Here is a 72089-nt window from a genome sequence, read left to right on the forward strand (position 1 = left end):
GCATGACACGACAAGTATCGGTGCTAGGGGTGCCCTAACGCGGTACGAGGCGGTACCGGTGAAGGGGGAAAACATCCGGGAAAGTATCCCCGGTGTTTCGTGTTTTCGGGCAGAGGAGCCGTAGGGGGAAAGTTGCGTGTTCGCTATGTTAGGGATGCGCGGCGGACGAACGGGCTGCGTATCCGGATTCGTCTCGTCGTTCTGAGTAACTTTCATGTTGAAAATAATTTAATCCGAGTTACGGATTAAAAGATATGATTTTCTAAAGATTTTATTATTATTCTGAAATTATTTTTAATTCGAAAATAAATGTTAAATTGCTAGGCGGACCCAGCACAGTGTACACAAAAGTGTACCCAGTGGCTGACAGGTGGGCCAGAGGGACCCAGTTGACCAGTCAATGTTTAACTGGTCAACAGGGGTGGGACCCCCCTGTCATTGACTGTTTTAGTTAATTAGGGTTTAGGTTAATTAGATAGGCTTAATTAGTTGTTTTAGTTTAAATAATCAAATTAATTAAGTTAATTAATTAATTAATTAATTAATTAATTAATTAATTAATTAATTAATTAATTAATTAATTAATTAATTTTATTTTTATTTTTATATTTATTTTTGTTTATTTTTTAAAATGCGTTCTGGGGTCGGGCCCCACATGTTTGTGGCCCAAGGGGCCTATCGGACGCCGCTAGTGGGCGGGGGCGTCAGACGCGCCTGAGTGGGCGCACGCCCAGTGCGGGTGGACCCAGTAGGGCACCGGCGCAGGGGAGGTCAGTGGCCATGGCGAGGCCATTGCCGGAGCAGGGTCCGGTCGACGGGCGGCGACGGGATTACAGAGGCGGGGCGGAGTGCAGTGGCCGGACGCGGCCACGGTGGGCGCGCGCGGGCAGGCGAGTAGGGCCGTGTGGAGCGGCGGTGCTCGGCGGGAGTAGCGGTGGTGAGCACGAGCGACTGCGGGGAGGAGCAGCGGCGCCAGGGGAAGCGGGGTTATGCGGGCGGCGCGGTGCAGGGCTAGACCGGGGCCCTGACAGGCGCGACGTGCAGCTGGGGAGGCAGGGGAGGGCGCGGGCAGCGTGCGCTGAGCGCGCGCATCATTGCGGGCAGGCGCGTCCAGGAGCAAGGGACGGCCACGACGAGGGGAGCGGGAGCGGGCGGTGCACGTGCGGGTGCGGTCCAGGGACGGCCGGCGCGCGGTGAGGCGCAAGAAGGGCGCGGCAAGTGGCGGGTAGGGAGTGGCGGCAGCAGGCGATGCAGCGGGCGTGCACGTGCAGGGGCGCGGCTCGGCGCACGTATGGGGCGATGTGCGCGTGCGAGATGTGGACGGCGCCGGCGACAGAGGGGGGAGGAGGAGCGGGAGGTGCTCACGGCGGCCGTAGGGGATGGGCAGTGGGGCTCGGGGTGGTCGACGGGGACGAAGGCGACACACGGGAGGAGAAGCAGGCCGGCGGGGTGGCGCGGGCTTCGGGCAGCGGCGTCCTGGGGCGGGAGTGAGAGGTCGTCGCGGCGACGGGCGATGGGATTAGGGGTTTGCCCCGATCCAGATCCAGTCGAGGGGAGTGGGGTGTGGGTTAGGCCGGCTGGGCCTGTGGCCGAATGGGCCGGCCTGGTGGGCTGAGGCCCGGGGGCAGGGGGGTTTCTCTTTTTTTTCTTTTGTTGTTTTGTCTTTTCCCTTTTTCTTTTATTTATTTCTCTTTTCTGTTTTATTTAGTTTAAAGCACTTAGGCACTTTATAAAAATATGTTTATTACACCATAATTAAATATGCAAATTATGGCACTGCCCGAATATTTTTGTTTTAACTTTTAAAAAACTTTTTGTGGGTGTACAAAAAGAGGGGTACGCTTTTTGTACCCCTATAACTGTGCACGGGCAGTCTGAGCCACGGGCACCACCACACTGAGCAAGGCAAGGGAGGTGAGCCAAGGTAAGGCCGAAGCTCAGGAGAAGCAGAACGACGCCAAGACCAAGACCACAAAGAGCAAAGGGGACGAAGCGGACTCCCCCCGGCAAGATCCTTGTGGGAGGCGGTTTTAGCAAACCCGGTAAGACCCTTGCCATGGCAGCTAGCCCCACACCTACGGAGTGAATCATCCTTGAGTCCACTGCCCCCATGGGGCAAGGATTCAGGAGACATCCCCGTGGTGGCATGCAGATCTTTGTGAAGACATTCAAGATCAGATACACCCTTTAGAAGATGATGATCCTTGGCGGGATCCCTGCCAAGGAGGACCACAAGGCCCCCGGCAAGAGCCTTGCCGGGGATGACAGCAGGCGCCACGGCAAGACCCTTGCCGGGGCCCTGGCAAGGCCCTTGCCAAGAACACCCGTAGGGCCACCATCTGGCCCACGCCAGTCAAACCTCCACCGCCGTTCGCATGCAGCTGCCGACCCAACCAGCTGGGCAGGCACCTGCGTGGCGGCATGTGGATCTTCGTGGAGACCCACCACTGCGCCACCTCAGCTGCCTGCCTGCCTACATGGCACCGCGGGCGCCGCTGGCTAGGGCGCGTGTCGACACGAGAGGGAGCGGCGACGGACGAGACAGGGCTCTCCCCCGTCCCCGATAAAGCAAGGACACCTGGGCAAGACGCATTAAATGCTCCTTGTCATGTACTACGAGGGATAACCTCACATCATTGTACCCTTTCCACCTCCTGTGTGCCACTGTGGCAACCCCCTTTCCTATAAAAGGAGGCCCGAGGCGACCAGGAGGAGGATCCGGCTTTTTGGAGCTCCTCACGCCCCATAGCTAGCTCAAGAACACAGATATACAATCCACCAAAGCAGGAGTAGGGTTTTACGCATCCTCGCGGCCCGAACCTGGATAAACGAACCGTGTGCTGTCTGTTTGATTCGCTCTTCTCACGACCCCGCGCCCCGGAACCGTAGTAGGGATTCTTGTGATCCCATAGGTGTCGTTCCCACCGACATCTTTGGCGCGCCAGGTAGGGGGTGCAGTTGTGAGAATCGGCTTTAGCAGTTAGTTTGACGCTTCTTCATCGTCATGGCGCCCAAGAAGAAGACGACGGTGGCGGTTGGCCCGTCGGAAGCCGGACATCCCGTCCCGACGCGGGCGAGCAGCGGACCGGTCGCAGAAAGGACCCGGGGCGCCGTTCGCGAACACCAACACCGTCCCAGCAGCCGGAGTTTAGGATGCGGTGATGTTCGTGCGCCTGGTAACGGGCCGCACGCCGCCAAATCCAAAGACGGAGCCAGGCCCTCCGCGGGTGGCGCGGGGCCTTCCGAGATCGCTACCGCCCCGCCCGAAGGCGATGCGAGGGCCTCCAAGACTCCCATGCCGGCGCCGACGGCGCGCTCCTCTCAAGCGGCGCGCGACGAACGGCGCAATCACGCCGAAGACCCCGGGCGTCGCCGTGGGAAGAGCCCCGAGCGCCACTCCCGGGAGGTAGAAGACCTGCCCGCTCGCCGAGGCGCTGGTGAAGATGGCATGCGACCGCTGGGTCGTGATAGAGCTCCTTCTGACATGGTCAGAAGTCGAAGCGCGTCGCGATCCGTGCAGGTTTCGCTGCCACCAACGCCAACAGAAGCCCTGGCGTGCGCGCAGTTGCTCCTCGATTTTCCTCCCACTATGGGGAAACTCGACGAATGGAGAGCCACTATTCGAAGCCTTGTTGCGGTGGCCAACAAAGACGAACCGAGTCCGGTGGAGCCCCCGGGTCGACGCTCCGACGGAGTCCCACTCAGCAGTGGCAGGAAAGCCGGCGGCGCCGCGACCACGGTGCACTCGCCTCCTCCTCGCCCGGTACCGCGAATGCCAGCCCGTCGCAACGTTGCGGGCGACGAAATCTCCATTGCGTCGTCCGACCCGCGGACCCACTGTGACCAGCGCCAAGTCCTTTGGGAACGAGAACATGAAGACGCTCGAACCACTATCAAGCGCAGGCGCGAAGCGCGCCACCAGTCAGACAGGCAAGCAGGGCCTGCTGCAAACCACCCGGCATCGGAGAGCCCCGGAGGCCTACCTTACGAGGTAGGCTATCCGGCTTTTACCCGTGAGCTGCGGCAGTTCCAGTGGCCCACTCACTGCACCTTCAAACCTGACGTGGGCGAAAAGTACAGCGGCAAGACCCACCCGTCCGAGTTCCTCAGCATCTACACCATTGCGATGCAAGCTGCCGGAGCCCGCGACGATAAGGTGCTTGCGAATTACTTTCCATTGGCTCTTAAACCCAACGCCATGTCATGGTTGATGCACTTGCTGGTAGACTCTATTTCCTCCTGGTCGAATTTGTGCCATGAGTTTGTGGGCGCCTTTACTGGAGGCCACCAAGCCCATGGCCGAGCGAGCGACCTGCACGTCATTCCCCAGAAGGGAGGCGAGAGTCTCCGCAAGTATATACAGAGGTTCAGCCGGATACAGTACAATATCCCTGATGTTCACCCTACCGCCAACATCAGCGCGTTCCATCAAAACGTGCGTAACCACAAGATGCGCGAAGAGCTGGCAATGAACAAGGTGAAAGATGTAGCAGAACTCTATGTTCTTGCTGACAGATGTGCCCGGGCTGAAGAGGGAAGGAAGTACCCCGGCGAAGACACCGGCGTGGAAACCGACTCCTCAAATGAAGATACTGCCGCCCCGGGAAGAAGGGTCGGCGCCGCAACAAGAAGCGCAAAGGTAAAGCCGTGCTTGCCGTCGAGGGATCTGATGACACCGGCTCCACCAAGAAAACCAAGGCAGATGACCCCGGCAAGGAAATTGCCGGATGTGTCGCCTGCCAGGCCTTGGTGGTTGCCGAGAAGCCAGGAAACTCCGACAAGCGATACTGCAAGATCCATCTCACCAAAGGCCATGCTCTCCAAGATTGCCGACAGGTTGAGCTCCTCGCTGAGAAGCAGAGGGATGAATATGAGAGGCGGGACAAGGAGAAGGGCCAAGACGGTGCTAAGGGGTCCGGCAATAAGCGTGACGGCTAGGCGGGCCATCACGGCAAGGATAAACAACAGGAGAGGCCCGCCCGGGGCCGTGACAAAAAGCCAGAAGACGACGATCACGAAGAGGACGACGAATCCGGCGACCAAGAGTTTTAGAAAGCTACAGAGGCCATGTGCGTCGACAGCGGCGCCTCACTACATACTTCTCACCGCCAGCTTAAACAGTGGGCGCGAGAGATTACAGCGGCAGAGCCGTCGTTTGATGCCCAAAGGCCGCTGAAGTGGTCCAGCACACCTATCATTTTTGACACTGAGGATCACCCTGATCGCACTACTGCGGTCGGGTGCTTTCCATTGTTGGTTTCACCAACAATATGCAACCTCAAGGTGACAAAGATGCTAGTCGATGGCGGGGCCGGTCTGAACTTGATCTCGCCTGCCGTGATCGAGAAACTGCAAATTCCTGATGGAGACCTCAAAGAGACGGGCACGTTTCATGGGGTCAACCCAGGAAGAAGACAACCTAAGGGAAAGGTCACGCTGCCCGTGACTTTTGGAAGCGATCTGAACTATAGGACGGAGAGGATCGTGTTTGATGTTGCCAAGATCCCCTTACCCTACAACGGGATCCTTGGCCGCCTAGCGCTGGCCAAGTTCATGGCGGCGTCACACTATGCCTACAACACCCTGAAGATGCCAGGACCTGTGACGATCATCACCATCCCCTCCGATAAGAAAGATGCGCTGATTTGCGCTGACCAACTATACCAGCAAGCAGTTGCAGCAGCTGCTGCCACTAGGGCACTTGCTCCTGCCGCTGGGACCCCGGGAGGGAAGAAGAAGAAGAAGACCGGTGAGACCTCGGACACCCACTCCGGCAAGCGCACCTCTTCGGAGTGTAGCGCTCCCGTCAGGACGTGCCAGAGAGCTCCACCAGCGGAAACAAGAAGCCCAGGGCCATACCGCCGGGAACCAAGAAGGTTTCTATCAATAAGGACGGCACGGGAGGGGCTTTCACCATAAGCTCCACCCTTGACGACAAATAGGAAGACGCGCTCGTCACCTTCCTGCGGGCGAATGTCGATGTGTTTGCATGGCAAGCTTCTGACATCCCCGGCGTTCCCAGGGAGGTGATTGAGCACCACCTTGTTGTCTGTCCTCATGCGCGGCCCGTCAAGCAGAAGGTCAGAAAGCAAGCTTTGGAACGACAAGAGTTCATCATAGAGGAGATCCAGAAATTGGAAGCAACGGGTTTGGTAAGAGGAGTGCTCCATCCAACGTGGTTGGCCAATCCGGTCGTAGTGCGCAAGGCTAATGGGAAGTGGAGGCTATGTATTGATTACACAGATATCAATAAGGCTTGTCCTAAGGACCCCTTCCCATTGCCGCGCATCGACCAGATTGTTGACTCCACAGTTGGGTGTGATTTGTTGTCATTCCTTGATGTCTACTCCGGCTACCACCAGATCTTCATGACAAGAGAAGACGAAGAGAAAACAGCATTCATCACCCCATGTGGTACGTATTGTTTCATGCGGATGCCTTTCAGGTTGAAGAGTGCTGGTTCGACGTTTGCAAGGGCGGTCCAGATTGGTTTTGAACCCCAACTCCATAGGAATATGGAAGCTTATATGGATGACATAGTGGTCAAAACCAAGGACAGGGCAACCCTCATACCGGATTTGCATGAAACATTTGCAAACCTGCGCAAGATCAATCTCAAGCTGAACCCTGAGAAGTGCGTCTTTGGCGTCCCGTCCGGCAAGCTTCTTGGGTTCTTTGTGTCACAGCATGGGATAGAGGCCAATCCGGACAAGATCAAAGCTATAGAGCAGATTGAAGCACCCAAGCGAATCAAGGATGTGTGTCGGCTTGATGGTTGCGTCGCCGCCATGGGCAGATTCATTTCCAAGTCTGCCGAGCGCACCCTTCCCTTTTTCAAGATCCTGAAAAAGGCGGGCCCGATGGAGTGGACGCCAGAAGCCGAAGCAGCATTGCAAGATTTGAAGAAGTACCTCTCCTCTGCGCCAATACTAGTTGCGCCTAGGCCACAGGAGCCGTTGCTGCTATACCTGGCGGCAACGAACCAGGTGGTCAACGCCACCCTAGTAGCGCAGAGAGAGGTTGACGACGAGGTAATGGCAACGACAGAGCCCGACACCACCAATGCAGAGACGATGAAGGAAATATGCCCTAGAGGCAATAATAAAGTTATTATTTATTTCCTTATAATCATGATAAATGTTTATTATTCATGCTAGAATTGTATTAACCGGAAACATAATACATGTGTGAATACATAGACAAACAAAGTGTCACTAGTATGCCTCTACTTGACTAGCTCCTTAATCAAAGATGGTTATGTTTCCTAACCATGAACAATGAGTTGTTATTTGATTAACGGGATCACATCATTAAGAGAATGATCTGATTGACATGACCCATTCCATTAGCTTAGCACCCGATCGTTTAGTATGTTGCTATTGCTTTCTTCATAACTTATACATGTTCCTATAACTATGAGATTATGCAACTCCCGTTTGCCGGAGGAACACTTTGGGTGCTACCAAACGTCACAACGTAACTGGGTGACTATAAAGGAGCATTACAGGTGTCTCCAAAGGTACATGTTGGGTTGGCGTATTTCGAGATTAGGATTTGTCACTTCGATTGTCGGAGAGGTATCTCTGGGCCCTCTCGGTAATGCACATCACATAAGCCTTGCAAGCATTACAACTAATATGTTAGTTGTGAGATGATGTATTACGGAATGAGTAAAGAGACTTGCCGGTAACGAGATTGAACTAGGTATTGTATACCGACGATCGAATCTCGGGCAAGTAACATACCGATGACAAAAGGAACAATGTATGTTGTTATGCGGTCTGACCGATAAAGATCTTCGTAGAATATGTAGGAGCCAATATGGGCATCCAGGTCCCGCTATTGGTTATTGACCGGAGACGTGTCTCGGTCATGTCTACATTGTTCTTGAACCCGTAGGGTCCGCACGCTTAAGGTTACGATGACAGTTATATTATGAGTTTATGCATTTTGATGTACCGAAGGTTGTTCGGAGTCCCGGATGTGATCACGGACATGACGAGGAGTCTCGAAATGGTCGAGACGTAAAGATTGATATATTGGAAGCCTATGTTTGGATATCGGAAGTGTTCCGGGTGAAATCGGGATTTTACCGGAGTACCGGGAAGGTTACCGGAACCCCCCGGGAGCTAAATGGGCCATGATGGGCCTTAGTGGAAAAGAGAAGAGGCAGCCCTACATGGGCTGCGCGCCTCCCCCTTCCCCTAGTCCTATTAGGACTAGGAGAGGTGGCCGGCCCCCTCTCTCTCTTTTCCCCCTCCGCGAATCCTATTCCAACTAGGATTGGGGGGGAATCCTACTCCCAAAGGGAGTAGGACTCTCCTGGCGCGCCAAGCTTGGCCGGCCAGCCTCCCCCCTCTAGTCCTTTATATACTGAGGCAGAGGCACCTCAGAAACACACAAGTTGATTCACGTGATCTATTCCTTAGCCGTGTGCGGTGCCCCCAGCCACCATATTCCTCGATAATACTGTAGCGGAGTTTAGGCGAAGCTCTGCTATTGTAGTGCATCAAGATCATCACCACGCCGTCGTGCTGACGGAACTCTTCCCCGACACTTTGCTGGATCGGAGTCCGGGGATTGTCATCGAGCTGAACGTGTGCTCGAACTCGGAGGTGCCGTAGTTTCGGTGCTTGATCGGTTGGATCGTGAAGACGTACGACTACTTCCTCTACGTCGTGTCATCGCTTCCGCAGTCGGTCTGCGTGGGTACGTAGACAGCACTCTCCCCTCTCGTTGCTATGCATCACATGATCTTGCGTGTGCGTAGGAATTTTTTTGAAATTACTATGAAACCCAACAGTGGCATCCGAGCCTAGGTTATTTATGTTGATGTTATATGCACGAGTAGAACACAAGTGAGTTGTGGGCGATATAAGTCATACTGCCTGCCAGCATGTCATACTTTGGTTCGGCGGCATTGTTGGACGAGACGACCCGGACCAACATTACGCGTACGCTTACGCGAGACCGGTTCCCCCGACGTGCTTTGCACATAGGTGGCTTGCGGGCGACTGTCTCTCCAACTTTAGTTGAACCAAGTGTGGCTACGCCCGGTCCTTGCGAAGGTTAAAGCAGAGTCTATTTGACAAACTATCGTTGTGGTTTTGATGCGTAGGTGAGATTGGTTCTTGCTTAAGCCCGTAGCAGCCACGTAAAACTTGCAACAACAAAGTAGAGGACGTCTAACTTGTTTTTGCAGGGCATGTTGTGATGTGATATGGTCAAGGCATGATGCTGAATTTTATTGTATGAGATGATCATGTTTTGTAACCGAGTTATCGGCAACTGGCAGGAGCCATATGGTTGTCGCTTTATTGTATGCAATGCAATCGCGATGTAATGCTTTACTTTATTACTAAACGGTAGTGATAGTCATGGAAGCATAAGATTGGCGAGACGACAACGATGCTACGATGGAGATCAAGGTGTCGCGCAGGTGACGATGGTGATCATGACGTTGCTTCGGAGATGGAGATCACAAGCACAAGATGATGATGGCCATATCATATCACTTATATTGATTGCATGTGATGTTTATCTTTTTATGCATCTTATCTTGCTTTGTTTGACGGTAGCATTATAAGATGATCTCTCACTAAATTATCAAGAAGTGTTCTCCCTGAGTATGCACCGTTGCCAAAGTTCGCCGTGCCCAGACACCATGTGATGATCGGGTGTGATAAGCTCTACGTCCATCTACAATGGGTGCAAGCCAGTTTTTGCACACGCAGAATACCCAGGTTAAACTTGACGGGCCTAGCATATGCAGATATGGCCTCGGAACACGGAGACCGAAAGGTCGAGCATGAATCATATAGTAGATATGATCAACATAACGATGTTCACCATTGAAAACTACTCCATCTCACGTGATGATCGGTTATGGTTTAGTTGATTTGGATCACGTAATCACTTAGAAGATTAGAGGGATGTCTATCTAAGTGGGAGTTCTTAAATAATTTGATTAATTGAACTTAAACTTATCATGAACTTAGTACCTGATAGTATCTTGCTTGTTTATGTTGATTGTAGATAGATGGCTCGTGCTGTTGTTCCGTTGAATTTTAATGCGTTCCTTGAGAAAGCAAAGTTGAAAGATGATGGTAGCAATTATACGGACTGGGTCCGTAACTTGAGGATTATCCTCATTGCTGCTCAGAAGAATTACGTCTTGGAAGCACCGCTGGGTGCCAGGCCTGCTGCTGGAGCAACACCAGATGTTATGAACGTCTGGCAGAGCAAAGCTGATGACTACTCGATAGTTCAGTGTGCCATGCTTTACGGCTTAGAATCGGGACTTTAACGATGTTTTGAACGTCATGGAGCATATGAGATGTTCCAGGAGTTGAAGTTAATATTTCAAGCAAATGCCTGGATTGAGAGATATGAAGTCTCCAATAAGTTCTATAGCTGCAAGATGGAGGAGAACAGTTCTGTCAGTGAGCATATACTCAAAATGTCTGGGTATAATAATCACTTGATTCAATTGGGAGTTAATCTTCCGGATGATTGCATCATTGACAGAATTCTCCAATCACTGCCACCAAGCTACAAAAGCTTCGTGATGAACTATAATATGCAAGGGATGAACAAGACTATTCCCGAGCTCTTCGCAATGCTGAAAGCTGCGGAGGTAGAAATCAAGAAGGAGCATCAAGTGTTGATGGTTAACAAGACCACTAGTTTCAAGAAAAAGGGCAAAGGGAAGAAGAAGGGGAACTTCAAGAAGAACGGCAAGCAAGTTGCTGCTCAAGAGAAGAAACCCAAGTCTGGACCTAAGCCTGAAACTGAGTGCTTCTACTGCAAGCAGACTGGTCACTGGAAGCGGAACTGCCCCAAGTATTTGGCGGATAATAAGGATGGCAAGGTGAACAAAGGTATATGTGATATACATGTTATTGATGTGTACCTTACTAGAGCTCACAGTAGCACCTGGGTATTTGATACTGGTTCTGTTGCTAATATTTGCAACTCGAAACAGGGACTACGGAATAAGCGGGCACTGGCAAAGGACGAGGTGACGATGCGCGTGGGAAACGGTTCCAAAGTCGATGTGATCGCGGTCGGCACGCTACCTCTACATCTACCTTCGGGATTAATATTAGACCTAAATAATTGTTATTTGGTGCCAGCGTTGAGCATGAACATTATATCTGGATCTTGTTTAATGCGATACAGTTACTCATTTAAATCAGAGAATAATGGTTGTTCTATTTATATGAGTAATATCTTTTATGGTCATGCACCCTTGAAGAATGGTCTATTCTTATTGAATCTCGATAGTAGTAATACACATATTCATAATGTTGAAGCCAAAAGATGCAGAGTTGATAATGAAAGTGCAACTTATTTGTGGCACTGTCGTTTAGGTCATATCGGTGTAAAGCGCATGAAGAAATTCCATACTGATGGACTTTTGGAACCACTTGATGATGAATCACTTGGTACTTGCGAACCGTGCCTCATGGGCAAGATGACTAAAACACCGTTCTCCGGTACTATGGAGAGAGCAACAGATTTGTTGGAAATCATACATACCGATGTATGTGGTCCGATGAATATTGAGGCTCATTATTTTCTCACCTTCACAGATGATTTAAGCAGATATGGGTATATCTACTTAATGAAACATAAGTCTGAAACATTTGAAAAGTTCAAAGAATTTCAGAGTGAAGTTGAAAATCATCGTAACAAGAAAATAAAGTTTCTACGATTTGATCTTGGAGGAGAATATTTGAGTTACGAGTTTGGTGTACATTTGAAAAACTGTGGAATAGTTTCGCAACTCACGCCACCCAGAACACCACAGCGTAATGGTGTGTCCGAACGTCGTAATCGTACTTTACTAGATATGGTGCGATCTATGATGTCTCTTACTGATTTACCGCTATCGTTTTGGGGATACGCTCTAGAGATGGCCGCATTCATGTTAAATAGGGCACCATCAAAATCCGTTCAGACGACACCTTATGAACTATGGTTTGGCAAGAAACCAAAGTTGTCGTTTCTTAAAGTTTGGGGCTGCGATGCTTATGTGAAAAAGCTTCAACCTGATAAGCTCGAACCCAAATCGGAAAAATGTGTCTTCATACGATACCCAAAGGAGACTGTTGGGTACACCTTCTATCACAGATCCGAAGGCAATACATTCGTTGCTAAGAATGGATCCTTTCTAGAGAAGGAGTTTCTCTCGAAAGAAGTGAGTGGGAGGAAAGTAGAACTTGACGAGGTAACTGTACCTGCTCCCTTACTGGAAAGTAGTACATCACAGAAAACTGTTTCAGTGACACCTACACCAGTTAGTGAGGAAGCTAATGATAATGATCATGAAACTTCAGATCAAGATACTACTGAACCTCGTAGATCAACCAGAGTAAGATCCGCGCCAGAGTGGTACGGTAATCCTGTCTGGAAGTCATGCTACTAGATCATGATGAACCTACGAACTATGAAGAAGCGATGGTGAGCCCAGATTCCGCAAAGTGGCTTGAAGCCATGAAATCTGAGATGGGATCCATGTATGAGAACAAAGTATGGACTTTGGTTGACTTGCCCGATGATCGGCAAGCAATTGAGAATAAATGGATCTTTAAGAAGAAGACTGACGCTGATGGTAATGTTACTGTCTACAAAGCTCGACTTGTCGCGAAAGGTTTTCGGCAAGTTCAAGGGATTGACTATGATGAGACCTTCTCACCCGTAGTGATGCTTAAGTCTGTCCGAATCATGTTAGCGATTGCCGCATTTTATGATTATGAAATTTGGCAGATGGATGCCAAAACTGCATTCCTGAATGGATTTCTGGAAGAAGAGTTGTATATGATGCAACCGGAAGGTTTTGTCGATCCAAAGGGAGCTAACAAAGTGTGCAAGCTCCAGCGATCCATTTATGGACTGGTGCAAGCCTCTCGGAGTTGGAATAAATGCTTTGATAGTGTGATCAAAGCATTTGGTTTTATACAAACTTTCGGAGAAGCCTGTATTTACAAGAAAGTGAGTGGGAGCTCTGTAGCATTTCTAATATTATATGTGGATGACATATTACTAATCGGAAATGATATAGAATTTCTGGATAGCATAAAGGGATACTTGAATAAGAGTTTTTCAATGAAAGACCTTGGTGAAGCTGCTTACATATTAGTCATAAAGATCTATAGAGATAGATCAAAACGCTTAATTGGACTTTCACAAACAACATACCTTGACAAAATTTTGAAGAAGTTCAAAATGGATCAAGCAAAGAAAGGATTCTTGCCAGTGTTACAAGGTGTGAAATTGAGTAAGACTCAATGCCCGACCACTGCAGAAGATAGAGAGAATATGAAAGATGTTCCCTATGCATCAGCCATAGGATCTATCATGTATGCAATGCTGTGTACCAGACACGATGTTGGCCTTGCTATAAGTCTAGCAGGGAGGTACCAAAGTAATCCAGGAGTGGATCACTGGACAGTGGTCAAGAACATCCTGAAATACCTGAAAAGGACTAAGGATATGTTTCTCGTATATGGAGGTGACAAAGAGCTCATCGTAAAAAGTTACGTTGATGCAAGCCTTGACACTGATCCAGACGGTTCTAAATCGCAAACCGGAAACGTGTTTACATTGAACGGTGGAGCTGTCAGTTGGTGCAGTTCTAAACAAAGCGTCGTAGCGGGATCTACATGTGAAGCGGAGTACATAGCTGCTTCGGAAGCAGCGAACGAAGGAGTCTGGATGAAGGAGTTCATATCCGATCTAGGTGTCATACCTAGTGCATTGGGTCCAATGAAAATCTTTTGTGACAACACTGATGCAATTGCCTTGGCAAAGGAATCCAGATTTCACAAGAGAACCAAGCACATCAAGAGACGCTTCAATTCCATTCGGGATCTAGTCCAGGTGGGAGACATAGAGATTTGCAATATACATACGGATCTGAATGTTGCAGACCCGTTGACTAAGCCTCTCCCACGAGCAAAACATGATCAGCACCAAGGCTCCATGGGTGTTAGAATCATTACGGTGTAATCTAGATTATTGACTCTAGTGCAAGTGGGAGACTGAAGGAAATATGCCCTAGAGGCAATAATAAAGTTATTATTTATTTCCTTATAATCATGATAAATGTTTATTATTCATGCTAGAATTGTATTAACCGGAAACATAATACATGTGTGAATACATAGACAAACAAAGTGTCACTAGTATGCCTCTACTTGACTAGCTCATTAATCAAAGATGGTTATGTTTCCTAACCATAGACATGAGTTGTCATTTGATTAACGGGATCACATCATTAGGAGAATGATGTGATTGACATGACCCATTCCATTAGCTTAGCACCCGATCATTTAGTATGTTGCTATTGCTTTCTTCATGACTTATACATGTTCCTATGACTATGAGATTATGCAACTCCCGTTTGCCGGAGGAACACTTTGGGTGCTACCAAACATCACAACGTAACTGGGTGATTATAAAGGAGCATTACAGGTGTCTCCAAAGGTACATGTTGGGTTGGCGTATTTCGAGATTAGGATTTGTCACTTCGATTGTCGGAGAGGTATCTCTGGGCCCTCTCGGTAATGCACATCACATAAGCCTTGCAAGCATTACAACTAATATGTTAGTTGTGAGATGATGTATTACGGAACGAGTAAAGAGACTTGCCGGTAACGAGATTGAACTAGGTATTGGATACCGATGATCGAATCTCGGGCAAGTAACATACCGATGACAAAAGGAACAACGTATTTTGTTATGCGGTCTGACCGATAAAGATCTTCGTAGAATATGTAGGAGCCAATATGGGCATCCAGGTCCCGCTATTGGTTATTGACCGGAGACGTGTCTCGGTCATGTCTACATTGTTCTCGAACCCGTAGGGTCCGCACGCTTAAGGTTACGATGACAGTTATATTATGAGTTTATGCATTTTGATGTACCGAAGGTTGTTCAGAGTCCCGGATGTGATCACAGACATGACGAGGAGTCTCGAAATGGTTGAGACGTAAAGATTGATATATTGGAAGCCTATGTTTGGATATCGGAAGTGTTCCGGGTGAAATCGGGATTTTACCGGAGTACCGGGAAGGTTACCGGAACCCCCCGGGAGCTAAATGGGCCATGATGGGCCTTAGTGGAAAAGAGAAGAGGCAGCCCTACATGGGCTGCGCGCCTCCCCCTTCCCCTAGTCCTATTAGGACTAGGAGAGGTGGCCGGACCCCTCTCTCTCTTTTCCCCCTCCGCGAATCCTATTCCAACTAGGATTGGGGGGGGGGGATCCTACTCCCAGAGGGAGTAGGACTCTCCTGGCGCGCCAAGCTTGGCCGGCCAGCCTCCCCCCCTCTAGTCCTTTATATACTGAGGCAGAGGCACCCCAGAAACACACAAGTTGATCCACGTGATCTATTCCTTAGCCGTGTGCGGTGCGCCTAGCCACCATATTCCTCGATAATACTGTAGCGGAGTTTAGGCGAAGCCCTGCTGCTGTAGTGCATCAAGATCGTCACCACGCCATCGTGCTGACGGAACTCTTCCCCGACACTTTGCTGGATCGGAGTCCGGGGATTGTCATCGAGCTGAACGTGTGCTCGAACTCGGAGGTGCCATAGTTTCGGTGCTTGATCGGTTGGATCGTGAAGACGTACGACTACTTCCTCTACATCGTGTCATCGCTTCCGCAGTCGGTCTGCGTGGGTACGTAGACAGCACTCTCCCCTCTCGTTGCTATGCATCACATGATCTTGCGTGTGCGTAGGAATTTTTTTGAAATTACTACGAAACCCAACAGACGACACAGCCAGTTGAAGTGCCACCGAAGAAGAAAATGATGCAGCACCCGGTCTACTTTGTTAGTTCCCTCCTGCAGGGAGCTAGATCAAGGTACTCCGGCGTGCAGAAACTGCTCTTCGGCCTTCTTATGGCCTCGAGGAAGCTGCGTCACTACTTCCAGGCACACGAGATCACTGTCGTCACTCGCCTCCCTCTGCAACGGATATTGCACAATCCAGATGCAACAGGAAGAATTGTGGAATGGGCACTGGAGCTGTCCAGCTTTGGCCTCAAGCTTGAAAGTACTTCGACGATTCAGAGCCGAGTCCTGGCGGAGTTCATTGCAGAATGGACCGCAACGCCTGACGAAGAAGCCCAAGAGACTGCTCTCCCCGGCAAGGAGGCAAGTTGTAGTTGGATCATGTACTTTGATGGGGCTTTCTCCTTACACGGCGCCGGGGCTGGCGTACTGCTTGTCGCGCCCACCGGAGAGCACCTCAAGTATGTGATCCAGATGCACTTCCCCAGGGAGGTGTCAACAAACAATACGGTAGAGTACGAAGGGCTGCTCGCCGGTCTTAGGATCGCGGAGGACCTTGGAATCAAGAAGCTCATCATCAGGGGCGACTCGCAGCTCGTCGTCAAGCAAGTCAACAAGGACTACCAGAGCCCGTTGATGAAGGCCTACATCGATGAAGTGAGAAAGCTGGAAGAGCATTTCGACGGTATACAGGCTGAATACGTTCCCCGAGCGGAGAACGATATCACCGATTACCTGTCAAAACGCGCTGCCCTCAAGCTACCTATGAAACCAGGTACCTTTGTGCTCTAGCTAACTCAGCCATCCGTTGATCCATCAACAGAGCTGAACAAGAGAAGGAAATCAGGACCCGGCAAGTACTTTCCCGCCGAGCTCCCCGGAGCCGCCGGCTAGGATGTTGCCGGGGACACTGAGCCCGCCACGGGACGACTAGCTCTGGCGAAGCATCAAGCTCTTGCCATCGAGATAGCCGCTCCTATAGCGGAGGAAATGCCTTTAGTCCTCGCCGTCGAGCCCCAGGCTCCAGCGTGGGCACAGCATATCGTCCGATTCCTCCAAACAGGGGAACTTCCTGAAGAGCAGGAAGAAGCGGAAAAACTAGCCCGTCGCTCTACCATGTACCAGTTCGTCGATGACGTCCTGTATAGAAAGAGGCCGAACGGCGTGAAATTGAAGTGTATCCCTCGGGAGGAAGGACTGGAGCTGTTGGCGGAGATACACGGAGGCATATGTGGATCCCACATCGGGTCAAGGGCCCTTGCCGGCAAGGCATTTCGGCAAGGTTTCTTCTGGCCCACCGCCCTCCAGGATGCGACGACACTAGTCACCAGGTGTGAAGCGTGTCAGTTCCATTCAAAGAAGCTTCATTAGCCAGCTCAATCCCTTCAAACCATTCCTCTCTCCTGGCCCTTCTCGGTCTAGGGGCTCGACATACTGGGCCCTTTCCCCCGCGCTGTAGGGGGCTTTGAGTACTTGTACGTTGCAATCGACAAGTTCACAATGTGGCCGGAAGTGGAGGCAGTGAGGAAGGTCACAGCTCAGTCAGTCGTCAAGTTCTTCAAAGGACTAGTGTGCCGTTTTGGTGTACCCAACAGGGTCATCACCGACAACGGCACACAGTTCACAAGCCGCACCTTCATGCAATATATCCAAGACCTCGGCAGCAAAGTCTGTTTCGCTTCCGTTGCTCACCCACGAAGCAATGGTCAAGCTGAGAGGGCAAACGCTGAAGTACTGCGAGGCTTAAGGGCCAAGACCTTTGACAGGCTGCACAAGAGTGGAAGGCACTGGATTGATGAGTTGCCGACGGTTCTTTGGTCGATCAGGATGACGCCAAATCAAGCCACCGGCCAGACACCCTTTGCCCTGGTATACGGGGTAGAAGCAGTTCTCCCCACTGAACTCATATACGGGCCACCTCGAGTGCTCGCTTATGATGAGCTTGAGCAAGAGCAACTGCGGCAAGATGACGCAATGCTCCTTGAGGAAGATCGTCTCCGGGCGGCTGTGAGAGCAGCACGCTACCAGCAAGCCTTGCGCCGCTACCATAGTCGCAAGGTTCATGCCCGAAGCCTTGAGGAAGGCGACCTTGTCCTTCGGCGCGTTCAATCGGCCAAGAATTCCAACAAGTTGACGCCAAAGTGGGAAGGCCCTTATCAGGTAATACGAGTCACCAGGCATGGCGCAGTCCGCCTGGAGACCGAAGATGCCGTTCCAGTGAGTAAATCATGGAACATTGAGCATCTTCGCAAGTTTTACCCGTGAGGCGCGGCTTGCCGGGCCCCCCGGCAAGCCACCTTTTGTACAAGCATTGCCGATGATGCATGTAACCCTTTGTACAAAGCCAGGCGCAGACCCTGAGCACAAGTAAATGAAGCGCTGGCGCCCTAAGTTATAGCATGCATGCTAGGTCGAGTCTCGTCCTTGGTTAGGGTTGATAGCGCTTAGCGGCGACTAACCCCTAGCTTAGAGGTCGAGTGTGCGTCACTTTGTCTTTCTTTTGTCTTCTTTGGTTCACAGGACACACGGATTTCCGTGCCGAACCACTTGGGGAGGAAAAGAAGATGAACAGACCAACATCTAGCCCCCGGCAAGCCAGCATTGCCGGGGGCTGCAAGAGCAAAGATTCACCCATGGTGAACTAGAGTTGCCGGGGGCTGCATCTTCAGATAAGTTCTTCATCCCTTATCATGCATTCCATTATGGACCGAGGTATGTGAAACCTCGTTTTCCCCTCAGCTACCGTGCTCCCATAACTCTAGGCCCTAGGGCTCGTTCCTGGGGCCAAGTTTGGTCGTAGTAGCGGTAGCGAAAGGATGAAACAAGGAGCCAGAACCCGCCTCATCCCTGCCTCCGCCAAAGGCGTGAGGAAGGTCGAGCGAAGTGGGAAGACGGCAAGGCCTGTTGCCGGGCAAGGAAATGTTTATCTTGAAGATATCAAGGATTTACTCCTTGTCGTGGGTTCTATCCACAAACAAATGACCCGGCAAGCATCCCTTTTTCATTAAAAACATTCCACTTAGGTATAGTCCATAGGGAATGAAAAACATGAATGATGGGATTACAAGTTTTAAATTCAGCTAAGGCCCGAAGGCTTACAAACTAAAAAGAGATAAGGTTCCCGTAATCCCTTTCTTGCCCCTCTCCTCAGGAGGCAGGTCAAGGAGGCGAAAAGGGCAAAAGGGGCGCCTAGGCGAGCTACGGGTGGCAGAAGACACCAAGAGAACATCTCGGTGGTCGTCCGAAGGCTGGATGGTGATGGCGGCGCCGGAAGCAGAGCTCGAAGACGAGGCGGCAGGACGTCAGCACGCGTCGAAGGCGTCGGTGCCCGCGTACTCCGACTTGACAGCCTTGCCGCCCGCCCTCTTCCTCTTCCGCAGCCTCCCAACGCCAGCCGCCCAAGGAGACGACCTCGGGAAGTTCAGGGAGCCGGTGACGCGGATGATGGGGTCGCTGGTGCCGCACGGAGCGGCACCTGACACCTAATCGGACCCGTCATCCTGCCGCCTACTACCCTCGTCGTCGCTGCCACTGTCCTCCTCGTCACTCCCGCCCGAGGAGTCTTCACTATCAGAAGACCTCTCCACGCAGCACCTTGCACGGGTCCCAAAGCACCCGAAGACCTTGACGGAGAGAAGGCCACCCTCCATCAGCTTAAAATGGAGAGTGAGCCCCTCCGTCAAGTGGTGGATATGGGCAAACGTCTTCCATCCCCGACGAAGATACATCACGTGAGGGGCGGGGAAATCGACGCGGGCCCCCGTGCCACTGATCGCGCAGCCCCTCATGTGCAACCACAATGACTTTGGTGGATCCAGCTCCATCTCCCGTGCGAATGGAATCGGGAGACGAAGGCGACGGCGAGGCGGCCGGCGTAGCCTAACGAAGAACTCGCAAGGGTCATCCCCAACGTGGCCCTCCACGGGGGGAAGAACTGCTAGCGGAGGCGAGGCCGGCGCGCCGCCCCGTCCTCCTCTTCCCCGAGCGCCTCGGCCTCGCCCACGGCCTCGCCCCCTTCCCCTTCCCCTCGCGGCTGGCTCTGCCACCGCGGGTGCAGGAGAAGGAGGGACGCGTTGTCGAGCGGCGACCCTCGCCGCCACCGTTGAAGGACCGGGATTTCCTCTCTCCATGACGGATGGAAGGGGGGAGCAGAAGCTGAAGGAAGGAGGGATGAAGGAATGCGGGACGCCATCCCCCCTCCCGCTCTTTATAAAGGAACGGGGTGGGGGCTCGGCCGCCCCGCTCAGCCAATCAAGATGCGGAAGGCGCAGGGAACTGAGACCAACCCGCCGCCCCAGCCCGCGGTGGCCCGGTTTCCCGCCTCCACCGTTTACCACCCCAAGCGCATGAGAGCCATGTGGCAGGCATGCAGGACCGAGGCGACGGGTGAGGCGACCTCTCCCCACCCCGTGATCGTGGGGAGTGGACGCCTTGAAGACCACGCCTCGGCCCCGTTCAGTAAATGGGTCGCGCCTCCACGCTTCCCTCCGTTTATGGGGAAGGCGCAAACCGCCCCCTTTATTACGACATGACGCATGCATGCAGAGCTCAGCCCCACGCATGCCGCCCCACGTCACACACGCCTCCCCACGCTGCGCCACGCGCGGGAAGCATGGGAAGCGCAGCGCGCAAAGAGACTTACCGCGGTAAAAACCGCCCCGCCTGCCCGCGCACCGTTTTTGGGCCTAGCCCAACGACGCGATTGCGCTTACGTGTGGCCCAGGCCCGGGGGCTCCTGTCGGTGTACAAAAAGAGGGGTATGCTTTTTGTACCCCTATAACTGTGCACGGGCAGTCTGAGCCACGAGCACCACCACACTGAGCAAGGCAAGGGAGGTGAGCCAAGGTAAGGCCGAAGCTCAGGAGAAGCAGAACGACGCCAAGACCAAGACCACAAAGAGCAAAGGGGACGAAGCGGACTCCCTCCCGGCAAGATCCTTGCCAGGAGGCGGTTTTAGCAAACCCGGCAAGACCCTTGCCATGGCAGATCGCCCCACACCTACGGAGTGAGTCATCCTTGAGTCCACTGCCCCCATGGGGCAAGGATTCGGGAGACATCCCCGTGGTGGCATGCAGATCTTTGTGAAGACATTCAAGATCAGATACACCCTTTAGAAGATGATGATCCTTGGCGGGATCCCAGCCAAGGAGGACCACAAGGCCCCCGGCAAGAGCCTTGCCGGGGATGACAGCAGGCGCCACGGCAAGACCCTTGCCGGGGCCCTGGCAAGGCCCTTGCCAAGAACACCCGTAGGGCCACCATCAGGCCCACGCCAGTCAAACCTCCACCGCCGTTCGCATGCAGCTGCCGACCCAACCAGCTGGGCAGGCACCTGCGTGGCGGTGTGCGGATCTTTGTGGAGACCCACCACTGCGCCACCTCAGCTGCCTGCTTGCCTGCATGGCACCGCGGGCGCCGCTGGCCAGGACGCGTGTCGACACGAGAGGGAGCGGCGATGGACGAGACAGGGCTCTCCCCCGTCCCCGATAAAGCAAGGACACCTGGGCAAGACACATTAAATGCGCCTTGTCATGTACTGCGAGGGATAACCTCACATCATTGTACCCTTTCCACCTCCTGTGTGCCACCGTGACAACCCCCTTTTCTATAAAAGGAGGCCCGAGGCGACCAGGAGGAGGATTCGGCTTTTTGGAACTCCTCACGCCCTATAGCTAGCTCAAGAACACAAATATATAATCCACCAAAGCAGGAGTAGGGTTTTACGCATCCTCGCGGCCCGAACCTGGATAAACGAACCGTGTGCTATCTGTTTGATCCGCTCTTCTCACGACCCCGCGCCCCGCAACCATAGTAGGGATTCTTGTGATCCCATAGGTGTCGTTCCCACCGACACTTTTATTGTTGACATTAATTTAAACTTGAATTTTGAAGCGGTTTCGAATTAACCCAAGATTAACTACAGTGACAGAGGTGACGTGGCACCATTAACGTGAGATTACTGTAGCATGATTATCCGGGCATTACAAGAGGCTTACTAGGGACACAGTGTTTTGTCTATATATCCACACATGTATCAAGTTTTCGGTTAACACAATTCTAGCATGGATAATAAACATTTATCATGATATAAGGAAATATAAAATAACAATTTTATTATTGCTTCTAGGGCATATTTCTTTTAAAAGAAGCAAAGAAGAAATATAAAACACAAATTATACTGGACTAGTTGAAAAAAAATAGAAAGAAAGAAGAACCAAAAGGGGAGGATTACTTGGAAGAAAGTAGCAAATCACCCATTGTACTGACTTCGGACCGCAGTACCGCTGATTGTTGTTGCTAGAGCAGATCTAGAAGAGAAGGAGAGACATATGCAAAGGGATCTCTACTATTAATCGTTCACTACCGCCTCCCACCGATTGTCGAGACACATTGTAGATTAGAAGTGGTACGCACTGCGAAACAACTGGCAAGGAAGGAGAAGCAAAGAGGCCCACATTAATGAATGTGTTTGGGGTACTTGGTGACTGTATGTTGTTTTGTACTAACCGGCAACACCAATGTTGTGTCACACACCACCAAGTTCACCGTGCTTGGGGTTATTCATAGGCTGGGGGGCGGTGTTCCCCCACATTGGAATTACGCGTAGCTTAGCCGTGGAGCTCCCTCCGGCAGCTAGATGTCCCCCGTGGGCATTGATCATGACTGAGACAGACCGTGCGCCATGGTAGGGTTATTAACATCGGGATAAATGAACATGTCAGAATGTTGGGCTCTGTATGATGAAATCTGGTTTGTGTGAGAAAAATTTGAAGACTCGGTACTACGGAAGATTCCAAGAGATGGACATGACTGGATGGCATGCGAGCGCCCTTCCAATCTTCCGGTGCACACGCTTAAAAGGTAAAGGATCCATGCAAGCCAAAACCACGCCAAAAATGGAAAGCTAGCTGCAAACCGCCGGGGTGCATGTGCATGTCCTTGCCTCGCCGCGTCCCTCGTCTGACACCCAACGCGAAAATGAACCCCCCCCCCCCCCCTTCGTGTAGCTAGGGTTTTAGCACAAGCAGAAAGAAAAAAAATAAAAAGAATTAGGGGGAGCGGCATCCATGGTGTTCTGAAGCATAAAAGAGAAAAAAGCCATAGGAAAAAATCGTTCGGCAGAAAATACATAAGTACGCAGAAAAGCAAGATATCTCTCTATGTGATACTACCTCCCTTTCGTTTATAGGGCTTATCTAAAAAAATATTTTTTTTCTATTTAATAAGTCGCAATTTTATTGTTTCCCATCACATGTTTAAATTTGATGAGCTGCATTAAATGGATTAACAGAAAACTCATCAATACATGTAAAAGTTCTTCATCATTTATTGGTCACGGATGCATGCATTGCAATTAATGCATTGGTAAACACAATTTTTTTAGAAAACAAGTGCATTAATTGAATACATTTGCAAACTAATCCCCATGTTCCTAAATATAAGTTCTTTTAGAGATTCCACTACAAACTGCATACAGATGTATATAGACATATTTTAGAGTATAGATTTACTCATTTTGCTCCGTATGTAGTTTATAGTGGAATATCTAAAAATACTTATATTTAAGAACGGAGGAAGTATAAAAATTATCACTCATCGTTTACCCTGGTAGGTGAGATTTATCAGTGGTGCCCTATAAACCGAAAGGAAGGGAGTAGCATCTGTAGGCAAACCTAGTTGTGTGGTGTTTCTATTTGGTAGCAACCCCTGATCTGTAGCAAAGAAAAACTCGCAAAAAGAATCCCTTTGATCTCTCAGCAGAACACACATGAGGGGAATCCTGCAACAAAAAAGAACCTCCTGCCACTCCTTTTGATCTGATTCTTCCAAGATATCTTGGCACAAGAATGTCTTGGGAAACTCCGAAGGCAAATATTTTGATTCCTTTTTGTTTATGCATGATCCTTGTGCTGACCTGCATGAATACATAGGAGAATTTTTAGTTTTGAACTTTTGATTAATTGAATTGTAGTGATTTACTTTACAGAAAGTTGGTTTGGACGCAAAAATTTGTGTTAATGCTTGCCTTTTGAGGAGGAACTTTGTATCCCCCTGATAATGCTATCCCATATTGTTTCTGTGAGAAGCTTCTACAAATGCACAAAATCTCGGAGGAGCAACTTTCACTACAGGATCAGGTGTTTGTTGGATGGACATCTTTGCATGGAGCACAAAAACTTAACATACTTGTCACTAACCATTTTTTTTAAACCCTACTAACTAGCCGATTTTTTTATTAGATTCTACAGTACAAGATATACTCTCTTGTGTTAATTTGGAAAAAAATGAAAACAAATGGCGGGGTTTGCACGGTTCCCTCCCCTGTGGATGAGTAAAAAATAGAAACGAACATTAGATTATTTGCCGATAAAACATGCGTAAAAAACGCATTTCTGATACTCACTCTGTTCTAAAATAGATGACTCAACTTTATACTATATATTTGACAAGAGAAGACAAAAACTAGCCTGTGGGCACATAATTTATGTCTGTTGCAGCGTGATGGTCAGGCTGATCCTCACCGCCACCTTGTTGATGGGCGTTGCTTTGTCGCCACTGTGTCGTGCGTCCGTATTAAATACGTATCGGATTCTACTTGGCCCTTCTTCCCATCGAAAAAATAAACTCATGTATTGTACTTGTACTAGAGTTGTGTCAATTAATTTAGATCGGAGGGAGATAAAAAAGGCAACCCAGTGCAGTCCATTCCCCCTCTTTTGAGAAAAAAAATGCAAAAATAAACCCAAAAACAGATGCAGCGAGTATGCATTTCAGTCTCTCAAAAAAAAGAATAGCAATTAAACCAAAGCGTTGAATATGCAGTTCTCTGAGAATCTTTCAGAACCTCTACCGTGTTGTTTGCTAGTCTCTCTCTGACAACTCATATAGAAGCGCTCTCTGAAAACACATTTTTAGCAACCCTGAACATATAAGCAAACGGTGTCTTATTTTGAACAACAGACCTGTATATATATATATATATATATATATATATATATATATATATATATATATATATATATATATATATATATATATATATATATATATATATATAAAAGCAACCCAATACACATACAAAAGCACTCTCTGAAAACACATTTTTAGCTAGGTCTGTCTATATCTATGAGCATACAAGCACTCTACAGTTTTAGTACCCTAGAACATGTAAGCAACGGTGTCTTATTTCAAATACAGTCCTGTAAAAAGAGCATGACACATAAACACAACGGTGTATTCGCGTTGTAATTCATTCATTGTTGATTGTTTCAGTTGCCTTTTGGTACAGTATCCACTGGACTGTATTCGCGTTGTAGTTCATTCATTGTTGATTGTTTCAGTTGCCTTTTGGTACAGTATCCACATGACTTTCAAATACAGTCCTGTAAAAAAACGCTGAAGAAAAATAGCACTTCCATCATGAACGATGTGACTCATTAGGACAGCTAAAAATCCAAGTTGGCAGCTGTACTTCCACCCTTTCATGTCTCGCAATGCTTACTTTTTATTTAGAGCCTGAGCACTTTCTACAAGAGTATTTCTAGCAGAATATGAATCAAGATGCAAGAAGCTTCAGACCGATAGCAGCCAATGCAGTCCTGCAGGATCATCAGGTAAGCGTTCTATTTCTCAAACTCTGATCCATGTGCATGTAAGTAGAACTTAACAAGTTGCCCAAGGTTTGGGCGCCTTCTATGTAGACGGTTCTTCTTCCTTGTGACATGTTGATATGCAGTTCCTTGTGAGATGCAATTGTATTTTGATCCAGAATATCAACACTGCAACCACAAATAAAAATAATTTAGGGAAACATGCCTCCTCTACATATCCTTTTCATGCACATCATGATGCGGTTCATGTGTCAGAATAATCATATAAAGAATAATACTCCTACATAACAACAAATACTTGTTTACTCTTCAGTTATACAATACTCCTACATAACAACAAATGCTTGTTTACTCTTCAGTTATACACATATAACACTAGAAAAGTAATAATTGGTATCCTATAAATACATTAATTTCCACCCACCCATTAATGATTGCAATCATTTAACATGGATGCTCAAATATCAGGTCATGGCGCGGTAAACAACTTGTATATGAACAAATGAACAACTAGTCAGCTCATGCCTTTGCAGCTAATTACTACCATGACAAATAAAGGTGAGCTGTGCTACCCAAGTAAAGGTCCCAAAACTGGATGATGTGGAACTCAACGACAGCAAAGAGCAAGGATCAATGATCTAACCATACTAGTTGTGGAGAGAGCTGTGTGTCATGGATGTAAGTGATGGATGGATCCTAGCCGTTTTCAGTGATCGTGAAACACTTCTTCCTTCTGAATGTTCCTCACCAAGTGGCCATCTTGGACGCAAGTCATACTGCAGCAGACAACTGATCAGGGAGGATACTAGCAGAACAACCAGAACAAAACCTGTAAGTTCTGCATCAGATCTTAAATACTCAGTGCGAGACACTTATCAGTACAAGACAAGGGCCTGATTCAGAAGTGCCTACGATTCCAATGAAGGAAACAAGAAAGCCGGGTGCTCATACCCTATATTAAATGACCAAGCTTCAACAATCATGCCAAATTCTTATCTGTTTTTCTAAGAGCTAGTTTGTCAACGCTATTCAAAGTTCCAAACCAAGTATAAGAATTTGACATATTTAACTCTTCAACCTTTGATGATGATGGAATCACCATTGATTTTATATTTACATTCTTCATTGACATACCAAATCTTTTTTATCCAAGTAACTATTTAGCTTTAAAAAGGAGCTGATCATACATCTGAATTAACAAAACAACCAAATAATAATATTTAAAAACTCAGAGCTTACAATGAAAAACAAAATAATGCAACTATAAATAAATACATAATGGAGCTCCCTATAGTGGAATTTAATCAGTTACTTTGTGCATTTATTTTTTAAGTTACCTTAACTCATCCATTATGCAGTTGATTTTATCAACTGTGATTACTGCTTGGTTAGGTTACCTGCATATCATCAGGCTCATCAGCGGGAGGTGGATCTTCAAATCTACCGGCAACAAAGTGCTCGATTCCAGTCCAAGCAATCATGACACCTATGCATATAAAGGAACATAGCATATTTTACTAGTTAAAAAAAGATATCTGATAGTTTATCACAGTTATGGGAATAACTGCAAAGTTGGCAGAAATGGTCAGGATAAGTCATTCACATGCTTCAAAATAAAAAGGGAATACAGCCTAGGGTATAGACTGAGAAACAAAGAACTGTGCTGAGTTTCATCAAAGTTGATTTTGAATATTATATGCTTTTACTGACAGTGTGATTGAATATTAATATTTACAGCTCATAACAATAAACTCATTACCATTGTCAGTACAAAGACTTGGGGGAGGGGATACGAGCTGTAGGCCATTCTTCTCAGCAATATGATTCAAGCGGGTCCTAACATACTGGTTAGAAGCAACACCACCTGAAACAACCTTTAATAATTGAATCGATTAACCACTGGATGAATTAAGAAAAGTGACTGAATTTAACAGCAACAAGATATCTGCATTACAAAGTTTTTAATTGAAGGTTTCATCTTCAATGCCCATTCAACTGCTCGCTGGCATCTATCCTCCAAATGTAGAACAGCAATCCGCTGCACAAGTTAAAATTATCAGAAACTTATCAGAGTCCTCCTGGACAACGAGTACAATATCCATGATACTAAACCTGAAAAGAGGCAGCAATGTTCGCCCTTAGTTGTCTGTCTTCTTCTGTTGCAGAAGAAATGGGGATATCATCTGTGCACCTACAATGGTGTAAAAATGGCAACACAGTTAATTAATAATCACAGCATAGCGACTCACCGACCCTGATTGCAAATTTTTCCTTCACCGATAATTAGTTAAATACAGTAAGGCATCTTGTACCCTCACTCATTTCAAACAAACTGATATATTTGGTTACTTAGCCTACTTCGTCTGTAGTCCCGTTGGAAATGTTCAGTTTATCAGGGCATAATTTATTCAACAAATTAAGGTGTCAAATTGTCACTGCTTGAAAGATGTAAGATGATTCCCATGAAAAAAACATTCTATGATGTTTTAAGCATCAGTTGCATCACTCTTCCCACCAGTACCGTTCTTGTGATTTGGTTCACAAGAATGCTACCACATCTGTATGGCATTATTCATACGAAAGGATTTCCAAATTCCAATAATATGTAAACCTTGCTTAGCAAACATTTCCACCGCAGATCATTGTACATTGTGTACTTTGTATGAATGTTCTCTAAAAAATGAACTTTGTGTGTTTGACATTGGGTTACTAAATGGGTAGGCTCTCCAGTACAAGTTTCAAGTTACAACCCCAACTACATTAAACAAACAAAAAATGGGAGTAAATAAGAATACATGTATACTATTTTTTTGCAGGGGAATACATGTATACTATTGAGAGTTCCAAATGAAGTTGCGTTTGAAAATCTGAGGTGTAGCATAAAAAATAATAAATTTCAAGGATAAATAAATAAGGAACAAACAGCATGCCAAATGGCAAAATGCAAGGTTGTATGGAAGACAGCCACAGGTGTGTTCATCTTATCTGTTATGACCGGCCAGGTCTATGGCCGCAGGAGGCCCAACAGGCAGGCTTAGGCCCGCAAGTTATCTTAGTTTTATTTTCAGATTATGGTTATATATACGAGCTGTAAGACTATTTTGAGAATTAAGCAATAAGACTATTTCTATTGCCAGGCTCCCAGAGGAGCCGGAACCCTAACCCTAGCCGCCTCCTTCCTGCGCCGCCGCCGCCCCAACCGCAAGGACGGCGCCTCGCCGCCGGCCGCCGCACTCCAGCCCTCGCCCAACTCCCTCCTTCCCCTACACCCTACGCCCTAGGCAGGGCAGAACCCTAACTCCTAACACCTTGGTATCAGGTACCCCGGTTTCGACCATGTCTTCCCCGCCAATCCCACCACCGCCGCCGCCGATCCCCCACGCCTCCCCCACCGCCGCCGCCGATCCCCCACGCCTCCCCCACCGCCGCTGCCGCCGATTCCTCCACCACCGCCGCCACGTCGCCGGGTACTACGGCCTCCCTATCAGCGCCGCTCTCCTCCGCCCCCGACACCACGCCGGGCCAGGCCAGCCGCACCTTCCCATCCAGCAACCATCGCCGCCGCCTTCCCCAGCACTGTCGCAATTCACACCGGAGGCTATGGCCGGCGTGCTCAATGACCTCGTCGTGGCGGTCCAGGGCATCCGCCTCTACTTGGCCAGCCCGTATGGACCGCCTCCACCGCTGCATCAGGCCGCGGCCGCGGGACAGCAGGCGCTGCCGTGGTACTCAGTACCGGCGGCCCTCACCGGCGGCTTCCCGCCCCGGCGGCTTCGACGCTGCCTTGGCCGCAGTGGCTGACGCCGTTCTCGGCGCCAACCGCGCCCCCCGCCACCGTCCAAGGACCACAGTAGCCGACCTGGACCCCGCCGTCCGCGCCACCCTCCACCGCGCCGTTCCTTCCGGCGGCCACGGTGCCAGTTCCACCACCGCCACCGCCCAACCCTGGCTCGGGCGGGTCCTCGCCGAGCGGCCTTCCGATCCAGGAGGTCCGCTTCCCTTCGTCACCATCGCCGCTTCCCGACTGGCTCCACGGGCCGCCGTCAGGGGTCCAGGGGCAGCCCGAGGCGTCGGGCGTCACAGGGCACTATGACGGGCCTTCCACCCTGGACCAGGCGCCGTCATCCGCCCTCCGTACCGCCGAGGCAGTGGGCCCGGGCGCGCCACACCAGCAACCGCCCCGGTTCGCAAAAATCGACTTCGCCACGTACGACGGTTCGGACGACCCGCTTAACTGGCTCAACCAATGTGACCAGTTCTTCCGTGGACAGCGCACGCCCGCGTCCGAGCGCACATGGCTGGCTTCCTACCATCTCCGCGGGGCCGCCCAGACATGGTACTACGCCCTCGAGCAGGACGAGGGCGGCATGCCACCGTGGGATCGCTTCCGCGAGCTATGTCTTCTTCGATTCGGACCACCGGTACGCGGGAGCCGCTTGGCCGAGTTGGGCCGCCTACCGTTCACCTCCACGGTGCAGGATTTCGCCGACCGCTTCCAGGATCTAGCGTGCCACGCGCCGGGTGTGACAGCCTTACAGCGGGCGGAGCTCTTCGTCGGCGGCCTTCCCGACCACATCCGCGTGGACGTCGAGATGAAGGGACCACAAGACCTTCAGACAGCCATGTACTATGCGCGGGCGTTCGAGCAGCGTGCCCAGGCCTTGACGTCGACGCGGCCATCCGCGCCACGTGGGGGCCGTCCGCCTCCGGCAGCGCCGGCGTCCTCTACCACCGCCCCGGCCGCTACCCCGGCCCCGACGCGGCCGTTCCGGCGCCTCACTCAGGCGGAGCAGCTAGAACGCAGGCGCTTGGGCCTGTGCTTCAACTACGATGCGCCCTATGCGTCGGGCCATGTTTGCCCGCGCCTCTTCTACCTGGAGACGACGGACAAGACCGAGGATGACACCCCGGAGGCTGACCTCGGCGCCCCGACTCTTGCGGAGCCTGCAGCGGCACCCGCACCGGCCCCGGCTACCGCCCTCGTGGTGTCCCTTCACGCGCTGGCCGGCATCCGTGATGAACGGACGATGCTTTTACCGGTCATGATCCATGGCGAGCGCCTGGTGGCCCTCCTGGACACAGGTTCCACGCATAATTTCCTGCCGGAGGCCACCATGCGGCGTCTTGCGCTCCAGCCGACCGGAGGGGAGCAGTTGCGGGTCACTGTCGCTAATGGCGACCGTCTATGCTGCCACGGGCTCGCCCGCGACGTGCCCATCACTATCGGTGACGAGCACTTCACCATCACCTGCGCCGGCATCGATTTGGGCTGCTTCGACTTCATCCTCGGCGTCGACTTCTTGCGCACGTTGGGTCCTATTCTTTGGGACTTCGACGCGCTGACGATGACCTTCTGGCGTTTGGGTCGTCGCATTCGGTGGGAGGGCATTAGGGGGGCCGCACCCGCACCCCCTCTTCAGCTGGCCGCGACAACCACGGAGGCCGAGCATCCGCTCTTGGACGGACTCCTGCAGCAGCACCGGGATCTCTTTGAGGAGCCACAGGGTCTGCCACCGGCCCGGATCTACGACCACCGTATTCACCTCCTTCCGGGATCGGCCCCTGTGGCCGTACGGCCTTACCGGTATCCACAGCTGCAGAAGGACGAGTTGGAGCGGCAGTGTGCACTCATGCTTGCCGCCGGCATCATCCGCATCTCCACGTCCCCGTTTACAGCACCGGTCCTCCTCGTTCGTAAGTCGGATGGCACGTGGCGTTTCTGCATCGACTACCGCGCCCTTAATGCTCTCACATTGAAGGACAAGTTACCTATTCCGGTTGTCGATGAGCTTCTCGACGAGCTACACGGGGCGCGCTTCTTCACCAAGCTGGACCTCCGGTCGGGGTATCATCAGGTGCGCATGCATCCAGACGACATCGCCAAGACGGCGTTTCGGACTCATCACGGCCACTTCGAGTTCTTGGTGATGCCCTTTGGCCTCTCCAACGCCCCGGCGACATTTCAGGCCTTGATGAACGATGTCCTCCGGCCCTACTTACGTCGGTTTGTGCTCGTTTTCTTTGATGACATTCTTATCTACAGCGCCTCTTGGGCAGAGCACCTCCAGCATGTGGCCATCGTCTTCAACGAGCTTCGGGCGCATCATCTTCATCTTAAGCGCTCGAAGTGCTCGTTCGGGACACCTTCGGTCGCTTACCTCGGCCATGTCATCTCGGCCGAGGGAGTGGCCATGGACGCCGACAAGGTGGCGGCCGTCGCCGCCTGGCCGATCCCGCAGTCTCCGCGGGCTCTTCACGGGTTCCTTGGCCTCGCGGGGTACTACCGGAAGTTCATCCAGGAATTTGGCCTCATCGCGGCCCCGCTCACGCGTCTCCTCCGTCGCGACGCCTTCTCTTGGGATGCGGAGGCCACTTCAGCATTCGAGGCCCTCAAGGGGGCCCTCACGACGGGACCCGTACTGCAGATGCCGGATTTTGGCCTCCCCTTCACCGTCGACTGCGACGCTTCCGGTGCGGGGTTCGGTGCGGTCCTCCACCAGGGCGAGGGACCCCTCGCTTTCTTCAGCCGCCCCTTTGCCGCACGCCATCTCAAGTTGGCGGCATATGAGCGTGAGCTCATTGGGTTGGTGCAGGCAGTACGCCATTGGCGGCCCTATCTTTGGGGTCGCTCTTTCCAGATCCGCACGGACCATTACAGCCTCAAGTTCATGTTGGATCAGAGGCTCTCGACGGTGCCCCAGCACCAATGGATCAGTAAACTCTTTGGCTTTGACTTCACCGTCGAGTACCGGCCGGGTCGCCTTAACACCGTCGCCGACGCCCTGTCTCGGCGTGACGCCGATGTGGACGACGGTGCGGCGGAGGGGGCGGCCTTCTGCATCATCACCGGGCCCTCCTTCGCCCTCTACGCCGACATCCGCCGGGCGACCGCGGCCGCGGCCGACTCCCTCCTCCTGCAGCAGCAGCTGGCGGCGGGAGAGCTGGAGGAGCCGTGGCGCCTCGCCGATGGCCTGCTTCTCCATGGGCGCCGGGTCTTCATTCCGGTGCACGACGATCTTCGCCAGCAGGTGCTGCGCCTCGCTCACTCGGCAGGCCATGAGGGAGTGCAGAAGGCGCTCCATCGTCTCCGCGCCGACTTCTACATTCCCGGTGATCGTGCCCTGGTCCGTGACTGGGTACGGTCGTGTGTGACGTGCCAGCGCAACAAGTCGGAGACTCTACGGCCGGCTGGCATGCTTCAGCCCTTGGAGGTCCCATCTCAGGTTTGGGCGGACATCTCCATGGACTTCATCGAGGGCCTCCCCAAGGTGGGCGGCAAGTCCGTCATTCTCACGGTGGTCGACCGCTTCTCCAAGTATGCTCATTTCATCGCGCTTGGCCATCCATATTCAGCGGCATCTGTCGCACGGGCCTTCTTCGATGGCATTGTCCGCCTCCACGGGTTCCCTTCTTCGATCGTCAGTGATCGGGACCCCGTGTTCACGGGATACGTGTGGCGTGACCTTTTCCGGCTGGCGGGCGTGAAGCTACGCCTGAGCACCACCTTCCACCCTCAGACGGACGGCCAGTCTGAGATCGTTAACAAGGTGATTGCCATGTATTTGCGTTGTGTTACAGGTGATCGCCCGCGCGCATGGGTGGACTGGCTGTCGTGGGCGGAGTACTGCTACAAAACCTCTTATCACTCCGCCCTCCGTGCTACGCCCTTTGAGGTGGTGTATGGCCGGCCGCCCCCGCCGATCCTTCCGGTTGATCCGGCCTCGGCACGGACCGAGGTAGCCGGGGCTCTTCTGAGGAGCCGTGATGAGATGCTCGCGGAGGTCCAGCAACGACTCCTGCAGGCCCAGCAGTTGGCCAAACGTTACTATGATGGCCACCATCGCGAGGCGGAGTACGCGGTGGGTGATTGGGTCTGGCTGCGTCTACTTCACCGCTCTACGCAGTCCTTGGACCCATGCGCGAGGAAGAAGCTCGGTCCTCGCTATGCCGGTCCCTTTGCGATCCTGGAACGCATTGGGAAAGTGGCTTACCGTCTGCAGCTTCCGACAGGCGCGCGGATCCATGATGTCTTCCATGTCAGGCTGCTCAAGCCATTCCGCGGCGAGCCACCCGCGGCACCGCCGGCGCTCCCACCGATCACGGACGGGCGTCTCCTTCCTGAGCCAGAGAAGGCGTTGAAGGCTCAGCTGCGCCGAGCCTCCTGGTATGTGTTGATCCGGTGGACTGGACTACCAAAGGAGGACGCTACTTGGGAGCAGCGCGAGGAGTTCCGCCAGCACTACCCCGACTTTCAGCTCGAGGACGAGCTGTTTGCGCAGGCCGGGAGAGATGTTATGACCGGCTAGGTCTATGGCCGCAGGAGGCCCAACAGGCAGGCTTAGGCCCGCAAGTTATCTTAGTTTTATTTTCAGATTATGGTTATATATACGAGCTGTAAGACTATTTTGAGAATTAAGCAATAAGACTATTCTATTGCCAGGCTCCCAGAGGAGCCGGAACCCTAACCCTAGCCGCCTCCTTCCTGCGCCGCCGCCGCCCCAACCGCAAGGACGGCGCCTCGCCGCCGGCCGCCGCGCTCCAGCCCTCGCCCAACTCCCTCCTTCCCCTACACCCTACGCCCTAGGCAGGGCAGAACCCTAGCTCCTAACATTATCATGAAGATGATGAAACAAATGGTGCAACTAAAGGGAATGACAAAGTCATACAGATTTCTGGATTCAATAGCCAATCGAACTTGAGTCTTCAGACCAGCATAAGAGAAATTGCAATCTTTCTGTTGTCGCATCGGAACCTAGAGGTGTGCAAAAAAGGGCAAGTAACATGTCAAATTGAACTAAGATTAAGGGCAAGCAAACACAATTACTGTGAAATTACACCTGCAAACTTACTGTGAATTTAATAGAATTTGGATCACCTTCTAGGGCAAGCTCCTCAAGAGCAGGACCACCACCTTTCCGTATATCAAGACCCAGCCATCTTGCTGACTTGTCATATGCCTCACCAATTGCATCATCTATTGTAGTTCCCAGTTGAACATACTCACCAAGGTTCTGAGCGAGAACAAGAAGATTGTGTCCTCCTGTACATACTAACTACTTAGCGCAACGTCATAAAAAAAAAGCAAACACAATTATTCCAGTGTCAGTATCAAAACTAGCATGTCTGCTAGATTAAGACATCTCTTCATGAACTTAGGCTGATGCGGTTTTGCATTAAATTATTTTGAATAAAAAATATAAAAATTTAGTGGATCGAAACTTCAATTTGTATGAGTGAAAATATTAGTCACAGTTCAATCATTGCAATAAGGCATAACATAATGGCTGGCTTTGGACTCCGACAGGCAGGAAAAGAATGACTGCGTATCTTCTACGGCATTATTGCTATCGTAATTTACAACTGCAAGCTTCTCTGGAATAAGAAAATTAAGCTAGATCATGGTATAGAATACTGAGACATGGTACTAATTAGCATATACCTGAAATTAGAAGAGCTAAAAAAGGGTAATCAAGGTCCTTGTTCACTAGCCTGACAAGGATCAAACCACATTAATCTATAATTCAGTAATGCAATATCATTAGAAGTATGGCAGACACGTGTGCTGCTTTTTTTATATGTTTACAGAGATAGGCCTTTGTCACAAATATGAAACATGTTTACCATATTTGAAGTAATTAAACTACGAATTTTCACATCATAAGTTCACAACAAGGCATGCTGGAAACAGATATGATACTGAGAAATAGCTTGTAGACAGTAGACGTAAATACTTTCCTACTCAAAGTCAAAGTGTAGCTATAGAGTAGAATTTAGTTCAATCTTTGGAGGTTGTATCATTATAAAATAGTTCAATTTTCAGTTGTCGCAGCTTGTGCTAGACTTAGTTCAATGTCTCGATAAGTTCGCAGCTATTTTAAGGGGAAAACATAATGTAGGACCTACAAGGAGTTTGTAAGCATAGCTCAGATGACTAGGTTCCTTGTGGTGGAACCTGCCCACCCAGGTTCAAGTCCTAGACTTGACACGGGTGGTTGCATTTTCCTGGATTTATTCCAGGCTTTCCGGCAACAGTGTCTGTGGCGATTTCGTCAATCTCAAGATTTGCCTGCTTGGTTTCTCGGAGGTGCTCATAGGGGTAGGTCGGTAGGGTGTCCGTGCGTGCGTTCATAGGGGTGACTGCATGCATGTATGTGAGCGTCTGCATCTGTACTGTGCTTCTAAAAAAAGTAGCTGTAAAAGAAAATCCACACAAATAAACACTTTTGGAATCTGGTTTTTCAAGTTACATGAAAACACATTGTGTCCTCGAACCAAAAAAAAATTCCTATATAGCTTATTCTATGTGATGTTGAACTCATCAAACAAATTGTGCGTCACTTAAAAATATGTCAGAAGTTAAATGTTTACCTGGAAACTAAAGCATGTGCCTCCATATGGTGAACTCCAACAATAGGCAAGCCAAATACTTTTGCTATTTTCCGAGCTTTGTGAACACCAACTGCAATTTAGAGAGGTAATTACACTCCCATACAAAAAAACAGAAAAAAGATTAACATACTTGCAAGCTTTAACCGAAGTCTTGCAGTCACATAAACAATAGAACAAATAGAAAATGGTTTCTCTCCAGCTTCAAGAGTGTCCCAAATAAATCAAAAGATACAGTGATCTACTTGGCATGGTTCTATAAAAATAAAAAATAAAAACATGACCAATTCTTATTGAGTGGGTAAGTAGACTGCATATGTTATAATGAAGAAGTCAATTTTTCATCCGTCAACTCTATATAGGGTAAGTTTGGTCCCTCGAGTATTCAAAATCGTCCCGAATCCGCCCCGCTTGCCCCACTGAATGCTGTTTTGATCATGATTTGGCGCTGTTTCACAGAAGTGGGTACCACAAAAGATCGTGTGTGAGTGGGGGGGGGGGGGGGATTATGACGGGAGGGGGGAAATCAAATATTGAAGTTCTTTTCGAAAGGTCAGCCAACAAAAATAAAAAACAGGAAAAATAGATTACCTATTTTAATATTATTTCAGAAGTCAGGAAAACAGACTATTCAGTTACCAAAAAATCTGAGAATTTTAAGGATGGCAAAAAATATAGAAAAAGAAATGCTTTTAAAAAAACCAAACCTAGGGGCTTTCCAGTATCTATGGACGTTACACATTTTTTCAATTTCTAAAATATTTAATTTAATTAACTTTTAGGAACATTTCCCTTTCTATTTTATTTTTTTGCTAGCTGCGCTGTCACGTGTGTGAAACCACAGCCAAGTCACTGTCAAAACCACTTTCAGTGTCGCAAGGGATCGAATCTAGACGGTTTTGACATATTTGAGGGACAAACTTATCAAGTACAGACTACAGAGTTGACGGACCAAATTTAGAATTTACAAAGTTGACAGACTAAAAATGTATACCTTCTTCCTATCTAATATGCCAGTTCAATAAACAACAACAAAACAACAACAACAAAGCCTTTAGTCCCAAACAAGTTGGGCTAGGCTAGTGGTGAAACCCATAAGATCTCGCAACCAACTCATGGCTCTGGCACATGGATAGCAAAACAGTTCTAATATGACTGTGTCTGCATGTAAGAAGGAATTACTAAAAAAGCTAAAGGGCCGACAGGCTAGTGATAAAAATGCACTACACCTAAAACAGTTTTGCTTAAGTACCACAAAGAAAGAAAATGAAGATCACATGTGACAGATTAAACTTAAGTCAGCCCTTGAACTGATAGTGTGATACATATAAAACATGGAAGCAGCAAAAATTGGCTTTCGAGTTGTGATACTCGCACACACACCACCATCATCCATCCTAGAAATCTGGCACATCCCAGGTCATATGACAACATTTGACACAAAATGGTCACTTCAAGAAAGTCAACACTAAATTATCCAAAACAGTTCTTTAAGTGAATGGCAAGATTCTTTGATTAACTTTAACTCACTCGGACCACTGTCACCATGCCTAAAACCTAACTGATAAAAGTATCCGATGTGCAAACTTACAAGTTAAGTTTCTTTTTTTGCGAGGATAAAAGTTGAATTTGGTAACTGACGAACAGACATTTCCTTATTTTAGTAGCATGCGATGGAAAACATCAGTAATTCATATTTATTTTAAGCAAGTCAGAATAGCAAAAACAGGAACCTCTAAGGCATAGACTAAGCCCTGGTCCAATGGTCACGGCCACAGCAGAAAGATCAGTCTCTGACACATTTGCGTCATCGAGTGCTTTCTGAACAACCTGCAAGACAAGGACATATAAGACAGTTAACACAAACATCTTAGACTTAAGGTCATCCATCTTCTTAAAGGAAGACAAAACCTGATCAATAGCAAGCGCATGAGCTTCTTCGGCCATCTTAGGAGCGACACCGCCCCATTTCACAAGCAAATCTGACTTCCAAACACACAACAGTACGATCAGCAACATGTAAAGGATACAAATGTTTGCCAAAAGTTCTTGATCTCAATAGAATTAGACATGGAACATCTGGAGAGAATGTGAACTGAAAAGCAAATCCTTACTTGGGAAGCAATCGCTTGGCTAAGGATCTCCCCATCGCCTCTAACCTGCAACCAACCAAGCATCATAGAGACATGCCGTAAGCATAAAACCTGGAAGGTTCGACCACAAATAGAAGTGACTGGACAGAAATGGGACAGCAAATGAGCAATGCATACCACGGCAGCAGCAGTGTCATCACAGCTGGTCTCAATGCCAAGCATGAGGAGGTCCCGGCGCGCAGGGATACCCGCGGAGGCCATGGTGACGAGGGAGTGGTAAGTAGGAGGGGTTGATGGGGAAGAAGCTGAGGCGGGGAGGCTGCGGAAAAGCGGATGGTGAGAGCGGAAGGGTTTTGGTGGGGTTCGGAGGAGGAAGGCGACGGCACGTGAAACTGGCGGCAATAAGGTCGGGAGAAGGGTGGACGCCATTTTTCCAGGCGCCGTTCCAGCAGATGACCAAGCAGCCTCAGCTGGGAACACAATCAAATGGATGAACCATGCTCACTGTCCATGCACATAGCAAATATTCCTCACAATCCATACACATACAGAATAGAAGAATATATCATGCTCACTGTCAAACGATCAAAGAATAGAACCAAACAACAGCAATGGAGTTCCTGTGTGCTTGTTATACCTCTGCTTTTTGAGGGAGAGAAACGGGGCTGCTGTGCTTGTTATCTTGGCCGGCTAGGTGCTCCCAGGAGAATCGCTCGGTGCTAGCTGAAGAGAGAAAGAGAGGGTGGGGGTCAGAGCCGGCGCAGAGAAGTACAGAGGAGAGCCCCACTCCACGCCCAGTGTCGAGAACTGAAATTCCGATCCAATGGCAACCCCCGGCCATAGCATAAGCCACCTCACCCCCGCGCCGGAGTTCGCCGCCGTCTGCCTCATTCACGGGCTGCCCGTCGCCGTCCCGGACCCAACCCTCGCCGCACCGGCCTTCCGCCTCGCCATCTGCCAGTTCGCCTCCCGGCTCCCGCGCACCACCCATCCCTCACCGTCCACTGACTGTCTCACTCCCCTCCCGCCCACGACCATCCCCTCGACGCGCGCCACCGTCGCTCACCTATCGCGACCCGCCGGCCGGCCGCCGTACCATAGAGATAGAGAAGGGATTACAGAGGGGGAGAGAGAGAGGGGAGAGTGGCTGCACCTCGACGCGCGCCGCCGCTGCCTTCTCTGCCGCGGGTGAGGATTGGGTAGCTCTCTGTTCCTGTGGGGACGGTGAGAAAAGAAAAGAAAAACGTTTCGCACCTCGGGAGGTGACTGGCCCGGGCGAGCTCGGCCGTGGGCGGCCCAACAGCCGGCCGCTCGCTGCCACCATCCTCCAGGCCGGCGTGTTCGCGTGCGCCGTCGGCGCCGCGCTCGCAGGCCAGGCCGAACAGCACGGCGTCGGGTCTGGAACATGAGCGGCGCGCGGGTGTACGCGCGAATGATGACCGGCGTGACTGTTCCCCTCCTCCGTCGCCCACCACCTGTTCGAGCAAGTTCCATGCTATGCTATGGATGCTTCTTGGCACATGTTCATGCGCTCCATGGCTGCGAACAACCTCTGTCGAAGACCGTCAGAGAGCCACGTCGACGCCACGGTTCTTGCTCTCAGGGTTTGCCTGGTAATTTGATCAAGAAGCATTTATCTCTAATACAATTAATCCTTACCGAATGATCTTTTCTCTAGGTCTGTCAAACTAATCTTCACCAGTACTGTACTGACATTGACAGCCCTCGCAAAGAAAAAAGGAAATGCTGACACTGACAGAGTCAGTCAACTATTATGGTCTTTCTTGACGCCATTTTTCAATCTCAGTTTGTCTTCTTGGGAGCAACGGATGGTATCCTATGCCTACACGCCTACCTCAATCATTGGCTGTATATTTGTGCATTCTTCCTCGGTTCCTCCAATCCTGCACACTCGGTCACTCAACTAAGTTGCACTACCCACGCATATGCTCGTATCATAATAAAGCTGCTGTCTCTTGTTGGTATACTTTCTCCTTCTCCTTCTCCTGGCGATCGCCAGAAATGGTTCGAAATTACAGGTAGGTGTTGCAGTCTATATGCTTGCTCTTTTCTTCTTCTTGTTCTTCTTCGATTGTTGTCTTAGTTGGGAGTGTTCAGGCTTCTCGACGAAATGAGGCTGTGGGTGGTCGTCATATGGCTGTTTGTTTGTGCCGCGGCTCTTCCGGGCGGCGAGCAGCCGCTGTCGAGGATCGCAGTTGAGAGAACAACCCTCGCCATCGATGACTCGGTGCATGTAAAGGCGTCCCCGTTGGTTCTTGGGCTCAAGGTTAGCATGCCCCACTTCTCACCACTCTTGTTCAACAGTTTCACAGTGATGTGATGCCATCCTGCAGGGCGAGAGCAGCGAATGGGTAGAGGTAGAGTTCTTCCATCCAAATCCCTCTGATGACGACTGGATTGGTGTGTTTTCTCCTGCCAATTTCAGGTAATAATATTGGTATATCTGCGCGGAGGCAAATCTGTTGTAACATGATCTCAATCCACCTAGGCATTCAGAGATGCACCTAAGATCTTACGTATTATTTGATTTGTTGTTTCTTTTTTGAAAAAAAATTAGTGATGCGATCTGCGAGCCTGAAAATGAGAGACAACAACCTCCAGTGCTATGCACAGCACCTATCAAGGTTGGCATTATTTTTTCCTGTTCGATTTGGCTAATTGAGCTTCAGATATAGTTCTATGCCAGGATTCAGACTCTGGGATACTTCCGTTTCGAACATTAACCTTTTCCTTTCCTATCTTCATTGCAGTACCAATTTGCAAAGTTCAAGAATGATGGCTATAACAGGTCTGGGAAGGGAAACTTGAAGCTTCAGTTGATCAACCAGAGGGAAGACTTCTCTTTTGCACTCTTTTCTGGTGGTCTGATGAAGGCAAGGCTATACTGTGTTACCTCAACTTCTCTACATAATAACAACTCTGATCTAACCAAAAATATACTCGTCATATTCCTGAGACTGAAAAATGTCCAATCCTGTCCTCACCTGTAACAGCCCAAGCTGATTGCTGTCTCAAATATGGTCACCTTTGCGAACCCAAAGGCACCTGTCTACCCACGTTTGGCACAAGGGAAGTCTTGGGATGAAGTAAGCTTGCCTATAAATTCACCATCGAAATGACCGTTTTGAATTGTGTGGCTGTTTTTCATGAGAATATGCATCGTATTATTATTCTCAATTCAGCATTGAAGCTAGCTATACAAGATAACTGTCTTCAGTTATCTAAGGTAACTGTACTAGTACTATTGTAGATGACAATCACCTGGACAAGTGGATACGATATAAAAGAAGCAGTTCCTTTTGTTGAATGGGGTGCTAAAGGCGGGCCTCAGTTTCTTTCCCCAGCCGGAACATTAACATTCAACAGAAATAGCATGTGCGGTATGTCACTATTTCCCTATTCTTCTTAAGAGATGAGATGATCGTAGTTCAGAATTTACACCGTCAACATAACTGAGAATCTGCTCAAAGGTTTTCTGAGGTCATTTGTTTTTGTTTTGAATCAAACACCTTACTTCTAATCTGCACATGTAGGAGCACCTGCTCGAACTGTTGGTTGGCGCCATCCGGGTTACATTCATACTAGTTTCTTGAAGGATCTGTGGCCAGACTCCAAGTGTGTTGTCTATCTTTTCACTTTAACCTGTTTTGAAATTGTGATGCATCCAGCTACTAAGAAATGGTTACTTAAAAATTTTCAGGTATACCTACAGGCTTGGCCATAGGTTACCAAATGGTACCCACATCTGGAGCAAGTTATATAGCTTTAAAGCATCACCTTATCCTGGGCAAGATTCCTTGCAACAAATTGTCATATTTGGAGATATGGGAAAGGTATATTATATTTCCTGCCCATCTTGGTTTTATTTCATATTTTTCTTGTAACAATTAGACATTTTCCAGTTACGGTGATTCTCTTTCTGCATCAGAATTACAGTGATTTTTTGTGCTCGCATTTTTTCCTTCAGGCAGAGGCAGATGGTTCCAATGAGTTCAATGACTTCCAACCTGGCTCACTGAACACTACTAACCAGATCATTAGAGACCTAAAAAACATTGACATGGTGCTTCACATTGGGGACATTTGCTACGCCAATGGCTACTTGTCTCAGTGGGATCAGTTCACCTCACAGATTGAACCAATTGCATCGACTGTACCATACATGATTGGCAGGTTAGTCTAGTATATCATTTCAGAACTTCCTCTGTTATCAAAATGTATTACTGTTTCATAAATACAAGAATGGGCATTTCTTCAGTGGTAACCATGAAAGAGACTGGCCCGGGACTGGATCTTTCTATGGAAATCTTGACTCAGGTGGAGAATGTGGTGTTCCTGCGCAAACTGTATTCTATACTCCTGCTGAGAACCGTGCAAAATTCTGGTAAATGCTGTGACTCGGTGAGGCCATAAGTCTTCCTTTTAAGATATACAGTACAATCCTTGAAATTTACTGACAGACAGCTATCCTTCTTCAGGTATGCGACAGATTATGGCATGTTCAGGTTCTGCATTGCTAACACAGAAGAAGATTGGAGGCCAGGGACCGAGCAGTACAAGTTCATTGAGCAATGCCTGTCGTCGGTCGACAGGCAGAAGCAGCCCTGGCTCATCTTTCTGGCACACCGTGTTCTTGGGTACTCATCCTGCACTTACTATGAGACAGAGGGCACATTCGAGGAACCAATGGGACGAGAAGCTCTGCAGGAGCTCTGGCAGAAGTACAAGGTCGATCTCGCCTTCTACAGTCATGTCCATAACTATGAAAGGACATGTCCAGTCTATCAGGTATGTCCCTAGTTTTCATTTGCACCAGACTGAAGTTTTCTGTAGAATATTGCATTTGCACTTGGTTCAAATGACAAGGTCCAGTAAGTACTATTGCTGGTAATGCTGCTGTAAATATTATAGTTTACAGGCATAAAGCTTACATATCCTGTACAGTATATTTTTAAGAGTTAGTCTGTTACAATCTTATATGTCCTGTTACAATCTTTAATTGGTTGCAGAGCCAATGCACCGTTGATGCATCGGATCATTACAGTGGCCCGTTCAAGGCAACAACACATGTGGTTGTTGGTGGTGCTGGCGCTAGCATTTCAGATTCAGCATTCACCACATCAAATATCCAGTGGAGTCACTTCAGGGATTTCGACTTAGGGTTCGCCAAGCTCACGGCCTTCAACCAGTCATCCTTGCTGTTTGAGTACAAGAAAAGCCGTGATGGCAATGTGTATGATCATTTCACAATTTCGCGGGATTACCGAGATGTCCTGGCTTGCTCCATCGACAACTGCCCAAGGACTACGCTGGCTTCCTGAAGCCCCAACACTTTCAAACAGGGAATCAGTTTGATCTGCTAATGGTTGCTGGTTTGTGTGTGGCTCAATACTAGTGTCTAAGATATTTACATAGCTTTGAAACTTGTATTGGCTACCTGAAGCCCCAGTACATTCAGATGGGGGAATCAGTCGATGTGCTACTGGTAACTGGTGTGTATGTGGCCCAATACAAGTCTGTAAGATATTTAAATATTCCAATTCTGTATACGAAATAAAATAAAATAAACGGTTCTTAAGTTTCAGTTCTGGACTTACAACATTCAAAATTTGAATTTGATATTTTGTGTTTTTAAGTTTCAAACCACGGATGCTGAATTCAAAATTTTAAATCTATAGAACTTACATTTTTCAAGTTTACATAATATAATACCATAATTAGAAAAATAAAGATTGAGTCATCAATTTTTAAAATATATAAAATTTAAAATAGTAAGGGGACCAATAAACCATGACGAAGGTAATAATAAAGAAAATAAGTATTCTTGGTTCGTCAAGTTATTTTCCAGAAAAGCACCTGATGTTTCTGGTAATCAACCGCGAGTCAGTTTTAAGTCAGATTTCCTCTTTTGTCAGAAACCCCTGATAATTGGGTTAATCAACCCGCAGTAAATATCAAATGCTTTTTAAAATTTTCTATATCTTTTAAACGCTAGCTCCAAATTTAACATGTCATATAAAATTTGATTAGAAAATACATATAATCTGAATATGGTGTTATTTTATCTGTTAACCATTTTAAAAATTCTATTTAGGGTGCAACCTTAATCAATAGCGCATGATCCGTCTCTATTTCATGCCGGTGACGATCCAGATTGAAAATAAACACCTTAGCAAAACCAGAATTAGAGATGAAAGAAACCATCTATAACCCCGCATGCACGCCTTGTCAAAATCTCACGGAAAAAAAATCGATTTCTTATCTTATGCCGAGAGAGAGACGCCTTAAGATTGACAACATCCAAACACATAGTGATTGTGTGAGCACCGGGGCCACCATTGACGAGGGCGGGAAGGAGGATAAGTGGTAACATAGATGGGATGTCATGTGTTGAAAGGAAAGACGTGGACCTATTGGGGTCTTGACTCATGGTTATTGGGTTAAAGGAGTGTGGTATTTGTTTCTCCGTTGCAATGTACGGACTTTTTTTGCTAGTATAAATAGAAAACTATGTCCGATTTCTTTTCTCTTCTTACATGGCGATAATTTATTTTTAGAAAATTATAGGGGGCTTCCCAGAAGAAAGAAGGGTGTTCTGCGGAGGCACGTAGTCGATGGTAAAAGAACACCCGTCAAAGCCCAGCCCAAATCGAGGGAGAGGGAGAGACCGACTACGTATCATTTTCGGCCATGCCACTCTTTCTCGTAGGCCCACCCCCGACCTCGCGATGGCCGGCGACGGCGATTCCGATACATACCTGAAGCGCATCCAGGCGGAGACCCTCCGTAACGAGCACAAGCGCGTGTGTATTGACCAAGAGCTCCACAGTCCCGCCGGCTCTCCAGCATCCTCTTCGCCTGAAACTGGGTAAGATCATCCCCACCTCCCTGCCATTGCTTATCGCCGTTGAAGAAATAACCTTTTTTTAGGCGCAAAGACACCAATTTCGTCAAGAACTGCAAACGCAACCGCTGTTTTTTTTTGGACACCGATAACTGCCACACGTGTGGTGTACGGGTGGTTGTGCCACACGTCTCGTGTGGCATGGAGAAGAACCCGCCCGCACGACCGCGTCCGGGCGCGCACAGCCACAGCCCGCACGTCCGGTGTGTGGCAAAACCGCCCACACGTCCGGGCCAAACGACCGCGCTGCCCGCACGACCCAGCACGCCAGCCGTCCCGGGCTCCTTTCGATCCCCAGTCTGCCCTGCCGCCATTGTCTCGCACCTCTCGATCCCCTACCTCCGCCGCCTTCTTTCTCTAGTTGCCATGGCAACCAGAGCAGATCCCTAGCGCCTTCCCACCGCTAACCACCCACCCCACCCCCATCCCCTCCCACCCCAACCCCGCCCTCTCAAGACGACGAGCTAAAACAGTTGGATCTCCGATCTCCTTCTGTTTCTCGACCTTCTTTTGTCCAGAAATCTGAAATTGCAAATTTTCCCACGAAGATGGCGACTGGATCCACGCTATCAGGGCAAACACCCCACGAATTTATGTGTCTTTGCATTTGCCCACCAACATACGCCAAATCTGCCATATACTATGCTAGACTTGTGCCAAGCTTCTGGGTTGGCTTGATGCGAGTAGTTGGTAATGAAGCGTGCGTAGGAATCACTATAAATAGGGAGAGAAAGGAGGAATTTGGCATGGGGAGGGAGGAAAAATAATTGCCACTTGTATCTAACGTCAGCTGCCATCTATCGTTGTCCGTAGTTGCCACCATGTTATCTTATTGCTTGCCATCCTATTTTAATTTCTGTTGCCATCGCTTCAAAATGATAGATGGCATCCAGAATTCAGAAAAGAGAATGGAATGTGCATGTCCTACTTGCCATGAGGTGTTGGTTGCCTACGCAAGAAATGTTATGAGATTGCCGTGTTATCTTCTACGTGCAAACAGCAAGAACGCTTTTTGCGGATTGTTGATGCTTTCTTGTTCATGCAGTGACTAAAAACACAGTGGCAGAAAAGAAAAGGCAGAAGAATGAATCACGAAGATGACACTGATCCTTGGCTTTCTCAAAGGCCGGAAATGCCACCTTGGGATGCAGCAGAGTACAATCAACTCATTTCTTCAGGGCCATTGCTGCCACTACTAGAGCACTACGCGGGCATCGGTATGATGCATGATAAACAAAGAAGAAACAGTTGCCATGTTCGTGACGATGAATATGTCATTCTATTTATGTCCTACAATCTATTTTTAGCAGGTTCTTATGACCAAACCACAATCAGGGGGGCAGCATGGCAAGTTTCGTCACAGGGCGCTAATGCTGACAAATGTACGAGCAACCAACTTCAGCTAGCTAATGTGGCAAATCAAGGTAACGTATACGAAAAAGAAACTTACTGTTGTGGACATGAAATTAAACTTGCAAGGATGGCAAACAACTCACGAGTTATATCGGAAAAAATGTAGGACTTTCATGCAGCACGTGGCATCAGGCGGCAACCATGTACCTGCCATCAACGTCGTACACAGATGAGTGCATGAAAGTGAAGTTGTGGACAGTGAGTTAGGAGAAAGGAACATATCTGATAGCTGCAGTTGCCATGGCTGGACAAACTGCAGTTGCCATGCCTGGACAACTGCAGTTGCCATGTATAATCAAAATGTGACTGGAATGTCTAAACAACCGTGGATGACAAGTGTGAACAAATCTGTGTGGCATGGTTGGACCACTACATGTGCCATGTTGAACAAACTACAGTTGCCATGCAATGACCAACTGCTACCATGATCGCAGGTTGTTACGGTGGAACCACATCGGCAAATGTCTCATGGCAAGCTTCATAGTTGCAGGAAAGCGCTATTGCAGATAGAGCACATCAAATTGGAATGACAGACCACACAAGATCGGCACATGCGACACAACAAGGTAAAAAAAGTGAAAACAGAAAACAGTACTGCATTTGCTTTTGTGGGGAATAACATGTGAAGAAAAGTAGATTTGTAACGGTGGTGGTGGAAAAAACAAACAAAAATGCTACGAAGTGGTCGTGTGCAAAGAGTCGTATATTGTCTTCGGGATTTGTCAATTGCTATAAGAGTGTGTGCCACATTCATGATTGTTCACATTTGCGTATTGAGCTCAAGCCTAGAATACAAGTTTTGATGTTGTAGTATACTGGTCGCCATGTGTTGGCAACAATAGTTGCCATGTATGTTGGACTGTATCTGTCATTGCTATATGCTGCAAGTTCTGATGCTGAAAGACGTTGGTTGCCATGTGTTGGCAACAGTAGTTGCCATGTGTGTTGGACTATATCTGCCATTGCTATATGCTACAAGTTCTGATGCTAAAAGACGTTGGTTGCCATGTGTTGGCAACGGTAGTTGCCATGTGGTTGGACTGTAGCTTCCATTACTGGATAATCACAGTTGTCATGCATGGCCATATGCAGATTCACGGCTTGTTGTGTGAATGATGTCATGCAAAATCACATGCAGCTGCTGTACTCCGTTACGATAAACATGACATTCAAGCAAAATCTTACGCTTGTACCTGATTTTTTATCGCAGGACCTTCAACTACAATTAACAGCGGCACGGGGACATCTACTGCGGGGAGTTCTGAGCGCACGAAAGACGCGTTCCACCAGCCAGCCAACACTCATGCCACAAACAATGCCAAGTCAGTGTCGGAAATGGCAATCGTGCCAGCAATACCGACAAGCACACCTGTGCACACCAGCACAAGCAACACTCAAGCAGATGAAACAGTCGCCGATACTGAAGTGAATGATGAAACCGATAACGAAGCACAAGGGGATGAAGATGGTGGGCAATCAGAAATCATGGTACCCTAGCCACCGTATCTTGGGCAGACATTTGATTCATTTGAAGATGCAAAGAAATTCTACCAGACATATGCAAAGTTTCATGGGTTTGCGGTCAACACCGAATACCATAGGAAAATTAAAAAAACTAACGAGTACAGCAGAGGTGAGATGAGGTGCTACAAGGCACGAAGAAACAAGAAGGGCAAAGGTGATGCGCCTGACGTTCCGGAACGAAAGAGAGGTATCATTGTCAAGACGGAATGCCCTGTCCGGTGTAAGCTGAACGTAGATGGAGCACAGTGGGTGGTCACTGAATATTTTTACGAGCACAACCATGAGCTAATAAAGAAGTTTGACCTGGTAAAATATCTGACCGTCCACAGATGATTCACCCCCCTCGAGAAGAAATTCATAAAGCTGCTACATGATTGTAACGTCAGTCCATCAAGAATGGTGCAGATACTCTCCCTCATCCACAGCAAAAAGGGGTATCTGAGTAGCATGCCCTACCTACCAGCATACGTCACAAACCTAAAGGCAAAGTACCATAGAGAAAGCAAGTTGGCTGACATAGAAGCCACGATAGCCTACTTCGATGAGAAAGCGAAAGAAGATCAAGATTTCTTCTACAGGATAAGATTGGACGATGAGGACCGTGTCAGAAACATGTATTGGGTGGATGGTGCTGCAAGAAGAGCCTACAAACATTTATGAGACTGCATTTCATTCGACGCGACATATCTCACTAATATGTACAAGATGCCATGCGCTCCATGAAGGAAATATGCCCTAGAGGCAATAATAAAGTTATTATATATTTCCTTATATCATGATAAATGTTTATTATTCATGCTAGAATTGTATTAACCGGAAACACAATACATGTGTGAATACATAGACAAACAGAGTGCCACTAGTATGCCTCTACTTGACTAGCTCGTTGATTAAAGATGGTTATGTTTCCTAACCATAGACATGAGTTGTCATTTGATTAACGGGATCACATCATTAGGAGAATGATGTGATTGACATGACCCATTCCATTAGCTTAGCACCCGATCGTTTAGTATGTTGCTATTGCTTTCTTCATGACTTATACATGTTCCTATGACTATGAGATTATGCAACTCCCGTTTGCCGGAGGAACACTTTGTGTGCTACCAAACGTCACAACGTAACTGGGTGATTATAAAGGAGCTCTACAGGTGTCTCCAAAGGTAAATGTTGGGTTGGCGTATTTCGAGATTAGGATTTGTCACTCCGATTGTCGGAGAGGTATCTCTGGGCCCTCTCGATAATGCACATCACATAAGCCTTGCAAGCATTGCAACTAATGAGTTAGTTGCGAGATGATGTATTATGAAACGAGTAAAGAGACTTGCCGGTAATGAGATTGAACTAGGTATTGAGATACCGACGATCGAATCTCGGGCAAGTAAACATACCGATGACAAAGGGAACAACGTATGTTGTTATGCGGTCTGACTGATAAAGATCTTCGTAGAATATGTGGGAGCCAATATGAGCATCCAGGTTCCGCTATTGGTTATTGACCGGAGACGTGTCTCGGTCATGTCTACATTGTTCTCGAACCCGTAGGGTCAGCACGCTTAAGGTTTCGATGACAGTTATATTATGAGTTTTGATGTACCGAAGTTAGTTCGGAGTCCCGGATGTGATCACGGACATGACGAGGAGTCTCGAAATGGTCGAGACATAAAGATTGATATATTGGACGGCTATATTCGGACACCGGAAGTGTTCCGGGTGATTTCGGAGAAAACCGGAGTGCCGGAGGGTTACCGGAACCCCCCCCCCCGGGAGAAGTAATGGGCCTTATGGGCCCTAGTGGAGAGAGAGAGGGGCGGCCAGGGTGGGCCGCGCGCCCCCTCCCCCTCTGGTCCGACTTGGACTAGGAGAGGAGGGGCGGCGCCCCCCTTTCCTTCTCCCTCTCCCCCTTCCTTTCCCCCTCCTAGTAGGAGTAGGAAAGAGGGGAGTCCTACTCCTACTAGGAGGAGGACTCCTCCTCCTTGGCGTGCCCTAGGGCCGGCCGGCCTCCCCCCTTGCTCCTTTATATACGGGGGCAGGGGGCACCCCTAGACACACAAGTTGATCCTCATGATCGTTTTCTTAGCCGTGTGCGGTGCCCCCTTCCACCATACTCCTCGATAATATTGTAGCGGTGCTTAGGCGAAGCCCTGCGACGGTAGAACATCAATATCGTCACCACGCCGTCGTGCTGACGGAACTCTTCCCCGACACTTTGCTGGATCGGAGTCTGGGGATCGTCATTGAGCTGAACGTGTGCTAAAACTCGGAGGTGCCGTAGTTTCGGTGCTTGATCGGTTGGGCCGTGAAGACGTACGACTACATCAACCATGTTGTCATAACGCTTCCGCTGTCGGTCTACGAGGGTACATAGACAACACTCTCCCCTCTCGTTGCTATGCATCACCATGATCTTGCGTGTGCGTAGGAAATTTTTTGAAATTACTACGTTCCTCAACAGTGGTATCTGAGCCTAGGTTTTATGCGTTGATGTTATATGCACGAGTAGAACACAAGTGAGTTGTGGGCGATATAAGTCATACTGCTTACCAGCATGTCATACTTTGGTTCAGCGGTATTGTTGGATGAAGCGGCCCGGACCGACATTACGCATACGCTTACGCGAGACTGGTTCTACCGACGTGCTTTGCACACAGGTGGCTGGCGGGTGTCAGTTTCTCCAACTTTAGTTGAACCGAGTGTGGCTACGCCCGGTCCTTGCGAAGGTTAAAACAGCACCAACTTGACAAACTATCGTTGTGGTTTTGATGCGTAGGTAAGATTGGTTCTTGCTAAGCCCGTAGCAGCCACGTAAAACTTGCAACAACAAAGTAGAGGACGTCTAACTTGTTTTTGCAGGGCATGTTGTGATGTGATATGGTCAAGACGAGATGAGTTATAAGTTTTTGTATAAGATGATCATGTTTTGTTGAAGTTATCGGCTACTGGCAAAAGCCTTATGGTCGTCTCTTTATTGCATAAGATGCAAGTGCCAAATAATTGTTTTACTTTATCGCTATGCGATAGCAATAGTTGCAAGAGCAATAGTTGGCGAGACGTCCACGTGACGACACATTGATATAGATCAAGATGATGAAGATCATGGTGTCATGCCAGTGACGATAGAGATCATGACAGTACTTTGGAGATGGAGATCAAAGGCGCAAGATGATGATGGCCATATCATGTCACATATTTTGATTGCATATGATGTTTATCTTTTTATACATCTTATTTTGCTTAGTTTGACGGTAGCATTTTAAGATGATCTCTCACTAATTATCAAGAAGTGTTCTCCCTGAGTATGCACCGTGGCGAAAGTTCTTTGTGCCGAGACACCACGTGATGATCGGGTGTGATAGGCTCTACGTTCAAATACAACAGGTGCAAAACAGTTGCACACGCGGAATACTCAGGTTATACTTGACGAGCCAAGCATATACAGATATGGCCTCGGAACACGGAGACCGAAAGGTCGAGCGTGAATCATATAGTAGATATGATCAACATAGTGATGTTCACCACTGAAACTACTCCATCTCACGTGATGATCGGACATGGTTTAGTTGATATGGATCACGTGATCACTTAGAAGATTAGAGGGATGTCTTTCTAAGTGGGAGTTCTTAAGTAATATGATTAATTGAACTTCAATTTATCATGAACTTAGTCCTGATAGTATTAGCATATCTATGTTGTAGATCAATAGCTCGCGATGTTGCTCCCAGTTTAATATGTTCCTAGAGAAAAATTATGTTGAAAGATGTTAGTAGCAATGATGCGGATTGGATCCGTGATCTGAGGTTTATCCTCATTGCTGCACAGAAGAATCATGTCCTTGATGCACCGCTAGGTGACAGACCTATTGCAGGAGCAGATGTAGACGTTATGAACGTTTGGCTAGCTCAATATGATGACTACTTGATAGTTTAGTGCACCATGCTTAATGGCTTAGAATCGGGACTTCAAAGATGTTTTGAACGTCATGGACCATATGAGATGTTCTAGGAGTTGAAGTTAATATTTCAAGCAAATACCCGAGTTGAGAGATATGAAGTCCCCAACAAGTTCTATAGCTAAAAGATGGAGGAGAATCGCTCAACTAGTGAGCATGTGCTCAGATTGTCTGGGTACTACAATCGCTTGAATCAAGTGGGAGTTAATCTTCCAGATAAAATAGTGACTGACAGAATTCTCTAGTCACCATCACCAAGTTAGTAGAACTTCGTGATGAACTATGATATGCAAGGGATAACGGAAACGATTCACAAGCTCTTCGTAATGCTGAAATTGACGAAGGTAGAAATCAAGAAAAACATCAAGTGTTGATGGTTGACGAGACCACTAGTTTCAAGAAAAGGGCAAAGGAAAAAAGGGGAACTTCAAGAAGAACAGCAAGCAAGTTGCTGCTCAAATGAAGAAGCCCAAGTCTGGTCCTAAGCCTGAGACTAAGTGCTTCTACTGCAAAGGGACTGGTCACTGGAAGCGGAACTACCCAAGTATTTGGTGGATAAGAAAGGATGGCAAAGTAAACAAAGGTATATTTGATATACATGTTATTGATGTGTACTTTACTAGTGTTCATAGCAACCCCTCAGTATTTGGTACTAGTTCAGTTGCTAAGATTAGTAACTTGAATCGGGAGTTACAGAATGAACAGAGACTAGTTAAGGGTGAGGTGACGATGTGTGTTGGAAGTGGTTCCAAGATTGATATGATCATCATCGCACACTCCCTATATGTTCGGGATTAGTGTTGAACCTAAATAAGTGTTATTTGGTGTTTGCGTTGAGCATGAATATGATTTGATCATGTTTATTGCAATACGGTTATTCATTTAAGTTAGAGAACAATTGTTGTTCTGTTTACATGAATAAAACCTTCTATGGTCATACACAACAATGAAAATGGTTTGTTGGATCTCGATCGTAGTGATACACATATTCATAATATTGAAGCCAAAAGGATGCAAAGTTAATAATGATAGTGCAACTTATTTGTGGCACTGCCGTTTAGGTCATATTGGTGTAAAGCGCATGAAGAAACTCCATGTTGATGGAATTTTGGAATCACTTGATTATGAATCACTTGATGCTTGCGAACCATGCCTTATGGGCAAGATGACTAAAGACTCCGTTCTCCGGAACAATGGAGCGAGCAACTGACTTATTGGAAATAATACATACTGATGTATGCGATCCGATGAGTGTTGAGGCTCGCGGAAAGTATCGTTATTTTCTGACCTTCATAGATGATTTGAGCAGATATGGGTATATCTTCTTGATGAAACATAAGTCTGAAACATTTGAAAAGTTCAAAGAATTTCAGAGTGAAGTGGAAAAACATCGTGACAAGAAAATATGGTTTCTACGATCTAATCGCGGAGACAAATATTTGAGTTACGAGTTTGGTCTTCAATTAAAACAATGTGAAATAGTTTCACAAATTCGTGCCACCTGGAACACCACAGCATAATGGTGTGTCCGAACGTCATAACCGTACTTTATTGGATATAGTGTAATCTATGATGTTTATTACCGATTAATCACTATAGTTTTGGGGTTATGCATTAGAGACAGCTGCATTCACGTTAAAAAGGGCACCATCTAAATCCGTTGAGGTGACATCGTATGAACTGTGGTTTGGCAATAAACCAAAGTTGTCGTTTCTTAAAGTTTGAGGTTGCAATGCTTATGTGGAAAAGTTTCAACCTGATAAGCTCAAACCCAAATTGGAGAAGGGCGTCTTCATAGGATACCCAAAAGAAAATGTTGGGCACACCTTCTATCACAGATTCGAAGGCAAGACATTCGTTGCTAAGAATGGATCCTTTCTAGAGAAGGAGTTTCTCTCAAAAGAAGTGAGTGGGAGGAAAGTAGAAAACTTGATAAGGTAATTGTACCTTCTCCCTTATTGGAAAGTAGTTCATCACAGAAATCTGTTCTTGTGACTACTACACCAATTAGTGAGGAAGCTAATGATGATGATCATGTAACTTCAGATCAAGTTACTACCGAATCTCATAGGTAAACCAGAGTGAGATGCGCACCAGAGTGGTACGGTAATCCTGTTCTGGAAGTCATGTTACTAGACCATGACGAACTTGCGAACTATGAGGAAGCGATGATGAGCCCAGATTCCGCGAAATGGTTTGAGGCCATGAAATCTAAGATATGATCCATGTATGAGAACAAAGTATGGACTTTGATGGATTTGCCCGTTGATCGGCAAGCCATAGAAAATAAATGGATCTTCAAGAGGAAGACAGATGCTGATAGTAGTGTTACTATCTACAAAGCTAGAATTGTCGCAAAAGGTTTTCGACAAGTTCAAGGTGTTGACTACAATGAGAGTTTCTCACTCGTATCTATGCTTAAGTCTGTCCGAATCATGTTAGAAATTGCCGCATTTTATGAAATCTGGCAAATGGATAAACAAAACTGCATTCCTTAATGGATTTATTAAAGAAGAGTTGTATACGATGCAACTAGAAGGTTTTGTCGATCCTAAAGGTGTTAACTAAATATGCAAGCTCTAGCGATCCATCTATAGACTGGTGCAAGCATCTCGGAGTTGGAATATACGCTTTGATAAGTTGATCAAAGCATATAGTTTTATACAAACTTGCGGTGAAGCCTGTATTTACAAGAAAGTGAGTAGGAGCACTACAACATTTCTGATAAGTATATGTGAATGACATATTGTTGATCGGAAATAATGTAGAATTATTCTGCAAAGCATAAAGGAGTGTTTTGAAAGAAGTTTTTCAAAGAAAGACCTCGGTGAAGCTGCTTACATATTAAGCATCAAGATCTATAGAGATAGATCAAGATGCTTGATAAGTTTTTTCAATGAGTATATACCTTGACAATATTTTGAAGTAGTTCAAAAATGGAACAGTCAAAGAAAGAGTTCTTGGTTGTGTTACAAGGTGTGAAATTGAGTAAGACTCAAAGCCCGACCACGCAGAAGATAGAAAGAGAATGAAAGTCATTCCCTATGCCTCAGTCATAGGTTCTATAAAGTATGCCATGCTGTGTACCAGATCTATTGTATACCCTACACTGTGTTAAGCAAGGGAGTACAATAGTGATCTAAGAGTAGATCACTGGACAGCGGTCAAAATTATCCTTAGTGGAATAAGGAAATATTTCTCAATTATGGAGGTGACAAAAGGTTCGTCATAAAAAGTTACGTCGATGCAAGTTTTGACACAGATCTGGATGACTCTAAGTCTCGATCTAGATACATATTGAAAGTGGGAGCAATTAGCTAGAGTAGCTCCGTGCAGAGCATTGTTGACATAGAAATTTGCAAAATACTTACGGATCTGAATGTGGCAGACTCGTTGACTAAACTTCTCTCACAAGCAAAACATGATCACACCTCAGTACTCTTTGGGTGTTAATCACATAGCAATGTGAACTAGATTATTGACTCTAGTAAACCCTTTGGGTGTAGGTCACATCATGATGTGAACTATGGGTGTTAATCACATGGTGATGTGAACTATTAGTGTTGAATCACATGGCAATGTGAACTAGATTATTGACTCTAATGCAAGTGGGAGACTGAAGGAAATATGCCCTAGAGGCAATAATAAAGTTATTATATATTTCCTTATATCATGATAAATGTTTATTATTCATGCTAGAATTGTATTAACCGGAAACATAATACATGTGTGAATACATAGACAAACAGAGTGTCACTAGTATGCCTCTACTTGACTAGCTCGTTGATTAAAGATGGTTATGTTTCCTAACCATAGACATGAGTTGTCATTTGATTAACGGGATCACATCATTAGGAGAATGATGTGATTGACATGACCCATTCCATTAGCTTAGCACCCGATCATTTAGTATGTTGCTATTGCTTTCTTCATGACTTATACATGTTCCTATGACTATGAGATTATGCAACTCCCGTTTGCCGGAGGAACACTTTGTGTGCTACCAAACGTCACAACGTAACTGGGTGATTATAAAGGAGCTCTACAGGTGTCTCCAAAGGTAAATGTTGGGTTGGCGTATTTCGAGATTAGGATTTGTCACTCCGATTGTCGGAGAGGTATCTCTGGGCCCTCTCGGTAATGCACATCACATAAGCCTTGCAAGCATTGCAACTAATGAGTTAGTTGCGAGATGATGTATTATGAAACGAGTAAAGAGACTTGCCGGTAATGAAATTGAACTAGGTATTGAGATACCGACGATCGAATCTCGGGCAAGTAAACATACCGATGACAAAGGGAACAACGTATGTTGTTATGCGGTCTGACCGATAAAGATCTTCGTAGAATATGTGGGAGCCAATATGAGCATCCAGGTTCCGCTATTGGTTATTGACCGGAGACGTGTCTCGGTCATGTCTACATTGTTCTCGAACCCGTAGGGTCAGCACACTTAAGGTTTCGATGACAGTTATATTATGAGTTTATGAGTTTTGATGTACCGAAGTTAGTTCGGAGTCCCGGATGTGATCACGGACATGACGAGGAGTCTCGAAATGGTCGAGACATAAAGATTGATATATTGGACGGCTATATTCGAACACCGGAAGTGTTCCGGGTGATTTCGGAGAAAACCGGAGTGCCGGAGGGTTACCGGAACCCCCCCCCCCCGCGAGAAGTAATGGGCCTTATGGGCCCTAGTGGAGAGAGAGAGGGGCGGCCAGGGTGGGCCGCGCGCCCCCTCCCCCTCTGGTCCGAATTGGGCTAGTAGAGGAGGGGCGGCGCCCCCCTTTCCTTCTCCCTCTCCCCCTTCCTTTCCCCCTCCTAGTAGGAGTAGGAAAGAGGGGAGTCCTACTCCTACTAGGAGGAGGACTCCTACTAGGAGGAGGACTCCTCCTCCTTGGCGTGCCCTAGGGCCGGCCGGCCTCCCCCTTGCTCCTTTATATACGGGGGCAGGGGGCACCCCTAGACACACAAGTTGATCCTCGTGATCGTTTTCTTAGCCGTGTGCGGTGCCCCCTTCCACCATACTCCTCGATAATATTGTAGCGGTGCTTAGGCGAAGCCCTGCGACGGTAGAACATCAAGATCGTCACCACGCCGTCGTGCTGACGGAACTCTTCCCCGACACTTTGCTGGATCGGAGTCCGGGGATCGTCATCGAGTTGAACGTGTGCTAAAACTCGGAGGTGCCGTAGTTTCGGTGCTTGATCGGTTGGGCCGTGAAGACGTACGACTACATCAACCATGTTGTCATAACGCTTCCGCTGTCGGTCTACGAGGGTACGTAGACAACACTCTCCCCTCTCGTTGCTATGCATCACCATGATCTTGCGTGTGCGTAGGAATTTTTTTGAAATTACTACGTTCCCCAACACTCCATTCATAGGAATAAATAACCACAATCAGTCATTGCAGTTCGAATGCGGGCTCATTCGGAACGAAGACACGGATGTGTACACTTGGTTGTTCAAGACCTTCTTGGAGTGCATGTGTGGACTTGCTCCGATGAACAGAATAACAGACTAGGATTTTAGCATGCGTGCAGGCATAGAGGAGGTCTCTCCGCTGGCAGTGCACATGCACTGCTGGTGGCACATTATAAAGAAGGCCGAGGAGACACTAGGACCGTTCTTTGCTGACCGTCCAGAGCTGCAGAAGGCATTCGAGCTGTGCATGGACCACAACTTGACGGTGGAGGAGTTTGAAAGGAGCTGGATGGCTATGATTGAAACATATCAAGTCCAAGATCACGAGACGCTTGCTAGCTTTTGGGAGAAGCGAATGTACTGGGTGCCGGCCTACTTCATGCAGTGCTTCTTCCCGTTTCTGCAGACTACACAGCTCAGTGAGGGGTTCAATGCTGTTTTGAAGCGGTACGTGAGCCCTGGCAACTCATTGCTGTAGTTTGCCAAGCAATACACCGCTTTGCAACAAAAAATACTGGGATCTGAGCTACAGCAGGAAGCAAACACCGCACTCAAGTAGCCAAAATTGCTAACGTATTTACCGATGGAGAGGCAGATGAGCAAGATATACACCAACATGATTTTTAACAAGTAAGTCAGTCATGCTACAATCTTATTTGCACAAGCATGAAGGTAGTAGGTGCCATGTAGAATGCAATGCAGTTGATGTGCTTATTTAAAAAATGATGATTTTGTTGAAAAGTAGCCATTAGGTACAGAGTAACCATGATATCTAGTTGCCATGCTTAATGAACTACAGTTTGCCATGCTTAATGAACTGTAGTTTGCCACATTTACTCAACTGCAGTTACCATGTTTGCTCAACTGCAGTTGCCATGTTTGATGAACTGCAGTTGCCATGTTTAATGAACTATAGTTGCCATGTTTAATGAACTATAATTCCACTGGCCATGATGGCATGGAATGCAAATGCCAAAATGAAGTTGTTATGTAGTTGCCATGTTTAGATGAACTGCAGTTGCCATGTTTAATTAACTGCAGTTGCCATGTTTAATGAACTGTAGTTGCCATGTTTAAACGAATTGTAATTCCATTGGCCACAACAATAAAAGGTGCTACAAAAAACTTCACATAGGAGTTTAACAAAACCACACAAAACTTGCAGATTCCAGGAAGAAGTAAAGCGTGCCAGCATGTACACGGCTTTCCAGGTGGACGAACACACGTTCAAGGTGTGTTCTATCCTGGGCATGTCGGATTCAGAACCTGAAGACCCAGACAAGGGAAGGAACTACTTTGTGAAGGCATCGATAAGCGAAGGCGAATACTACTACCAATGCTGCAAATTCGAACGGGGCGGGATTGTGTGTTGTCACATTCTAAAAGTAATGGACATGAACGCGGTGACACGAATGCCTCGCCATTTCATAAGGCGACGATGGACTTGGGACGCTGACGACACATTGGTGCCGCAGACATCAAACGCAGTTTTGGACGTGCATGACGAGAGACTAGAGTCAACCATGGAAGCCGTGAGGCATGTTGTGTTAACAAAGAACTATGCTGAACTAATTAATGAAGCGTGCAAGAGTGATGAGACAACAAGGGTCGTAGAAAAACACAGGAAGGCCCTCAAAAGAGAGCTTGATGAGATCAAGAAGAGGAAAGCTGAGGAAGCCTTACACAGGTTCCCCCGCACATCAAGTGTGCCTTCGTCCACGGGGCCATCATCTGAAAACTTGGAGGTAGGATCTGGAACATCAAGCACACAAACACAGGTTAGGAACCCGCCCCGTTCCATCACAAAAGGGCGTCCAAAAGAGATAAGATACAAATCGGGATTGGAGATTCAAGCAAAACACAAGAAACCAAAGAAAGGGACGGGCAATCCGTAAACAACATTGGAGCACTTTGACTTGGTCCATGGTGACATTTTTTTGTAATCTAGATGTTCTAAATTTTGTAGAAATTGGAGAATGACTCTTCAGGGCATCAGAATTTGAAGTAAAAATGCCATGAACGAATAGCTGTAGTTGCCATGTGTATGACACTGAATTTGCCATGTTACTTGAACTTAATCTGCCATGCAATTTCTACTAAATCTGCCATACCATTTCTACTGAGTCTGCCATGCCATTTCTGCTGAATTTGCCATGTTAGTTGTACTGAATCTGCCATGTTAGTTGTACTGAACATGCCATGTTAGTTGTACTGAACATGCCATGTTAGTTGTACTGAATCTTCATCGCGTAGATTTCCATGTTCAGTCAGCACATTTTAGTCACACATATTGTACTGTGGTGCAAACTATGGGAAACAAGCTGAAACAGTCTCGTGCAGCAACCGCACAGATTACAGCTGCGTGATCAAACTACCATGCTAGCCGGTACAGTTAGCAGTGCAAAAAACCCAAAAAGCCAAACAAGAAAGAACGATAACTTTCACTAACCATGACGAATCAACTACATTTTCCACGTTTTCAGACATCAAGGACGCATTCAAAACACCATACTGGTACTACCAACCCACAAGCGCATAAATAATACTGAAAACACATAAACGTATCTGCTGTCACACCTAAGTAGGTTCACATCCACACATATATTACAAACTATTCAAATGTCACTCACACGCCACCACTGTATACTAGGCTACGAGGAGATGCGGTAATAGCATATTACACGGACATAGTTTTGAAAAAACAAGGTAATACCTTACATTCCTCGGCAACAGAATGTAAGGTAGGCGTTCGGTATGGAGCACCATGTGATCACTTGTACTTCTTGGCAGCTTTGTTCACAGCTTCCTCTATGAACTCACGTGCGTTGGACCGCGTGTTGAAATCTTCATTCATCAACCAGTTCCATGTGTAAATTTTGCGGAGCTCGACGACCACTGCAGCTGTGACGACAGGAACCCGTCGACCTTCCCACTTTGCAAGGTATTCCAATGTGTGGAAGCCGCAGTCGTGCCTAAACAAGAAAAGAGTCAGGTTAACTCACAAGAATGGAGAGAAAAATCGTAAACTTCAATTCAGAGGTGACAAAAAAGGGTAAGCATTGGTTTAGAGGACACATGAAGAAAAGATGAGAAAATACCGGTTTCCTTGCTTCGTAGTCGCCACGTACTCAATTGGAAAATGTCTGATCTGGACTTTTGAGTGTTCATAGTGATGGTTCCATGTCTCTTTGAGGTTGTTGATGAAGTATTCAGCATGTGTAGTAAGGTCTGCATCAGCTTCTGAACGCATTGAATCAAGCACCTCAAAATGTTGGTTCTTGAGGTCAAGGCAAATCGCGTAGTGGTGACCACACTTGTCATGTGGGTCCTATGGTGCAAGCTCCTGGAACATGGGGAACAAGACCTGCAAGCAAAAAAATGAAGGAAAAGAAGAAGTAGAGCTCACATTAAGAACATGAATGATGTAGTTGGGAAAATGACATATAAAGATATCATCGGTTACACTAACAGGCACATGAGTGACATAAAAGCATCAAGGATCCAGAAAAACTAGACCAACATATAATGTTTAGTTACAGTGGGTAATTAAAAAAAAGTTGCCATCCATGTATGAACAAAGTTGCCATGTATTTTAGTTTGAAGTTGCCACATGGGTTGTATTAAGAAAGCAAATCAGAAGTCATATTACATGGCAGCTGTTGCCACATGAAACATGTACCACAAAACAGGGTGAAGCCCACACCTAAAGCATAGCTACTGGCAAAAAAATAACATGGGAGGAAAAAATGTGCAAAAAGGTAGATTGTGAGCTTGAAATCACCATGCGCAGCAAAATGCTTCCTCAGGATTTTGTGGTGGAAGTCACCATCCCATATTTTGCACATCACAGTGTACTGCATGATTGTTTTGTCGGGAGACATATCCATATGCCTGTTGATGATGTCAATCCCACATGCAACTACATTCTTTGACATTTTACCGAGTGGCCTCACAGACTCGGCAAGATCACCCAGGTCAACGTACGTCACATCACATTGTATGATCTTGGTTCTGTCCAAACATGAGCTGTATGAAAATGATATAACATGAAAGAATCATGGCTACTAAGTAAAAAAAGAAAATAAAACATAAAATGGGGCATATCTACAAATAGCAAAAGGATGAATAGTAAAAAGAGCAAAGCAAATGAGAGGTTTATGTGGGTGTGGTCATTACGCTTTCAGCTTCTTCATGTGATTGCTGTTGGACCTCGCATTTCCAAAGCACTTGACAATTTCGTATAGCTGGTTCTAATCCTTTGTGGCCTTGACTTCCGGCTCATAATCATCCGCGGGTGGCGCGTGAACTACCCTACGCTGCCTCACAGAACCAGGGGTTGCACTTCTAATGGTATCCTCAGATACCGACTCAGCAGGCACGTTGGAACTTGATTGGCCCTGACCTCGTGAGGACCTCCTCTGCAATGCTGCCTCCTCAATCCTGCAGTAAGCTTCATCAAGTGACGGCGTAATCTCCTCAGGGGTGGCTGCAAGGATCAAAAAAGTGGGTTAGCATACCTCGAAAACAAAATAAATTTAGTATGAAAAGAAAGGTTGCAGAATATGAAATGTAGGCACAGAAAGTAGGGAGTTGCCATGTGCAATGCATTGTAGTTGCCATGTGACAACAACTACAGTTGCCATGTTGTATGAACTCCAGTTGCCATGTGCTTGCAGAATGGAAAATGTAGCATGGCAACAGAAAATGTAGGTGACAGTGTGCAAGCAAATCCAGTTGTCATGTCCATCAGATAACATTTGCCATCACAAAAGTGAGAACCCAAAAAAATGCTTGGGACAAAAGTCAGACTAAAAAGATGTATGCACGAAAATGATAAACGCATAAGAAATGTACCTTGCACAACCGGCTCTGCGAACTTGACAGCCTTCTTGCCCTCAACCATTGGCTGCGCCATCATTGGGGCCATGCCTGCCGGGAAAGCAAAGGCAACTGGCGTAGGATCTTGCACCACTGGTTGATCCTTACTGATGCCAAGGCTAAAGCTCGGTGGGGTGAAGGCCATTGGGTGCCTCTCCTGCCTACTAGCCAGACCGCGAACAACTTGCTGGGCAGAATCCAAGGGTGAAAGATCAACAAACATTTCTGCATCGGCCGCTGCAGAATCATCGGGCTTATTTGTAGGGCGGGGCATGCTGTCAGCGGTATTAGTCGCAGCTTTCTTGACAATCTTGTTTGGGCTGTAGGGGACACCGATGTTGACTGGGAGCTTAGAAGTGCGCAGATTTAAGCTAGGGTTATCCACGGAGGGTAAAGACGCAATCTGCTCCGCACGTTCACCTTCGTCAGTCATGCCCGGCTTGCCACCTGGGTCGGTTGTACTCCGGTCTTCCGTTCTCTCCATAACATTGTTTCTGGCAGGTGGTGGGAACAGTGTGGACGCAGGCACATAACCAGAGTCATCTCTGCTGCTCCTAGCTACAGCCAGCGCGTTGGGTATGTCTGTAGATTGCTTGCGGGGGCTACGACGCCTAAGTGGAAGACCAGCTCGCGTAACGGACACCTTAGCAACCTCTGGAGCACCAGAAGTTGGAGTTGTTGTGCCAAGAGTCTCACCTGTGGATGGCATATCATTATGAACTGTCGCCTCAGCCCCTTCTTTCGTGGACGCAGAAGTGCCACCACCCACCCGCTTGGAATCCATGTCAGATGAGCGGGAATCTTCCTTGTTTAGGTTGATCTTGGGGGGCGTCCACTTCAACACTTGCTGATCGGGTGGCATGGCTCACAACAGCATCCTTCATTGCCAGCAGAGTGGGCAATATTTCAACAGTCCTGGCAGATACCAAATCGTCACTCCCAGATGTACGGATGCCTGCTGTCTTAGCCTGCACATCTGCAACCAGCGGAGGTGCTCGGCCGCTTGCATCAGAGCTAGTGGGAACAGTGGACACTGCAGCAGCAGGTTTGTCCACTGGCGCCTCATGAACGTCTGAGTTGCCACCTATCGACAACTTTGAGTGTATACGTTCGAGTGGGTCTCTGGGGTTCTGCTTGGTCACGCGTGTGGTAGTCTTCTTCACCCTGAAAAAAAAACACGAACATTGTTAGATGAATAGCTGATAATTGCAAATGTAGGTGGAATAAGAGTTGCCATGTGGCCTACTTAGCAGTTGCCATGCAGAACAAGCAGGAGTTGCCATGATACACATCTTAAAGTAAGAAATGTGTGATGTGCCAGGGCTGCCATTTCAAAACTAGGTGTGGATGAGTGCACAAACAAAAATGGAAAAGCTGGTAGTTGCCATGTAGGTGGAATAAGAGTTGCCATCTTGACTAGTTAGTAGTTGCCATGCAAACCAAGCAGGAGTTGCCATGTAGTAAAAAGAAATAGAGCATGGGAGGAACAACAGTTGCAATGTGGGACTGATGTCAGTAGCCCACGTGGCAATCTGAACAGCTGCATTAAAAAGCAAAAATATAGCAATATGGCAATGAAAAAGAACAGGGATAACCTACTTCTTGACTATCTTCCTCAAATCTAGCAACACGACATGATTATCGGTGTTGGACGTTGACGTACGAGGAGATGACCTAGTGGAAGGCGTGTCACCAGCAATAGGGGCACCCTTGTTCAATCGAGCAGAAACACGGGTTGGCGTTGGTGCTTGTTTCTTTGTAACTGCTCGTCCACCGGCTGTCGCCTCGCTGCACATATAAGAAAGTGGCAAGAAAAGGGTACCAAGTGTCAGACATGAAAAACGTTGCCACGCTTAGCAAAACAAATGGAAAAAGGGGGTCAGTCTGTTCGAAAGGAGAGACAAAACAAAACACTAAAATAGAAGTCGAACCTCCTCCTAGCAGCTAAGGGATCGGTCCTAGGTCTCTTGACAGGAGAGCCCTGCCCAACATCCTCTTGATCCCTCCCCCTCTTTGAGGGCGACACCCCTTGCCTCTCGCAGTTGCCTGTTCTTTGACTTTCTCCGGTGAGGGGACATCTCGTGCACCCTTGCCCTTCTTACCACTTGCACGAACTTCAACATGTTCATCATCGTCGGTGTCATGTTGCACGTTCTCCATGTCATCATCATCGTCCTTGTCGAGAGCAGCATCTCCATCTAGTTCATCTTGCGTGTCAGGAAGCTCATGCGAGCTATTGTAGTCATACCGACCACGGCAACCAGTTGGCCGATGTGTCCGTTCTGCAACAAATGGGGTGAACTGCCTCGCAACCGTGTCGCTGTCAGAGCCATTAAGGGACGTCCAACCCTCAACCAATTTCCCGAGCAAGCTGGTCATTCCGGATGCAAACTGCCCAATTAGATGCTCAACAGGTGCCCTCGCTTGTGCATGAAACAAGAAGCAGTAGTAACCAACCGTATTAAAGTCACGTGCACAAGATAAAAAAACCAAACACAACCATATATATATATATCCTTGATTACCTCAACAGGACAAGATGGAGCTGATTGCACGTCCATCCACTTTCCAAAGTTTTGAGGCCCACCAAACACGTTGTAGTCTATAGCATGCTTGGCCATCAGCTGGAAAAAACCAAAAAAAACAGCTAGCATGTAAAGAGAGAAAACAATGAACACCAACTAACAGTTCATGTATTGAAAAATGAAAATAAAAAGAGGAAGAGGATGGAAGTTTCAAAATGGATGGCAGAGTTGCCATGTGGCGTAAGACATGGATACCATGCGCAGACAGCCATGGCTAACAAGGTAGTCATCTCTTGTTAGCCACAGACGGTTGCTGTATGGGGATTTTTTCATATGTTATGCAACGTCAAAATTGAAAGAATGTCATGCAAAGAAAGAAGCCAGAACTAACCTGCAGTTTCCCGTATTTCGTATCAGTTATCTTGTCCACGGCAAACACAGCCTTGACAGCATCGTAAGTCCATGCAGAAATACCAAACTTGTGTGGAGGCAGCGGGCCTCCTATCCCAGTAAAGTCCATAGTGGATAGATCAAGACGATCGACGTACATGAGCTGATGTACAACAATGTAAAAAAAATCACTTGCCATCATGGTATTTTGCAAAAAAGAAGCTAACGTATGTTCCTTCAATCATCAAGTTGGAGGGCTGAAGAAAGAAAAGAGTTGCCATGTATTTCTGTTAGTTGCCATCTAGTTATGTTGGTAGTTTCCATCTTGTTATGATGGTAGTTGCCACAATGTCACCATCATGGTTGCCATGCATGCTCAAGGAGCTAGGAGTGTTTGCAAAAGAGTAGAACAAAAATACCATTAAATGGAGTCGACAACCCTTCTAGTACATCTTGTTTGAGAATGCATCATGTAGGAAGTCCGCAATGAACTTACACCAATTCATGTTCTTCACTTCTTTCAGTTTTGCCTGCACGACACAAATTTCAGGACAAGAAGTTGCTGCATCAGAAATCAAAATGGGTAAACATCAAAAAACGGGTAGTGACTAGCTTACAGACGACATAGGAGTCAAAAGATTGAAGGAAAAATGAAGGAGTAGAGATAGAGAATTCACCAGGATGGGGAAGCATTTGTTACTTAGACGAAGAGATGTGGTCGGTGCAAAAACAACTGAGATCAGGTACATGAGTAGCTTCATCTTAAAAACTTCTCCATGGGTTTTCATGCCCTCCAGCGAATTTGCCAGCACGGTCGTGTTCGGCATGGATGTCATCCCAGGAAACAAACAGGCAAACAACGTTTTCTCAATCGTATTATTGACCTCATACGTGACTTTGATTTCTTGTAACGCCCGGGTAGTTAAGCTACAGTAACCACACACTAATGGCACCATGTCATCACGATTAATTTTCTAAACCTCACCTTGATCCAAACCGAACTTGAATTCAAATTCAAATGCAAGTCAAATTATTAAATATTCAAATAATAAAATAAAAATGCAGGCTGGGTTGAAAATATTCCTTAACTACTTTTCATAAATTATCCAACATATTTTGAATTAGCAAAATGACCCTAACCTATTTAAAACAGAGTTAGCAACAATTAAATTTACCGTTCCAATTTAGATAAATATCCAACCTTTTCAAAATAAGTTGTAACTTTGTGTGCTTCTTTAAAATGCTACCCAGTAATATTGTGCTAAGTGGCACTTTTGAGAAAGTTTGTTTGATAGATAAAATAAATAGAAAACTGTAGAGAAAATAGAAAACAAAAAAATAGTAAATGTAGAAGGAACCTAACTACTGTGCACTTTGGCCCATGTCTACAGTAAATGGCCTAGCCCATCTTGAGGCTTTCTCCTTCATGTATAGTGGAGGAAGCAGGGGCACGTCGTGGCGCACATCCACGCCTCCATGGCCGTGGATGTCGCCGTGTTGATCATCTAGCGAGTCCCCGCGATGGATAAGAGCACCCCGCCGCCTCTGGACAAACCCTAGCGCCCTTTCCCTCTCTTCCTCGCTCGCTTTCATCCCCGCAACCCACAACTGTAGCCTTGTGGCCATGGCCGTCATCGTCCGTGCGCTCTCCGTCGTCCCCGCGCCATGAGACCTTGTCCACGCTCTCCGTCGTCGTCCGCTTCATCATCCGCGTCCACGAGCTCGAGCCGACATCCACTCCATCGCCGGGATCGAGCCCTTCTTCTTCCTCCGGCCGACCCCATCTCGCCGTCGCCACCGCTGCTACGGTCCATCCCCGCGGCAACCGAGGTGTCCACAAGCCCCGTGGTGAGCTCGTACGTCGCCCCCCTCATTTTCCCCTTCGATCTGTGCAGTTTGTCACCGCCCTTGTGTTCGTCTATAGTCGCCATGGCCGGAGCCCGAGCTCCTCTGTATGTGCCGCAGCTGCTTCTGCTACTTGTGCGTACTACGTGCCCGCCACCCAGCGTCGGACCTCTGCCAGGCCGCGTCGCCTCGCCGTGCTTGCTGCTGTTGTTGTAGGTCGCCGCTGCACGCGCACCCCGTGCCCGCGGCCGCTCGTGTCACCGCCGTCCACTTCTACCGCCCGATGCGCCCGCGCTCCAGCCGCGCATCGCCTCCCCGGCATCCCCATGGCGGCGCCCTACTGCAACCGTCAAGCCCACCATCGTTGTTGCTGCTCCACCACCGCGGCTCGCGCCCTGCTCCGCATCGCGTCGCCTGCCGCCGTGCTCGCTCGTCTCTGCTCACCCACAACTGCCGCTGCTACGCGCCCGTCATCCCGCTGTCCCGCGCCGGGGCCATGCCTGGCTGCACTTGGGCCGTGCCCCTGCCCGTGCCTGGCCGCGCCGCCCCGGCCTCGTTCTGCAGGCCCACGCGTACGTCGTGCAGTGTCGCGCCCGTGAAGCTCGTTTTCATGACACTGCTGCTCTGCTGAAACTATTGTTGCTACTAGCTACTGTAGCAGCCTAGCTAGCTTTTTCATTTCTACATCGAGTAACCCCCTCGGCTGCCCATAAACTGTGACTAAACAACTACTAACAGGGCTAAAGAAAATATGAGTAGAAAGTATACTTGACAAACTCCATTTTATCCCACTGGACCAAACCCTTTCGATGTGTGGATTAATTCCTACGAAAATCACAAAGTTCATTGTTCTATTAAAAAAGACTGGAAAACAACTTTATTTTCATAGCCACTTTGGTCCTGTTGATGAACAAGCAAATGGACACTAACGTAGATGGACTTGGTACTGTCATGTAGATCACAGCAAGGTGCTCAGAATTGATATAAGGCACTAATCCATAGGATGAACATGACTCTAGATATAGCCTTTGGAAGACAGCCAAATAATGTTTGAAACTGAGGACTTAGCCAAATTTCAGTGATTTTAGAAAATCATTTAAAACTTCGAAAAATCATAGAAAAATAACGGTAATCCGGATCAAAATACCTTGTACATGAAAGTTGCTCAGAATGACGAGACGAATCCGGATACGCAGCTCGTTCGTCCGCCACACACCCCTAGCGTAGCGAACACACAACTTTTCCCCTCCGGTTAATCTGTCCGAAAACGCGAAACACCGAGAATACTTTCCCGGATGTTTCACCCCTTCGCCTGTATCACCTCATACCGTGTTAGGGCACCCCTAGCACCGCTACTTGTCTTGTCATGCATCATTATGTATATGTTTGCATTATATTTATTGTTTCTTCCCCCCTCTTCTCTCGCTAGACACCGAGACCGACGCCGCGGCTACCCAGTACGACTACAATGTTGACGACCCCTCTCTCTTGCCAGAGCAACCAGGCAAGCCCCCCGCTTGATCACCAGATATCGCCTACTCTCTTTCTACTGCTTGCATTAGAGTAGTGTAGCATGTTACTACTTTCCGTTAATCCTATTCTGATGCATAGCCTGTCATTGTTGCTCCAGCTGTTGATACCTTACCTGCAATCCTAAATGCTTAGTATAGGATGCTAGTTTATCATCAGTGGCCCTACATTCTTGTCTGTCTACCATGCTATACTATCGAGCCGTGATCACGTCGGGTGTTGATCACGGGTATATGCTTATTCATAATATATGATACTTGTGGTGACAAAAGACGGGTCGGCTCGAGGAGTACCCGCGGTTGATTCACGAATTGGGGGCTGGAAGGACATACTTTCCCGACGGCCCTCTGTGTGGATCTTTGTGGCGAAGCGACATGGCAGGTTGAGACCACCTAGGAGAGAGGTGGGCCTGGCCCTGGTCGGCGTTCGCGGTTATTCCAAGAGAACACGTTTAACGAGATCTTGGTATTTGATCTGAGTCTGGCCACTGGCCTATACGCACTAACCATCTACACGGGGACAGTTATGGGCACTCGACGTCGTGGTATCAGCCGAAGCCTTCATGACGTCAGCGACTGAGCGGCGCACGCCGTATTGGACCGTAAGCTCGCGCTTGTATTAAGGGGGCTAGGTCTGCTTCCGGCCGCATACACAACGTGCAGGTGTGCAATGGGCGATGGGCCCAGACCCCTACGCCATAGGATTTAGACCGGCGTGCTGATCTCTCTATTGTGCCTAGGTAGGGCTGCAACATGTTGATCTTCCGAGGCCGGGCATGACCCAGAAAAGTGTGTCTGGACAAAGGGGATCGAGCGTGTTGGGAAATGTGGTGCACCCCTGCAGGGAAGTTAATCTATTCGAATAGCCATGATCTTCGGTAACAGGACGACTTGGAGTTGTACCTTGACCTTATGACAACTAGAACCGGATACTTAATAAAACACACCCTTCCAAGTGCCAGATACAACCGGTGATCGCTCTCTCACAGGGCGATGAGGGGAGGATAATCGCTTAGGATTATGCTACACGATGTTACTTGGTGAACTCACCATCTACTCTCTTCCTGTGGTGCAAGATGGAGGTTACCAGAAGCGTAGTCTTCGAAAGGACTAGCTATCCCCCTCTTATTCCGGCATTCTGTAGTTCTGTCCACATATGATGCCCCCTTTTTCCATTTGATACCAATGCATACATAGGTAGTGTAGCTCCTTGCTTGCGAGTACTTTGGATGAGTACTCACGGTTGCTTTGTTCCCTCTTTTCCCCCTTCCTATACCGATTGTTGCGAGCAGACGATGGAGTCCAGAAGCCAGAGGATCCCGAGGATGATTCTACGTGGAGTTCGGCTTCGAGGAGTAGTTAGGAGGTCCCAGGCAGGAGGCCTCTCCTTTTCGATCGTTGCTACTTTTGTGCTAGCCTTCTTAAGGCAAACTTGTTTAACTTATGTCTGTACTCAGATATTGTTGCTTCCGTTGACTCGTCTATGATCAAGCTCTTGTATTCGAGCCCTCAAGGCCCCTGGCTTGTAATATGATGCTTGTATGACTTATTTTATTTGTAGAGTTGTGTTGTGATATCTTCCCGTGAGTCCTTGATCTTGATCGTACATGTTTGCGTGTATGATTAGTGTACGATTGAATCAAGGGCGTCACAAGTTGGTATCAGAGCCGACTGCCTGTAGGAACCCCCCTTCCAACTCCTTGGCTGAAGTCGAGTCTAGACATTACAAAACTTTTACTAACATGGTTGTGTGCTTTACGGGCCCACGTTGCCATTTGGGTGGTATTAGGATCTTTTATTCCTCGTGTATACTCTGGGACTCCGATATCTCTTCTATTCGGGTTTAAATGGTTTTACTAACTCTAACATTAGGATCTCGTGATCACGTCCATCTGGAGTTCCCCTTATTACAGATGATTGCCTGCTGCACCAGAAGATTCCGAAGATAATCTCCGATGTTCTCTCAAGACAGTTGTGCCCACCACCTTTGCAAATTCCCTACCACTATTGTATCATTATGGATTACACTTTCCCTTTCAAATCCCATTGATCTTGTTATTACAAGATACGCCGAAAATTCTCTCTATTGTTCCGAGAATACTTTGTGCCTACTGCCTTGCAGTTCTAAGCCACTTGAATACCCCTATGGATAATTCCTCGCACTTACCGAGTATCCGCCCTTCCCAGTTATTTATGTGTTTCACTAAGGTCTTCGAAATAACATTCGATCTTCCGAAAATCCTTAGCACTTATTGCTCTTGAAATTCTTGCTTGCTTGCATTATGGTTAAGCCCATAAGTATAGTAATCTTATTGGTAGCCTTTGTCACTATCATTTTGAGTCCATTGATTTAATATGTTGCGAATGCTCGCAGTCCTCAATCAGTTCCTAGAATTCATCCTTTCGGCTCAGACGTCATTTTAAACATGAGTTGGTTCTCGACCAATCAAATTGCCGACGATTGTACCTCTATGACTATTCAACTTATCCGTCCCTATTCAGAGCACTGCTTCTGATCCCTTGACTTGGAATCATAATTCCTGTGCAATTGAGCTTTGAGTTAGTCAGTTGTTTCTACCATCTGATCCCCTTGCATTCTTTCTTCTTCTGGTAGAGTATCGATACTCACATCAGCTCCGTTGTGGATCGTCAGATCCATTGCTGGATTTCATCCGACATCGTCCTTAATATTCAATAACCTTGTGAGCCTTTCCACGGGTATATAATGCCTTTGGTAAATTGTATCCTCTGCCTTGTCAACCATGCTCTACTTTTGAGCTTGTGTTATTTACTATTGATCTTGTGGTATAAGTTCCCAAGATGCCCCTAAGGGTCAAACCTATATGCCTTCCCAGATCCGGGTAAACCTGAGAGTTATCACGAGTCATACTCTTCTGGCGTTTTGCTAGATAAAATTTAAACATTACAACTTCTTCGAAAAGTGAGAAGTGAATGAAAGGTTAAGCATTGGAGAAGTGGGAGTCGACCTTGAACTTTGCGTTCATGCCCATGGACCCGATGTGGAACTTATCATTGAAGCTTCTTGTAATAATAATAATCCCCTTGTGATAAATTTGTCTTGTATCTATGTTTAATCCTTTTCAACCGTGGTTCCGGCCATGATTGTTCTTCTCTGATCCCATTTCTCGGACAAGTTAAAGCACTTGTCTTCTACAGATCAATATGCCTGCCCAACCTCTATTATGATCTACCTTCGAGTATTACCCCTGGTATCTCGAGGATATCATGCCATTGCACTACATCTTATGAAACTTTTGATGAAGTACTACCTTTCCCTCTCATTGTCACTTCATGGGTGTTGGGTTGTTTGTCACTCGAGAACACCAATAAGTGAATCTATTCCACACTCCGATCCTATAACTCTTTAGTAATTCTTCGTTGCTTATGAGTTTAATAATCTTTCAAGCCATTCCTAGCCTGTTTGGCTATATCATTGTCGTGATGATTTTAACTGTGCTACATGGTCCTTATTCTCGGAGCACCAATTTGCGACGATAGCTAAGCTTACGTCGATCTTCCTCATCATCCCCTTTCACCTTAAACAACAAGCTTGATTTCGAGTTTGTGTCGTACCCATGGTTTCAAGAACTTTTCGCTTCATCATTCCGTTGACTTGATGTCATCACCGATCGGTTACATCTTCTTGAAACCTCTCGACAAATTTGTCGTGATCATCATCAACATTCTGAGCTCTTCCAGGATATCAATTGAATTTAAGAAGAGAAATACCATCCTTGCCCTTGATGATTTGTGTTATCATCGACCACTTTAT

General features: G+C 47.7%; 2 protein-coding genes across 6 annotated transcripts; one reads left to right on the top strand and one right to left on the bottom strand.

Annotated features, from left to right (window-relative positions):
* Positions 1-25034: 25034 nt before the first annotated feature.
* On the bottom strand, positions 25035-39291 carry LOC123102464 (probable tRNA N6-adenosine threonylcarbamoyltransferase, mitochondrial). 5 transcript variants are annotated; one of them, XM_044523826.1, is made up of 16 exons: positions 39043-39291; positions 38527-38612; positions 38067-38359; positions 37911-37955; positions 37708-37782; positions 37530-37626; positions 35779-35869; positions 34850-34899; positions 34260-34450; positions 34077-34162; positions 27523-27601; positions 27365-27448; positions 27170-27284; positions 26808-26896; positions 26059-26186; positions 25035-25578 (listed from the first exon to the last, which is right to left on the bottom strand). In XM_044523826.1, exons 3-16 carry the CDS (start codon positions 38316-38318, stop codon positions 25410-25412), a joined length of 1551 nt encoding a protein of 516 aa, XP_044379761.1. In that variant the 5' UTR covers positions 38319-38359; positions 38527-38612; positions 39043-39291; the 3' UTR covers positions 25035-25409. The 5 variants fall into 5 exon arrangements, with proteins under 5 accessions (XP_044379761.1, XP_044379760.1, XP_044379765.1 ...); XM_044523825.1 differs by having other exon boundaries at positions 38067-38393; XM_044523830.1 differs by having other exon boundaries at positions 26054-26186; positions 38067-38393.
* On the top strand, positions 39267-43498 carry LOC123102463 (probable inactive purple acid phosphatase 1). The gene is made up of 14 exons (XM_044523824.1): positions 39267-39502; positions 39612-39928; positions 40008-40176; positions 40244-40335; positions 40468-40534; positions 40661-40783; positions 40904-40996; positions 41161-41290; positions 41444-41525; positions 41611-41743; positions 41878-42083; positions 42169-42294; positions 42389-42698; positions 42920-43498. Exons 2-14 carry the CDS (start codon positions 39729-39731, stop codon positions 43229-43231), a joined length of 2043 nt encoding a protein of 680 aa, XP_044379759.1. The 5' UTR covers positions 39267-39502; positions 39612-39728; the 3' UTR covers positions 43232-43498.
* The last annotated feature ends 28591 nt before the right edge of the window (positions 43499-72089 follow it).

The sequence above is a fragment of the Triticum aestivum genome, chromosome 5A, assembly GCF_018294505.1.
Source record: "Triticum aestivum cultivar Chinese Spring chromosome 5A, IWGSC CS RefSeq v2.1, whole genome shotgun sequence".
Classification (NCBI taxonomy): domain Eukaryota; kingdom Viridiplantae; phylum Streptophyta; class Magnoliopsida; order Poales; family Poaceae; genus Triticum; species Triticum aestivum.

Bases quoted from the DNA above. Each gene is read 5' to 3' on its own strand.
- LOC123102464 (XM_044523826.1), bottom strand. From the start codon at position 38,318: ATGGCGTCCACCCTTCTCCCGACCTTATTGCCGCCAGTTTCACGTGCC. The intron at 37,783-37,910 runs GTAAGGATTTGC...TGTGTTTGGAAG, and splicing joins GCCAAGCGATTGCTTCCCAA to TCAGATTTGCTTGTGAAATG. The intron at 27,602-34,076 runs GTATGACTTTGT...ACACCATTGTAG, and splicing joins GCTATTGAATCCAGAAATCT to GTGCACAGATGATATCCCCA.
- LOC123102463 (XM_044523824.1), top strand. From the start codon at position 39,729: ATGCCTACACGCCTACCTCAATCATTGGCTGTATATTTGTGCATTCTT. The intron at 39,929-40,007 runs GTAGGTGTTGCA...GGGAGTGTTCAG, and splicing joins GAAATGGTTCGAAATTACAG to GCTTCTCGACGAAATGAGGC. The intron at 41,291-41,443 runs GTATGTCACTAT...CTGCACATGTAG, and splicing joins CAACAGAAATAGCATGTGCG to GAGCACCTGCTCGAACTGTT.